At 31.4% G+C, this 61,475-nt stretch overlaps 5 protein-coding genes and 1 pseudogene across 8 annotated transcripts in view; 2 read left to right on the top strand and 4 right to left on the bottom strand.

Annotated features, from left to right (window-relative positions):
• Nucleotides 1-12,967: 12,967 nt before the first annotated feature.
• Nucleotides 12,968-14,093, bottom strand: LOC100810115 (pathogenesis-related protein 10-like). The gene is made up of 2 exons (XM_003546293.5): nucleotides 13,836-14,093; nucleotides 12,968-13,432 (listed from the first exon to the last, which is right to left on the bottom strand). The coding sequence occupies exons 1-2, from the start codon at nucleotides 14,014-14,016 to the stop codon at nucleotides 13,140-13,142; spliced, it is 474 nt and encodes a 157-aa protein (XP_003546341.1). The 5' UTR covers nucleotides 14,017-14,093; the 3' UTR covers nucleotides 12,968-13,139.
• A 2,225-nt stretch (nucleotides 14,094-16,318) lies between these two features.
• On the bottom strand, nucleotides 16,319-17,767 carry LOC100527201 (uncharacterized). The gene is made up of 2 exons (NM_001249408.2): nucleotides 17,509-17,767; nucleotides 16,319-16,763 (listed from the first exon to the last, which is right to left on the bottom strand). The coding sequence occupies exons 1-2, from the start codon at nucleotides 17,687-17,689 to the stop codon at nucleotides 16,468-16,470; spliced, it is 477 nt and encodes a 158-aa protein (NP_001236337.1). The 5' UTR covers nucleotides 17,690-17,767; the 3' UTR covers nucleotides 16,319-16,467.
• Nucleotides 17,768-25,222: 7,455 nt separating this feature from the next.
• Nucleotides 25,223-26,798, top strand: LOC102660476 (uncharacterized). The gene is made up of 4 exons (XM_014767628.1): nucleotides 25,223-25,495; nucleotides 25,874-26,140; nucleotides 26,229-26,300; nucleotides 26,697-26,798. Exons 1-4 carry the CDS (start codon nucleotides 25,223-25,225, stop codon nucleotides 26,796-26,798), a joined length of 714 nt encoding a protein of 237 aa, XP_014623114.1.
• A 3,980-nt stretch (nucleotides 26,799-30,778) lies between these two features.
• LOC100306669 (protein DEHYDRATION-INDUCED 19-like) lies at nucleotides 30,779-34,338 on the bottom strand. Of its 2 annotated transcripts, XR_418195.3 has the most exons (6): nucleotides 34,167-34,338; nucleotides 33,933-34,069; nucleotides 32,871-32,948; nucleotides 31,767-32,023; nucleotides 31,238-31,447; nucleotides 30,779-31,064 (listed from the first exon to the last, which is right to left on the bottom strand). XR_418195.3 is itself a non-coding variant. In NM_001251540.2 (5 exons), the coding sequence occupies exons 1-5, from the start codon at nucleotides 34,231-34,233 to the stop codon at nucleotides 31,339-31,341; spliced, it is 648 nt and encodes a 215-aa protein (NP_001238469.1). In that variant the 5' UTR covers nucleotides 34,234-34,311; the 3' UTR covers nucleotides 31,127-31,338. The 2 variants fall into 2 exon arrangements, 1 of the variants encoding a protein (NP_001238469.1); NM_001251540.2 differs by lacking the exon at nucleotides 30,779-31,064 and having other exon boundaries at nucleotides 31,127-31,447; nucleotides 34,167-34,311.
• Nucleotides 34,339-42,720: 8,382 nt separating this feature from the next.
• Nucleotides 42,721-46,773, bottom strand: LOC121173523 (cytochrome c oxidase subunit 2-like; annotated as a pseudogene).
• A 6,764-nt stretch (nucleotides 46,774-53,537) lies between these two features.
• LOC100809583 (two-component response regulator ARR2) overlaps nucleotides 53,538-61,475 on the top strand; it is a 9,396-nt gene continuing 1,458 nt past the window's right edge. The window contains exons 1-7 of one of the 3 annotated variants that reach the window (XR_001385193.3): nucleotides 53,538-53,990; nucleotides 54,451-54,603; nucleotides 54,690-55,064; nucleotides 55,576-55,652; nucleotides 55,798-56,976; nucleotides 58,352-58,456; nucleotides 59,535-61,475. The exon at nucleotides 59,535-61,475 is cut by the window's right edge and continues 269 nt beyond it. Coding sequence is in view for 2 of the 3 variants with exons in the window: in XM_003546292.5 (XP_003546340.1) it covers nucleotides 53,828-53,990; nucleotides 54,451-54,603; nucleotides 54,690-55,064; nucleotides 55,576-55,652; nucleotides 55,798-56,976; nucleotides 57,065-57,136 (2,019 nt within the window). In the remaining variant the exon portion in view is untranslated. Of the gene's footprint in view, nucleotides 53,991-54,450; nucleotides 54,604-54,689; nucleotides 55,065-55,575; nucleotides 55,653-55,797; nucleotides 56,977-57,064; nucleotides 57,686-58,351; nucleotides 58,593-59,534 lie in introns of those variants that run through there. The other 2 variants (XM_041010031.1, XM_003546292.5) reach the window with 2 other exon arrangements.

Here is a 61,475-nt window from a genome sequence, read left to right as displayed (position 1 = left end):
TTTTTAACTGCATATGCACTAAGTTATGATAATTATTTATGGGTTTGACAACCGCAACATTATGTTTGGAGGGGCATTAGGAAGGGACAATTTCGTAGGAACTTGCATGCTCCTATCAGGTAACTACATAAAGCCATATATACCATTTTCATTAAGGTGTAAGTAAACTTGGTTCTGACTTATTCTCCTGCAGTAGAGAGAGAGGAGTGAAAAAGTTGTAGACATTGAGAAAAATGGAAGGAAAGAGGAAATGCTAAAAGCAGAGGAAGAATAAATTATAAAGTAATTCAAAATCATCACAGTCTCACTAATTTTTATACATGTTATTAGTTTTTTTAATAAATTAGAAATTTTAATTCATATTACATAAATTGATCATAACCATAAGCACGTAATCCTCCTGTACTACCTAAGGCCAATTTTTTAGTAAAACAACATGAAGAAGTATATGTTGTCCCATTGGTAAAAAAAAAAAAATATTGATTAATTTTTTACATTAATTATAGATTGATTCTATGAATAGATGTAAAATTAACTAATATAAAAAGCTGATAAGATAAGGTGGCTTTCTAAATTAGTTGTAAAAAATATCAAACTAAAAATTATGGCTAGGATCCATATAAGAAGTTCACTAATTTTTATTTACATTTTAGTGATAATTAATATAGAAAGTCACTTTTTATATTGGTTTTCACCTGTCATTATGATAATTTCAAAAATAATTAATTGAGACGTGTGAATTTAAATAATTATCTTATCTTTTATTTTATTTAGGATTTTGTTTATGTCTTTTTTATGTAAATTGTTAATTTCTAATTTGTTTTCATTAACTTGTCATTTTGCTAGGTTATGTGTGCTTATTGATGGATTATTTTGTAAGAATTTGAAATGAATTGAATTTTATTATTGGAGCAAGGTTTAGTAAAAATTATAACTCAAATGTGCTTAAGTTAAGATGGGAGGATCCAAATTGAAATTCTTTTTTTAGAGAAGATGTAAAAAAAGTTACAGAAGAAAAATCAGCTTCAACCAAATAATTTTTGGCTCAAGTTGAATTAAGATAGAAGTGTAAAATTGTAAAGCTGTAAAATTTGTTTAAACCTGAAATTCTTGATTTAAGCAATCCCTCGCTTAAGTGTAGATTTTTAGGACTCTAGAAATAGATTTCATGCTCATTTTGAGGGGATTACATCTTTCACTTTGTAAAACACAATTCCTTTACTAAAGTTTGAGTTCTCCAACTTTCTTCTTCCAGTGTTCTCCTCTACTTCTTGCTTTTGGATGCTACTCATGGAGATGGGTAGGTAAATTCTTTATTGTTGAGATTAGATTGTATTCGAACCTTATGTTCTCATGTATTTCTTTTGAAATATTGTTATATATTCACCTTGTTCTTTAATGTTAGCTTTTTATTTCTATACTTTATGTTTATTATGGAATGGTCACCCATAGCTTGATTTTTAGATGAAATTATTATTGGAAAATACTTTCTTAATCTTGAGCTGTGGTAAAATGCTCATTAAACCTCGGAGCTAGGAATATGATGAGGGTTAATGGTTATCTTTGGTTCATTAAGATTAAAACAAACTTCTTTATTAAATGTGCAAAGGATTGATATTTAATAAAATTACTTAAGTCTTTCCATCTAAGGAATTAGGAATTAAAATATTGTTCTTGAACTATGACCGATATGAACTCCTCAAGTTGGATATTATGTTTTAGTGTAAAGAGAGTTTGATTCCATTAAATTTAACCCCGACAACCTTTGTCATTTGAATTTCATATCGTTTTATTGTATGTTTATCGAAAATTTCAAAAATATCATAACTTGTAGCTTATTTTACTTTATCTTTATTGTTAAATGCTATATTCATATCATCATTATTTATTTATTAGTTTAGATACTTAAAACTTGTGATATTGTTAAATATTATGCAAGTCGATAACTCTTATTTATTGAATACTACTTGACAATTTGATACGCTTGTCAATGAGTCAACACAATATCACCAATATAAATAGTAATTTTCTAAATTAGTTATAGTAAAAAACAGATCTAGAAGTCCTACAAAATCTAAATTAAAGAAATTAAAAGTATGCTTAAACTACCTTTAGTTAATGTAACTTTGTGTGATGAATAAAATATAACCCTTCACATCTTATTATGCCTTAACTAGCAATAAAATTTATTATCGAGTGTAATTCTACCTTTGTTGCATGTGGCAGTTGAGTCTTTCATGATTTGTTTATTAAAATGGGTTAAAAATAAAAATTAATTATCGTAATAGGTTGGTTAACAAATTATTTACTAAGTGATTTTTGTTACATAAAAATATAAGAGATGTTATCCTGGGAGACACCTTGTACTTTTTATCCCGTAACAAAAGATGTCACCCTAATATATTCTATCCTAATAAGTATTTAGTAAAGTACAGAAACATTAATGCTACAGTAGTAGTGTTTCCATCCATTTTTAACTTTTTCCCATATAATTGTATTTTGTTGTAAATTTTGTGATTATAATATACTCTTTAACTTTTTATTTATATTTTATAATCTTAAATAAAAATTAAAATAAAATTAACAAAATACATCTATAATTATAAATTTACAGGTTTAGAGTACACGTGTTGAATCCACGTTAACTTTCAAGGTTTGAATTAGACGGATCATTTTAAGACAGGTTTAGATAGCACATTCTGTCATATGGTGTTTTGTACATATTTGGTTTGGATCCAAATTATAATTTATTTATTATAATTTTCTTAGCCAAATTTTTAATTAATGAGTTTTAATTATGTACAGAACTTTGAATTTGAAAAATCTTTTTGTGTGAATAATAAAGGTAACTATTACTTAATTATTTTTTCAATTCAAATATTTTTAGTTGAATAATTTTTAATCATAGATTTATCCTGCCAGTTCCATACTTATTAAAATACATACAGAAAATCAAAAGTATATATTTTCAATTCTACCTATATATGATTATAAATTTGATAATTTATTTTCAAGTTTGGATTTCACATGATAAAATTATGTAACTTCTCAAGGTATGGATGACATATTTATCATTAAATAGTTCATAATAGATTGATTCGATTACAAAAAAAAATTAATTTAAATTAATTAATACATTTATGTCTCATTAAATAATATATATGCAACAAACATAAATCTAAAATATTTATTAATTAGTGCCCAATTGACTTTTATTGTTAAACTTTTATTGCCTAATAATTAGTGTCTAATCAAAGCACATAACTAACGTCATATAATTTTATGTCCTATAATTTTATATTATATAGTTATTATTATTTATTTTGTTTTACAGGCAATTCGTTGTTTTTCTAATAGACTAAAATCTAAATTCTCTCTATATATGAATTGCTCCTCTCACTCTCACATCGTTCAAGAACTCTCCCTTTCAAACTTAGTAGATAATACTCCTACATCTTCAAAAAAGGCTAATGTTTTGTATCTTCTTCAAGCTCTTCATGCTTAAGGTATAGATTCTTTCTTGTAATCTCATTTTTCTTATCTTTTGAAACGATTCTGAAATTTTTATCTACATTTTTTCCTACTCTGTCATCTAAAATTAACCTTTTTTTTTATTAATTATTGTTATACTTATATCATTTAGACTTATTATATATTGGTTTTTTTTTTTTACTTATCAATTTCTATTTTGATACGTAAATGACGGTTTGCACGTGATTCACCACAAAAAGTATTAATTTTTTGTTAGTAATATAAAGAAAAATATTTTCTTATCTATTGTTTCCGTTGTTGTTATTGTTTTGCATCCTTGCAATCTCATTCTTCTTATAAAATTGTTTATAAGGCATTTTAAATTTGTATTTACATCTTTTTTTCTTCTTCCAAAATTAACCTTTTATTGATATGACTCATTATTTTTATTACTATCTGTTTGATTATTTTTTCTTCTTCTTCTTATTGATTATTGTACTGACTTTTTTTCTCTTCTTATCAAATTCTCTTCAAAACGATGGCATGCATGCGATTAGGTATTTTTTTATAGTAATTTTATGTTTTTCTATTGTTATCCTTTTTATTATTGTTTTGCATCCTTCTAATTTCATTCTTCTTATATTACATTTACAATGCATTCTTAAAATTCTCTCTCTCTCTCTCTCTCTCTCTTCTTTCTAAAATCAACTATTTTCTTCCTCTTTTGATTGTTTTTATTTTTTTTTATTATTCTGTTTTTTCTTCTTCTTCTTAACAATTTTTCTTTTGATATGAAAATGTCATCTGAACGTGAAGCACCGCAAAAAAAAAAAAAGATATGTGGTTTTATAGTAATTTGAAAAAAGTTCAAAAAATATTTAACAATAATTAATTATTTTATCATTTGTATTCACATATAAGATTGGTAATCATTTTTTTATAATTAATTAATATGAAAAAAATTTATATTTTTCTTTTTATTATTTTTAAGAGTAATTGGAGTACTAAAATCGTGTAATAAAACAAAATTTCTTATTAATCTAAATCTAAGACTGAGGCAGTCTACTAGAGTATATGAATAAGCAAGTTTGAAGTCTTTTCAACTTTTTTTTAAAAGCTAAAGTATTTTCAATTTGCTTATCAAGCAACGCCCAATTTTTGGAAAACGATGTGTCTTTTCATTATTATTCAAATTATATAAGTCTTTGTTATAATATTGTTTTGCATTAGGCTATAAAATAGACTCCAACATTACCCAGGAATGTTTCTTAATTTGAAGATGATATCAAACATCAAAATAAGAAAACCAAATTTGTAACGATCTAAATTTTAATTCAAAGAAGTTACTTATTATTATGAGATTATTTATATGAGCCATAATTATAAAAAGCACCCAATATTGCTTATTATTTATTATAAGAATATATAGCTATTCTAATTATAACCGATAGGTTAAAGTAATCTATAAAAAAATGTACAGTGCAATTTGAGTATTGAGTACTCCAATTAATAAATGGTATTTAATAATATATAATATCAAACTTAATTTGTAAAAAACAATATATATTATATATAATATGAAAAAATCATGTGAAAATATATATTTGTAAATATACATAAAATTCATTGATATTCATGTAAGACTACTGTTGGGATCAACTTTATCATATTATCATCCTAATAACAATTTAGTTACACAACATCAAATCATATTTATAGGTTGTTAATATTTTATATAATATTTACATTTATGAGTTATCATTTGAACTGTCATCTACATACTAGTAGGAATGAAAATAGAATATAAGTGAGTTTATTTAAATTTATTTTAAAAAATATATTGTTTTAATAAAGTAAGCAATTTTTTGTTTTATAATCTAAAATAGATATTTTGCATTAATTTGACCGACAATAAATACATGACAAGATAGGATGGTTATAAAACAAATAAAAAGTACAAATGTCATTTAGGATAATACTTCTTATATTTCTACATAGTAAAAATTATTAATTTTTAATAAATATTTTTTTATCAATCCATTATGATAATTAATTTTAGTTTTTAATTCATTTTGACCCACCTATTCCGTTTTGTCAACTATGTGTAAAGGAAAGTTCAAATGTCTTTGATCAAATTTACCGATACACATACTGACCAAGAACTTCTTGGTCAACTGGTGTCCGAATTCCACTCGCACGTACGCACTTACATTGGAATTGTCCTGTATTCTGTGACTTGAGGGAGAAAAAAATCTAATTAGCCAACGAACACACTTCCAAATTACATTTTGGTTTTGATTTAACTTTTTTTCTTTGTGCACAAATGGATCGTATTCGCCCTATAGTCCCATGAATCTATTTAAATGTGTGTTGGGATGAATATTAATAAAAATAATTTTATAAAATTGATTTTAATTAAAATAAATTTTGAAGTGATATAATTTAAATTTAAATGTTTTTATTATAGAATGAAGTTAAGTATAAAATTTACTTTACATTTTTTTATTCAACACAAAAGTTAATTAAAGTTGTTTTAACTTAATTAATTTAGGACCCAAAATTAATTTTAAAATCTTCTTAACGTAAAATCCATTATGTAAAAATTAATCTAAAATTAATTTTAAACTCATAATAAATTCTCCAACCTGAAATCATACACTTTATGTTTAGATGAATATTAACAAAATTGATTTTGAAGTGATGAAAATGATATTTAGATGCAAGTTAGGAGTAAAATTTAATATAAAATTTTGAATTCAACTTAGAAGTTAGTTAAATTTATTTCAACCCAAAATCAATTATAAATTCTTCTTACTTAGAACCAAACACATAAAAATATATACCAAATCTATTATGGACTCAAATCAATTCATCGTCAAACCAAGCAGGGACTTTATTGTCATGTGCCAAGCTCTACGTACCAACTTTGTTTCTCTCTGTCAATTTTATTTTGTGATTTTCTCATTAAAGCATTACCAAGTACCAATAACTTGAATGCATGTTCTACTTCTAGTTTATCTTATACCCCAATCGGGCAAGCGGCAACACATCAATTTTCAATTTTTCAGCAATGCAAAGGACATGTATGATAGACAAAACCGAAGGAAGTTTTTTTTGTTAAAATTTTTTAAGGGTTTCCTAGACTATCAATTATAGAAAACTAATAGGATCTTGAAACCTATGATTCTCACAAACAATCAATAAAGAATAATAAATAATGATGTGTACCTTTCTCCATAGGAACTTCTCTCTGGTGCACTTTGATTTCCTTGAAAATGAGAGAAATAAGATTTCACTTCCTTAGGCCTTTCTTTTATGTCTCTCTCCGTTCTTGATGGTTATAGGTGAGAAAAGAACACTTTCTGGTCAGGAAGGGGACCTCATTTCACGTTAGTGGGTATTAAGCCCCTTTTATAACCACTACTCCCATCAAGTAGCAGTTAGCTCTAGAAATTTCTCCTATTAAGCCCAATTACAATTTAGCCCTTAATCGTTAATTATTTACTTATTAGTCCTTACATAAGTCACATGCCTCTCACATGAGACATTAATTCTTACATTCTCCCACTTGGCTCATGTGACATTAATAAACATTATGGACTAAATAAATAAATAGATTAACTAACATAATGCGCATTAAAATTGACTAAATTGTTCTATACATTGGGTACATCATAATTTCATGATTAAGAATAGGAACCAATTCGAGTCATGGCGGTTGTACATCATCTAATCGACATAGTCCCTTCCATGTACTACAAATTAGTCTTCTCCTTAATATGACCATAAGTTAGGAGTACATAATTGGTCCAACATAATGTCTTCATTCAAGACAAAACCTGTTAACATTGCTCTAACACAAACATGCATGCAAACATAAAGAACAGGTAATCAGAAACATATCATAATTGAGCTCAGAGTGTCACTAAAAAGCATAAGATAAATTACACTTAATGATCATCAATAACAATAATGCCCATACTTTCAACATGTTCTATAATGTCTTGGGCGGTAATCCCTTATTCAAGGGTCAACTATCATAAGGTTTGTTCTAATTTATTTTATTGACACTCTTTGTTTCTGAACTTCTTCCTTCACGACAAAGTACTTCAATTTCATATGCTTAGCACCCTTATAGTACTTTTCGTTCTAACAAAATACTACTGCGGAGTTATCACAATACATTTTCAACGGTCTAGCAATACTGTCGACAATTCCAAGCCCTGAAATAAAGTTCTGCAGCCAATTAGCCTGAATTGTAGCCTCAAAACATACTACAAATTCAGCTTTCAGATGCAACAACAACTGATGCATACAAAATTACTTTCATTTGTTTTCGTTCCATATCATTTATTGGACATTGTGCGAGACTAACTTTGTCTCATTTCTAAATTAGAATAGGTGATGTTAAACACCTTTCCATCTTGAATCTCTCTAGCACTTTATCGATATATATACTTTTTGAGATAAGCCTAACAATCCTTGTGATCTATTATGGAATATTTCTATCCCTATCACATAGCTTACCTCACCCATATCTTTCACTTCAAAGTTTCTAGAGAGAAATTTCTTAGTCTCATGAAGAAGACCAAGATCGTTAGCTGCAAGCAAGATATCCTCAATATACAGAATTAGAAAATAACCTTACTCCCACTGACCTTCAGATACATATACCGATAAATAGTATTTTCTTTAAATCTAAAGGAAACAATGGTATCATTAAACCTCAAATACCATTGGCGGGAAGCTTACTTTAAGACTGTATATTGATTTCTTTAGTTTGCACACTATGTGTTCCTTTTCCTCAACTGAGAACCCTATTGGTTGGTCCATACAAATATTCTTCTCTAAATTTCAATTTAGAAAGGCAGTTTTCACATCCATCTGATGTAGCTCCAAGTCGTAATGGGCTACTAATGGCATGATAATCCTGAAAGAATCCTTTCGTGAGATCGGTGAAAACGTCTCTTTATAATCAATGCCATCTTTCTGAGTAAATCCCTTAGCAACAAGTCTAGCCTTGTAACGTTCAAGGTTGCCATGAGAGTCACGTTTAGTCTTGAAGACCCACTTACAACCAACTCTCTTACAACCCTTTGGTAATTTTACAAGGTCCTAAATACCATTATGTTCCATGGAATTTATCTCTTCTTTCATGGAATTTAACCACTTCTCAGAATTATCACAACTTATAGCTTGTGAAAATGAAACTGGATCATTATCATTAATGCTTAAGTTTTTTTTTTGTTTTATGTAAGTATACCACATAGTCATTCGAAATATCTGGTCTTCTTTCTCTTTGAGACTTCCTTAATGCTACTTCCTGTGGTTCTTCCACAATGGGTTCATTATGTATCATGGGCTCATCATTGTGTTGTACTTCTTCATTATTGTTTGTAGCAATAACTGAAGTAGTAATCACATTACTGCTAGAGGCAAAAACTAAAGGGACTTGCACTCTAACTTCTTTAATTTCCACTTCTCGTGGAACTGTACTCCCACTGATTTCACCGTTTTCAATGAACCTTGCATTTCCAGTTTCGACAATTCTCATACTATGATTAGGACAATAAAACATATACCCCTTTGACTTTTCTGGATAACCAATGAAATTTCCATTGATTATTCTTGCATCCAATTTTTTTTCTTGTGGATTGTAAATTCTTATTTCTGCCTGACAACCCCAAACATGCAGGTGCCTCATACTAGGTGTCCTATTTGTCCACAGTTCAAAAGGTGTCTTTGGAACTGTCTTACTAGGAACCCTATTTAACAAATACATGGCAGTTTTCAAAGCATACATCCACAAAGATACGGGCAAAGGTTGAATTGATTAACATACTCCTAACCATATCCATTAAAGTTCTATTACGCCTTTCTGATACACCATTTTGTTGTAGTGTACCGGACATTGTGTATTGTGCACAAATGCCACGTTTATGAATAAGCTTAGCAAATGGACCTGGTTGTTGCCCAATTTCATCATATCTTCCGTAATACTCTCCACCTCTATCATATCTAATAATTTTCACATTTATGTCTAATTGCCTTTTTACTTCATTCTAGCAGATTTCTAAGGCATCTATTGCCTAAGAAATCTCGGGCAATAAGTAGACATAATCGTAACATGAACAATCATCAATAATGGTGATAAAGTATCATTTCTTTCCGAAAGAACTAACATCAAAAGGTCCACAAATATTAGTATGCACAATTTCAAGAAGCTGAGTGCTTCTTGTAACTCCTTTTTTTGTATGTTTTGCTTGTTTTCCCTTAATACAACCCACACAAATATTTAGATCCGTAAAATCTAGATAAGGAAGAATTTCATTCTTTATTAATCTTTCCATCCTTTCTCTAGAAATGTGACCTAAACGTTTATGCCACAAGAAAGCAGATCGTTCATTCACTAAACTATGTTTAGTGTCAACATTATGATGCAGAGTTAAAACAGTTTCAGCATACAAACTGTCTATTTCCAATTTATATAAACCATCACAAGAATACCAGTACCAATGAAATGATTATGCTTAAATTGAAACATTCATTACCAAAATTAAAAGAGTATGCAGTAACATCAAGTTTAGATAATGAAACTAAATTCCTAGATAAACTGGGTACATAAGGAGTTTCCAGTAAATCTAAACGATGTCCAGTGTTGCGTTTTAAACAATAAGTCTCAACTATTTCCACTGGAACTTTCACTTCATTCCCCATGAAAATGAACTTCTCATTTGGGCTTATGGTTTAGATTGTAAGGAATCTCTGCATAATGTTAGAAACATGAGTTATACATCCAGAATTAATTCATCATGTATCATGGGAAACTACAGTTAAGTTTGATTCAAAATATACATGAGCATTAAGCTCACCATTCTTTTTGAACCAAGACTTACACTTTAGGCAATCCTTTTGGAAATGTCTTAATTTCACAAGATTGACAATTATTGCCCTTTGATACCTTTCTTCTGGATTTGCAAAGAGTCGTCATTGTTCTTTAATGACCCTTTGCCTTTATCATGCTTCTTCATAAAAAAAATTTTCAAGCTCCTTGATTCCCTTGGTGGCTTACATAATGGACTGAGTAACTTCCTTGATTCTTAAGCCTCGTTTCTTCCTAAACTAACATACTATGTAATTCATGCACATTTCATTTATCTTTCATGGTATTATAATTCATTTAGAACAGGCCAAACTCAGACGGTAATGAGTTTAGAACAAACTGAACAAGAAAGTTCTCATTCACAGCCATTATATTCCCAAGGTCTTAAGTCTTGCTGCAATGTTTGTCATCTCAATGACATGTTCATACATAGTACGTGAACCATCAAACTTCATGGTGGTCAATGTACTCATTAATGTCCCAGCAACAGACTTATCAGCTGTTTGAGAACACTCTCCCACTAATCCCATAAACCTTTTAACACTTTCGATTTTAGGGAGAGTTGTCTTAATACTGTCTGCAACAGTCATTCTCATCAACATTAGGCTGAGTCTATTAGATCTTTTCCAAGCTTTATAATGAACTTTCTTTGCATTGCTACTAGCATCAATAATAGTAACAAACTTCTCTTCCAACATAGCAAGATCATGATCCAAAACACTGAGGTGAAATTGGACTTGCTCATTTTAGTCAGAGAAGTTAAGCCCATTAAAATTGGCACAGATGATACATAAGAATCCAATGAATTCAAAACATATATTACATAATAAAATTCACATAAGTGTTTTGAGACATAAAATACATGTCATACATATGATTCATTCAGATAACGGTCAATGTATATTGATGTTCTCCTTTGGGTGATACACCAACACACAACATACAAACATAATGATGCTAATAAAATTTTAACATTATTTGACAATTAAATATGCACCAATTAGTAGTATCTATTTCCTTTGGGCATATAAATAAAACTAATGATACACATAAATCGCCTACAATTATATTCATTAATTATAAGAACAACTAATCAACCTTTGGGCGATCCATAAATGCCTTATAACAATGAATTTCAATTACCCATAAACCAATAATCATATCATTTAGCATCCATTATTCTATGAGTAATTGGAATAATTATTAATTTTGGAATTAAATAACCTTACAAATTTGGCCTCTTTGGTGACTAACAAATTCAACATACATTTAATTCCAATCAAGTATAATTGAAATAATCATTAATTTGGAATTAAATAACCTTACAAATTTGGTCACTTTGGTGACTAACAAATTCAACATACATTTAATTCCAACCAAGTATAATTGAAATAATCATTAATTTGGAATTAAATAACCTTACAAATTTGGCCACTTTGGTGACTAACAAATTCAACATACATTTAATTCCAATCAATTATATATGGCCTGCACATAGTTATTGTTATTAACAATTCATAGCCATTCTATTAATTTCATTCTAGGCCATTAAATAATATTTGCATTTATTTGTGTTTTTGCATTCAAACACGTTCAAACAAATATGTAGCATATGCATATATTTACTGCTACCAATAATTGCAAAACATTCACGTTAATTTAATTACGAAACATAAACTTTCAATACTTTAATCATGTTCAACAATAACATTCGTAAAAAAAAGGCAAGTGGGATTGGAAATAGCAAACATGGGCTGCAAATAACAATTTCCAAAATTTCTATCTTATGCAACGCAACTTTTTCAGCAAAGTAAGGAAGCGTACAGCGGAGGCTTTCAATGTGAATATATATACTTTCTCCATATTCAATATATATAATGCCGTACAACTTTCTCTCCGATAATCATAAGTTTTCAAATAATCTTTCCTCAAAAATTGGTATTCAACAATAATAAAATATTGTCAATAAAACAATATATGCAGCGAAAAATAAAATTCTTAAATTTCATAATTAGGGTTGATGCATAATTGGGAGAAATTAAATTATCCCTAAATTTCATAATTAGGGCTCATGCATAATTGGGAAAAATTAAATCATTCTTGGAGAATCATAAATTTCATAATACATGCTCTGATACCACATGTAAAAAATTCTTAAGGATTTCCTAGACTATCAATTATAGAAAACCAACAGGATCTTGAAACCTATGATTCTCACAAATAATCAATAAAGAATAATAGATAATGATGTGTATCTTTCTCCATAGGAACTTCTCTCTGGTACACTTTGATTTCCTTGAAAATGAGAGAAATAAGATTTCACTTCCTTAGGCCTTTCTTTTATGTCTCTCTCCGTTCGTGATGACTATGGGTGAGAAAAGAACACTTTCTGGCCAGGAAGGGACCTCATTTCACGTTAGTGGGTATTAAGCCCCTTTTATAACCACTACTCCCATCAAGTAACGGTTAGCTCTAGAAATTTCTCCTATTAAGCCCAATTACAATTTAACTTTTAATCGTTAATTATTTACTTATTAGTCCCTACATAAGTCACATGCCTTTCACATGAGACATTAATTCTTACATTTTTTGGTAAATAAAAATGAAGAAAGATTCTGAAAGCATTTTTAATTTATGATGGGTTAATCACCCAAGTCTCAACAAAGAAAAATTTAGAAAATATCATAGTCAAGAAGAAAGCGTTTGTGCTGAGCCTGCAGATTCATTTGGGCTTATTAATTTGCACCATAGCCAAGCTCTTAACCATTATTAACTACAATGACTTTCAATAATCAGGATTTGCCAAAAGGTACCCTTCAACAAGTTTTACAAGCCCTTGGATCTTGGCTTGGTTGGCATTGAGCTCCTCCTCACTAAGCGTAGCATCCCCTTTGGTGAAAAATTGAACACGTACCTTCCTAATGGATCCTCCATTTGGGCCTTCCACCAATTGGCTCTCGAATGAGACCTTCTCCAACGTGTCAACCAAGGCAGTGCCCTCAATTATGCTGAAGTTATATACAAAGTTAGCCTCATCAATTGCATCAACTCTGTGCAGCACATACTTGGTTTTGCCACCTGCATGCACCCCCATTAATTAAATTCCTTCATTTCACATTCCTCCAATAAAACCATATATGATTAATTTGTACTAATTATAATTATTATAATGTATACTTTCATGTATTGAATTAATTAAAGTTAACATTAACGGTAATGAAGTGATTGAGCATAAGTGATTAATATAATGAAATTAGATTGAATGCTTTTAGTAATCTAAATTCGATTCTTAGTAAAAATAATTCTTGATCAGATTTTCCTTATTTCTTAGTCGAACTCTAAATTAATCAAGTTTTTTTTTTTTTTGATAAACTAGAGACAAAAAACAAAACATTAAATAAAGGTATCAACCAAGTCTAGTTCACTTGATGGATCATGATACATGAATTTCGCAAACCTCATGTAGTATTAAGTAACTGACCTTCAATGGTGCTGATTTTCTTGATGGTGCCCGGACCACCATTTCCTTGTGTGAAAACAATGCTGTGGATGCTATCCACAAGCTTTGGGAAGAGGTTATGGAAATCTAACGTCATGGCTTTGAAAAGCCTAGTAGGAGGCACAGCAGCAGGGGTATCATAAATCTGAGTAACAACACCCATGTTGAAGATGGAAAATTAACACAAAGGATTAGTGATGGTGTTGTGAGAAGATGTTAGTGTTGGCTTGTTGCTGGTGTGTCTCTAAGATGTGGAAAGAGTAGGCTTTATAAAGTACTTGGCCTGCACTAGTCAAGTCTACTCTGCTGTGGTTAGGTAAAGAAGTACTTCTGTGAGGTTGCTCGGGTCTTTCCTCAATAGACTATTATTTGGTGGGGTCAAAAATGTTTTTGAAGGTGGAAATTGAAGAATAAAAAGTGTTTGTAAAATACTCTTCGATATAAAATAGGTATGCATTAAAAAAAGAAAAAAATGGTGGCATTCACGATTGTTTTCGTGTGATTGTCTACAAGTAATTGGACAAGACTCATTCAAACATTTTTTTTAATTCAGATTGTATGAAATGCCGGTTACTTATAGCTACAGTTTTTTGACAGAGTACATTTTTTTTTTGTTACATCTTTCATCATTTTTTCTGTTTATACATTGACAGAGTATGATTAACTAGAATTTTTTTCATTGAATGTTTAGATAAAGGTGTTTAAGTAGTTAGATTATCTTCACAACAACAAAAAAAAAATAATTAGATTATCTTTTTTTCTTTTTTACAGTAAGAAATTTTTAGGTCAATTTTTTTTTACAGAAACAAACTCAAGCCATATCATTCATATTTAATTGATAATTAAATGGAATGAGGAATTAGATTATAAAATTTGGGACTAGCATAAGTATTATTAATCATCCATGCAAGGGAGTAAGCAATTACGTTTGTTTGTCTCTTCAAACTCTCCTTGAAAGTTTGGGAAAAGAAAAAGTATATTTCTACACTTAGAAATAATAAATTCTAGTTCGATCAAACACATCAATGTTAAAATTTTTGATCATGTCTACAAGACTACAACTATTTGAGCATGTGTTGTTTTTAAGTTGACACTCACTATAAGTGGAAAAGTTAAACATCATATAAGTGAGAAGAAAATCTATAAATTCGAGTCTTAAGGTTTTGGAATTAATATATAATATCAAATTTTCTTATGTGGTTGTCAGTGACTCATTGGTGTAAATCTCTCTAATGTTTACTTCCCCGAAAATAAAAACAAATCCCCCAATTAATGCTGTTTTGGGAATGCAAAAAAAAAAAACATGAATACTGCACTTAGACATAACCATTATGGCCTATGGGGTTTTTTCCACTCCGTATAACTAGTATGAACAGGAGAAGGGATAATGTTGTTGTCCAAAATTCTTGACCTTGAGCAATTCATTTAGAAAACTTTCTGCCATGAAACTCGTTTGTTTGACAATGAAAGGTTTGTTTTCCCAAAATGTTTCGCTTATGCTTCCCCAGATGCTCCAAGTTATCATCCCATTATGCAACTTCCTAAAAACAAACTTTCTTAACCCTATGTTTGTATAGGGAATTTTGACATAAAAATCGTTTGTTTGGCATGAAAGGATTGGCACAGAGCCTACATATTAACATCCTGCCAGCAAGCCCTGCTCTTCATACCCTCATTATAGTGCACACATGTTGATGGGCAATGGCAATCCAACCCTTTTGATCTCATCCCCACTTGCATAACAGAGTCATTATTCAGTTGTGTAATTTTTTCACATACCTAGCTATACAACGAAAACACACTTTTGTTGAACTAATAGTTGTGTGAAAAGAAGAACAATGAAATCACGATTTTATTGTACATTATAAAATGAAATCGCGATTCTATTATACAATATTTTTTGCACATTCATTAATACAGCGGAAGTGTGTTCTTGTTGTGCATTGTGTGAAAAGGTATCTTTAAAATTTAAGAATATTGATATTGGCCAAAAGCAATGTGGTTGGGACTAATAGCAACCCCTATGATTTTTTAGGCCTAAATTTATATAAATTTTACAAGTTATTTTTGGGCCAATATATTATGGATTCAGTTTGAGTAATGGGGTCAGGCCGAACTGAATTGCTTTTGTTCAAACCTAAAATTCAAGAGTCTAGTTTGTCCTTTTTTATCAACGGTTCAAACCGGCTTATTGAGCCAAACGCAATTTGCCACTTCTATCTACGATAAATATGAATTTTTCTTTTATTTTTTTCATATATGCTACAATATTATGGTAGGCCAAATTATATGTCATTTCAAGTGATAGGGAAAATGGATAGTCTAGTTCTCAGACTTCAGCATCTTGCTGTGACCCTTTCTCAGCATGTAACTGTATTTTATTTGAGAAACATGAAATTTATTGGGGGATCCACATAGTTTTCATGAAATTTATTTGAGAAACATGAAATTTGTTTTAGATGGTACTGATAATATGTTTCATTATAATTTATTGATGAAGTGAGATACACATGTAATGGAGTCTCACAATTCCTCTGCAAAAGGAAAGAAAAAAAGGAAAAGGAGAATTACATTGGCAACCAAATTAAGCACACTGTAGGCTATAGTCTTTTATTTAGTTGTAATCAGGATTGGCCAGAACATAGCCCTCAAGTGCCTTGAAAAGAGCATCGCCCTTGGCTTTTCCACTCTTGAGTTCCTCTTCACTAGGATTAACATCACCTTTGGTCTGGTATTTGACAGTGATTTTTGCAATGGACCCTCCACTGGCGCCTTCAACCAATTTGGCCTCAAATGAGATCTTCTCCACTGTGTCTGGCAACCCCACACCCCCAACAACGCTGTAGTTGTATCCCCAATTAGCCTCATCAATTGCTTCAACTTTGTGCAACACGTACTTGGTTTGCCCATCTACACATAATTGAAAGGCTTCTCACTCACAAATATCATCACCATTAATATTTTTGCTTGTTGATCAATTATTTCGTCAAACTGATCTATGGCTATATTATAGACTATGTATATCTAAAAAAATGTTGAACTCTTAATATACATATTGTAGTAATAGCATAATGTATCATACTAAGAGTACAATGTACCAATGATATATATCATTTTACTATGCCAACAAAATTGTCTATTAGTACTTTTTGTAATTTATAAAAGGGATAGAACAAGCAGACACCCCTAATACTGTCCGGCAGTTAATAAAATGTTGGAGCAGTCCATCCAGATAATTACGATATAAAGTCAAAATCGGGATCTGACTTCACTGTTGTTCTTTTCCCAGTTATCCATGTATTGTCCATTCAAAACAACATTACATAACAGTTGTATAAATATTTAATTGTGGACCCACTCCATGAAAATCATAAAAATTATGTGGTTTTGAAGGAGTAGGCACAACAAAGAAGTCAAATGGATCAAAATCGCAAACAGTTTTACTTGGTCGTAGTTATAACTCAACAAGCTTCTCGACATCATTAGATTTCTTTGAGAAGGATTGCTCACCAAGTAGGCTTTTAGTGGCTCCAGCAAGAATCTATCTTATTATTAAAGTTTATATTAATGAAGGCCTAATAATTGATATTAGTATATGATAATATTTTTTGGGTGATCATATAAGAGAGCATGTTGAAGTAACATATGTACTAACCCTCAACAAAAGTGAGCTTCTTGATGGTTCCGGGGCCACCATTTCCTTCAACGATTTCAACACTCTTGATGGCCTCAACTGCCTTTGGGACGAGGTTATCAGCATCCTTAACCAAAGCTTTGTAAAGCCTAGCTGGGGCTACAGTAGAGGTGGTCTCATCCTCAAAAGTAAAAACACCCATGATGATGATGATGAGGGGAAATTAACACAAGGATAATGAAATTGCTAGTGTGAAAATAAGAGGATTTTTGCCTTGTGTGGTTTAGGAGCAGAGTTGAGCCTAGTATTTATAGGAGTTGGGAGATGGTACCCCCTTTGCTTATACCATTTAGGTGTGAAGGTGCTGACTAGTGACTGATACGAGGTTGGTTGTTGGACCCTTTTGATTATTGCCAAATTTAAGATAAATTTAGATAATACGAAAGAGATGATTTTCAGTGGATATATAGATAATTATTTCATGTTTTCTTATATCAGTAATATGATTTTTAAAAGAAAAAAATTCTTCAAACTCGTAGAACTCTCTACTCTACTTTTTTATTTTTCTCTCCCCCAACAAATCTCCATGCAAGTATAATTTCGGTTTTTGTTTTATAAATTTTTACATTAGTCTTTCACATATGGTTTTGCACAAGACTCCAGACGCACCTTGATTATGTAGCTAGTTAGTTAGTTTAGTGCCCAGGAATTGGATAAATTATTATTTGCAAGAATTAGTTAAGTAGCTAGTAGTCATTTGCTTAGAACTGATCAATGGATTTGTGGTGTAATGTTACTTAAGTAAATAAGTGGCTAATAATAAATTATCTGTTAAATATGTTTGATATTTGATTATATAAAAGTAATGTGAGTTTGTGCCCGGAAGAGTACTGTTTTGTATCCAATGAAATTAACAAGCATAATAGATTTTAAGGTGAATCCTGGGAAAAATTTGTGCACTAGTCAAAGATTGTGAACTGGAAGCATTCAAAGAACACGAACACGAACACCTATTCAAAAACTGTGTACTCTTTCTATTGAATGTTGTAGCTTAATTTCCGCTACACATTACACCTCACGTTGTAAGAGTAAAGTGAAAACTTAAATAAGAATAGGAAATTCGGGATTACTGCAACCAACCTTCAGACTGGACAAAATATTGTGGACGCCCTTCTAGAGAACTGGGGACCAAATACAATTTGCAATTAAAAACAAAAATAAACGAATTTGTTTTTTATAATGCTACACATTTTACTTTTCATTCTCTATACTTAAAATTTATTCATTTCATTCTTCATATAAATAATGTGACACTAAAAATGTGACACTAAATGAATAAATTTAGCATATAGCTAACAGTAAATAATGTGTAGCATTATAAAAAACTTAGCATATAGCTAACAGTAAATAATGTGACACTAAAAATGTGAGGTTGATGTGTATTGTGTTTTACGTTTTAATCCATATACTTGTATTATTTTTATAATTTAGTTCTTATAACTGCACACATTATCACATATTTGATCTTTAGCAATATGTTTGGTTTTAACACTTAATAAAATTATTGTTAAAAGTTTTTATAATATTTTAAAAATATCATCAAATATAAATATAAATAAATATTAGTAACATGTTTTCGTGATATTTTATCAAATGTTGTATATAGTACATGTCGTAACATTAGATCCCGAAGACATATTAAAAACATTTGTTTATATTTGGTAATATTTTTTAAATATTGTCAAAATCTTTTAACAATATTTTTACTAAATTTTATGTAAAAGAAAACATTGTTAAATGTCACATGTACATATTAGAATAATTATTTTGATTTATACTTTTAGTTTCTATACAAATAATTTTTAATGTTTTAGTTCCTATCAATATATCTTTCTCATTATTAGAAAATAGACTTTTAACATCAGTTTTTTTTTTCTACTTATCGATTTTCATAAAATCGATGCTAACATAAACTACACAACATCGATTTTTAAGAAAATCAATGCATATAATAAGCAATCAACAAAAAAATGTAAAATATGCAACAAAAAAAATAACATCATTTTTCAAGAAAATCGATGTTGTCAGGTGTATGACAACATTAATTTTTCTAAAAATCGATGTTGATTTTTGTAATTTTTTTAATATCTTGTTTGTTTTCTTTAATATTACCCAAACCTCTAAATTTAAAAATCGACCAATCCAGAAAATTTCACGATACAAATTTTTATATTATTATTGAATAATTACTATCAAATATAAGAAATAGTTAAAGAAAACAATAATGTCAATACATAAAATCATCTACTATAACAGAACGTAATTAAACATAACTAAATACAATTGTAAAATTCCTTAACCATCTAGTGTTTCATTTTTAACTTTGAAATAAAATCTTACCCACTGAATGCGAATTGCCTTTAATCTCTTTGGTTTCAATGGTCTTGGATCAGTAAAATACTACATATAATAAAACATAACTTAATTAATATAAATAATAACAAGTATAACAAATGAAATCCAATGTATCATACATAGGGGCATGTGCTTACAAAAAAAGACTCGCCCAAGATCACGAATTGTATCCTCTAATCGATTTCTCATTTCTTCATCAATCGATTCAGTTTGAGACCCCCCTCTGCACGTTTATCAATTCACCGTCATATCCATGGCGTATAATTCTTCTTAATCCCATCACATAAAAGATGTTCTCGTATGTCGTCTACTATTCAAGCAGTTTATACAACGAAAAAAATATTTTTCATCCTCATCTGGTCGACTTCTTTCGGAAGAAAATTACAAGAACTGTTCAACGTTTTCCTCATACGCAAGGCTCATGCGACTTGTATTTATCCAACTTCGATCCATCTAATTAATAACTTTTTGATACTCACAAAGTTATTCCATGCATGAAAACCTCACTTTTTTCATTGAAGTTGTGACACTATCCCATTTAGAAAGACATCTTTTATAGTAGATTCATACGTAAAGGTTAAGTCTCTTTCTTTAAATTTCATGAAATTTCGGTAGCATTTCACATTGATCTCCAAGTACACGACATGAAAGCAATGACATGAATTCCACTACAATCAAGTATGTAGTCAGATAACAAAGTGAAATGCATTGTGTCAAAATTTCATCAAATTTAAGAAAAGAAAGTTATACTATATGTATGAATCTATTATAAAAAAATTATTCTTTCTAAACTGTCCAAACGGACAATTCAATATTCAATACAACGATTAATCCAAACTATCTGGAAGAATCATTGTATTGAATCTCAAAAGAGAAATTAAGGTTCACTTATAATGAATATAACTTATATATAAAACAATAATCATTAATCACATTTTGCAAGTTATAAAAGCATTCATAACAAAAAAGATCATGAAAGATATTCGTACATATGAAGATGATCACTAATAATAACAATCAATGTTGTGATGCGGTGCAAACAGCAAAAGGAAAAGTGCCTACAAATTACAATTACAACTACAAAATGTTATTTAAAGAGACTAAAATAAAAACAAAAAATATTTAATGAAATAAAATAAAAAAAATTCATATTTTGTAGGGAACAAAATGTTATTTAAGCCTAAAATAAATTACAAATTTATAAAATATTTTAATAAGATCAAGTGAATTTTATATAATTATTTTGGTAATGATAAAGAATTCAAATAATTTGTATGAATTTTTAAATTTAAATTAATTATTGTTTAATACACTAAAAAATGTATTTGAAGGAAAATGTATATTGATAGTATTCTAGACTTGGTGTGGTTTGAGTCACACATAAATATTGCATGAAGTGACTTGTCACTAGGCAAATCACTAAGCAAAGTCATCATTAGGTGCACGCCATCAATGATAATTCATTACTTTCTTTCTTTCACATATTAATTAATTATCAAATTCTCTACAGGTAATCACCATTGGAATGTCGATTCAGTGTATATATGTATATATCATTGTTAAAGTCCATATCTCTATTATCAAATCATATGTTTAAACCAACACTATTTGTATATCATTATTTAAACCAACATTGTTTTATTTGTTCATATGTTTCAACCACAATCTTTTTTTATTCAGTGTGAAGGATCAAATGTAATCTTGTATATTTTTTTCCATAGCTAGCTACAACAACATGACAAAGATTACTATTATTTCTCACTAAATAACGAGAAGTACCAAAATTCATAATGAAAAAAAAAGGTAAGAGAAAGCGAGTGTTGCCAAAATCCAATATAGCTAACCAAAATCCAATAAATAAAACTTAATTACAAGTTACTGAACATAGAAGAAGGGGAACCCTAACATAGCATTGAAATTGAAGTTGTCAAAGGTAAGAAAAAGACATACCTCATCGTGAAGACTAACACTAAGACCGACAGTTCTCTTGTCGTACACTCATTGCTGCTGTGGAGAGTGGCCACTGAGAGCGAGAGCACGGTTGACACCAAGAGTGACCGCAAATGGGAGTGAGAGTGGTCGCAAGCTTCAAACCGAAAAAGAGTACCAGTGGTGAGACAGAGGAGACTGAGAGTACGAGTGTGAGTGCGAGTTGCAGTGTCGCGAAAGTGACAAGGTCAAGGTGAGAGTGAGGAGACTGAGAGTGGGCACAAGAAGAGGACCAAATTCAATTATATATATACGAAAAATAACATTGATTTTTATGAAAATTGACGTTAACATCAAAACGTTAACGTTGGTTTTTCTAAAAACTGATGTTAATGAAATTATATTATTTACAATTATGTCACTGTTCTTTTTTAATATCAATTTTATTCAAAATCGATGTTAAAGACCTTTTTTCTATTAGTGTCCTTTCCTTCTTCATCTTCCTTCTTTCTCTTCTCTCCTACACGTCTCTTTTTTTTTTCTTCTTATCAAACCTTCTTTCTCTTTTTATTTTGCAGGTTCTATTTCTTTTAAATAATCTCACATGAACTATGCCATTGACCCTACTCAATGGAAAAGTCTTGGGATTGCTAGCTGCAGAGTTCATACATGCTTTATTTCGTACAAGAGACAAGGTAGCCTACGAGTAGCGATTTCTTGACACTTCTTATAGTGGTGGGGACTTGTTGCAATTTGATATTGCTACATAAAATGCTTCGAAACATGGGAGTTTTCATTTTCTAGATCACACAATGCTTTTGTGCCACCAAAAACGTCTCTAACAATGATGCATAGTGAAAGCATTTTTATTTTCCAATTTCTAGAAGTATAAAAATTGTCAAAAATATTTGGTTGTATTACACCACCAATTTTTATTTTTGTGGTTGTGTTAGAGAATCTAGAATTAACAAAATTACATGACACAAATACCCAATATTTGATGCAATAAGACTAAAATATTAAAATGATACAACAAGAGATTGACACATTATATATCTCCAAGTAGTTGGTCCTTCAACATCATATATCTTTAGGCATTTTATCGATCAAGATTAAAATGATGCAATAAGTCCCCACCACTATATATAAGGAGTGCAATGCAAATCTCATCTTGTCCAAGAAATGTGTTTGAACTCTACAACCTCAAGACTCTCTAATTTAGGATCAAAGAGAATTAGTTGATGTAAGAGAACTTAAAAGAACCCTACAAATAGAAGGAGGGATCGAGGTGTTGATGAAAAAAGAAAAGAAGGAAAAGAATATGGGAGTGGAGAAGAAAAACGGAGAGGTGTTGGTAAGGAATAAAATATAAAAAAAAAAAAGTCTAGATTAAAATGAGTAGTTTCTAATTAAGTGTAAAGACTAAAACGTAAATATTATATAAGTATATGGACCAAAACATATAAATACTATGAGTATATGACCTAAAATGTATAATACAACACACAATAACACCATGTCATTTACTGTTAATTGTGTTAAGGTTTTTTAGCTACAATGACCTAAACTGAGCAAAAAAGTGTTTGTGTATGAACTAAAATAAACGGTTTAAGTATAAGAGTAAAATATAAAGATTGTGTAAATATAAAATAAAATGAGTAATTTAAACTTAACCAAATTATAATGTGTAGGATAAATATTTGATAATATATTTATAATAAATAAATATTTTGAATATATAAACTATATTATAATTGTAAATTACAATAGTGAATTACTTTTTAATGTATAAAACTTATTATGATTCAAATTTAAAATAAATAAATAAATAAGTATCTTTAAAAATATAATTAAATTATATTAATAAAATTTAATTTAGAGATGAAAAATACAAGAAGGTAAACTGAAAGAGACAATTTGAGAAGGTTGAGAAAGAAACACTAGAATAAGGATTAAATCATGTATTTTAAACACACAAAAAAGATTGCAAATCTTTTTGAAAACACAACATGGACAGACAAATGGATCGACATATGGTGGAAAACAATATTTTTGAAAAACTTAGTTAATGAAGCAAACATTTAGGGCAAAAGTTAAAGTCTTTAGCATTAGCAAATATAAAAAGTAAGGAAAGAAAGAGAACTAAACACTGCTGTCAAAAAAGAAAAATAAACACAAAAAAATTATATTGATTAGTCTCACAATTCAAAATTACATCTCGAGTCCAGACTATTACAAAATATTCTTGCTCCAAGCATATTCAGACTTCAAATAGGTATTCTTTCACATGGTCTCTATACGCACTCAACACAGGTATTTCTTTTCTTAACAAGCCTCTCAAGGCTCAACCCAAAAATTATTGTATAGAATGATTTTATTTAAATGATAGAATAAAATCAATTTTGTTCACCAGAAAAATTAGCAATTTTTGCTATATTTGAAATTAATATTATTCACATCAAAATTCGTTCTAGGAATTGAACTAGTCCGAAAAAATTGACCTACAATTGAATTCAATTAATTTGGCAGGAAACTTGATTTTAGAGCTAACCAAACTGGCTTGAAAATCCATATTAGGGTTAGCAAGCTAGTTTGATCTGCATAACTATAGTGATATAGAGTGGTATCAGAGGCTTTCCCTTGATCATTGGCAACACACAAAACTAGCCTATATAAGTGTGCTAGTGGTATATGAAATTAGATGTCCAAAATATTGTTCTACATCTACATTCCCCATACTATACACTACGCAGGAGGCATCGTCTCTATGTGTTTAATAAACACTTCCATTCCTTGCCGGGTTACTTGTCTACGATTACGAACTCGTACTAATTTTCTTACTCAATTTCATAGAGTGAAAATTCATAAGCAACTTTATATTATAGTATTAATAAATTATTACAACTATAATATTAATCCTAGCTAGAAACATTAGAAAATTCATCATAGCCTATTTATTTATATATTTATTTCATCGCAACCGTGTCAGTAAGTAGTTAGTAATTTTTCTAGTTCAGTTATTGAATAACGTAGTGAGTTGTTAAAAACTCGTGACTGATACTGAATGAAAAAAATTAGTAATTTTTCTTTATTTTCTGGAAATTTGTAGACAAGTCCGTAAGATTTGTAAAGTGTTGTTCACTTTTTTGCGTGCCACTTGAAAACAAGCTCCATGAACGTGTACGTGTTACACTTTATAAGCTCTGTAATTTCTGTTTTCTTATAAACCCTTCTAGGACCTTGCCTTTTATTCGAGACGCACCGAAAATGAAAACGAAAAAAAAAAAAAGCCTTGTTCTTTTCATTCGCGGTTTCGTTAGTTGTAACCTGTTATCCCGACATCGTCGTTTCCTACTTCTAACTAACTTTCAACGCCGGAACTCGGTTGTCAATGTCGATCTCCGGTGGTGCTGTCGTCGCCGGCGGGAACATGGGGAGGAGCCACCTGTACCTCGGCGAGAACCGTGTCTACTACCCGCCACCGTTGCGGAAATACAGAGAAGAACAGGAACATGAGGAGGAGCAGAGGTCAACGTTGTCAGAGAACAGACCCGGTTCATCTTCAGATTGCTCTGTTTCTTCGAGTGGAACAACGTGTGATGTCTCCAACTTGTGTCGGTTTTTGGAGCACACCACGCCACATGTTCCCGCCCAATATTGTCGGGTAAAGTAATTCAGTGCCTTTCAATTTTCAAATGATGCGTTTTATTTTGCTTTCAATAGTTTAATTTTCTTGGAATTTGGAGTGAAAAATTAGTTTGTTAGTTTTTAATGAAAGACATATCTGCTTCATTGATCACTTTAAGATTGTCCCTTGGATTTTAGTAATTATAATGCTAATGGTAGTATGGTAGAGTTGAACCCATATGATTATGTGAAGGGGACAATGTATTTAATGGAAAACCATGTCTGATTTTGTTTGTGTGTAAAATTTTTTTGGCTAGCAGAAGTCACGCATCGCCAAGAGGGAATTAGTCTCCAATAAATTAAGGGACACTCATGATATCTGATTCATGACATGACAAAAAAAAAGGAAACCTAGTCAAGAGAGTGTGACTCTGAATCATCTAGAGAGACAAGCAGGGATAGCAGCAATGGCTGTTCTGATGAAAAAAGGACAAAGAGTGTTCATGGCACTTGGAACCAACCTAACTCGTCGGATGCAAGCAATCACAGTTCAAAAAGAGTTTCACTAAGAAGTAAACCTTCAACAAGTGATGAGACCGAGAGCAGCAACCCACCCGGTCAGCTTATATTTGAATACTTCGAGCACGAAATACCTTATAATCGTGAGCCATTAGCAGATAAGGCAAGATCATTATCCTTTGGTTCAATTCCACCTTGAAAGTTACCTTGCTTTTTCAATCCTAATATAGATTCATATTTCTTGCCCCCAGATTGCTGACCTTGCATGTCAGTTTCCCGAGTTGAAGACATACCGAAGCTGTGATCTTTCCCCAGCAAATTGGGTTTCTTTGGCTTGGTATATGTTCTATCTTATCCTTTTGGTTAATCAGATTGTTAGGGTTGTATAAAGCACATGATAATTAATCAATTAATAATTTAAAATGAGTTTTGCTACATATACTATGAAGGTATCCAATATACAGAATACCTACTGGTCCCACACTAGAGAGCATGAGTGCCTGCTTCCTGACTTTCCATTCCCTATCAACAGCTTTGCAAAATATGTATTGCTGTCTTTGTTTAGTTTCTGCATGTACTTATATTCTAGGGTTATCACTCAACTATAACATTGTTGTCTGAATCAGGTTTAAATAATGATGGATTCCATCTTTGTTCAAGAGGTAGGAACATGTCATCCAAGCTATCATTACCAATCTTTTAAACTTGCCTTTCACAAGTTGAAAGCTTCTGTCTGGGATCTTGATGAGGTTTCTGAAGGTCAAAAAGCCGATTCTCTGTTGCGAGCCGCTGATAACTTTCAATTTGCTTCAAGCCTTTAAGTAAAGAATAAAAATTTTACTTTTGTATTACAAACAAATAAATTAAAAAATCCTTTTGAAAGTGACTTGGATATATTCCAAGTAGTCATCAAACTATTTTACATTTAGGCATATCATAACAAATAATCTTGTCACCCGCACAAAAAAAAAGTTACATAGCAAGATACATGTATTTATTAATTAATTGCACATCCTCAAATCCTTAAAAAAAAAAACTCGTCTTTCCAACAAAACCTAAAATCCAACTGAGAGTACAACATGTCAAACACCTTTAATATATCAAACACATCTTAAGATTTCTATACCGCCCAATGAAATCATAAATAAAATTATTAATTAAAAAATTAAAATAAATTGGCAATGAGAAGCATTGGACATATGAAGAAAAAATGTAATCAATGCTTAGTTGCATAGTCAGTAAAGAAAAACTCCCTGCAATTTCATTGTTTCTTCTTCTGCTCAATCCTGACAACAAAATTATTAAAAGAAAGAAAGAAATTAGATTTACCATTTTTCTATTAGATAACAAAAAGAGAGGAAAATGAAAGCACAATTTGCAAATATAAGAAATCAATTAGTAAATCTAAAACATCTATATCTTTATCATCCATCAATTCCATATGGCAATAGAGACTTTTTAGACAAATTTATTTTTTTCTCTTCAATGCATGGTATTGTCATCTTTCTCTCCCTTTACTCATGTGTACGGTATCACCAAAAATTGATAGTTTAAATAAGTGAACTCCAGTAAAAAAATTATTAAAAAAACATACAAATTAGTTGAAAGAAAAATTTTAATGTCACCAAAAGATTGAATAAGAGAGGATCAAAGGAGAATGAAACAGCATCATATCATAAAAAGTGGTAACATACCATAGAGTTGGGATGAAGAAGAGGGATAAGAAGTGTGAAAATTGGAGAGAAACAATGTTTGATATGAATTTTCGTTTGCAACCTAAATTAATTTAAAAGAAAAATAATGAAAGTGCACAGAAGAAATCACTGCACCAGAATTTATTTTTTTTAATTATGACATCAATTTAATTGACATTGATATACTAAAAATTGATTTAATTGTGACATCAATTGTAGTAAAAGTGTTCTAAATTATTTTAAAAAAGAAGACATTTATTAAAATTTTGATTGCTATCAATCAATTATGACAATCATTATAATTATTATATTTATATATTGTGAAATTTTTTATAGATATTTCAAATATAATTAAGGATGTACGAATTATTATACTAATCATGACAAAATTACAATAGAATAGAATTATAATACAACTATAAGTATTTAGGATATTTTAAATAAATTAAGAATGTCATTTCATAAAAATGATTAGTGATTCAAATTGACAGTACTTAATCATAAAATATGTTTGACAATAATTAATTACTTTAATTATAAAAATATAAAAAAGTGATGGTAATAATTCAAACTATAATTTGCTAAATCCCTTCTCTTGTTATAGAATTAGTGAGAATTAGATATTTAAAAGGAGATATATGATCGTGCATGTGATTATATTTCTATCAATTTATTTAATAATTAGAGGTTGAAAACGACTTTTCAATTTCTTCTCTCCATAATTTTTAATTGATTTAATTTGAATGTTATATAATTAGTATCTATAGTACATTAGTCTATTATAAAATTAGATGACTATGATAATTATAAACTAATTGATTGTAATCAATTAAATCATTAATCTGATCTAATTACATCATTTGAATTGATACTCATTAACTATAAATCAATTTTAATTTAAAATTAAAATTAACAAATAAGAATTTATTGCTTACAACTCTGGAAAATGTTACATGTTAATGTTCCTCTTAGAAAACATTCTTATATGTATATACTATATACTATAGATTCTTTGTTGATGTGCATACGTTATAATCATGTCTAATATCAAAATCTTAAAGACCCTGTCTTGATGTTACTCTAGAAACTGCAACATACAACTGTCTGTGAGCGAAAACAATCCTTGAAAGATAGATGCCCACATGAGATAGAGACTTTTCTTCACTTTTGTTAATTGTCATTGCAAAACAAAATCAAAGGAAATTATCTCTGAAATTTAAAGGGTAAGCCAAGGTTGGTAGGCACCGAACTCATTCTAGGAACCAATATTTTGTTTCTTGTATTAGGGCCCGTCAAAACAGTTGCAGATGTAACATTATTTTTTAGGCTCGTTAACAAATAATCTAGTTTCATCGTATAAGTCATCTTCTTGATCAATGTTCCTTTGTAAAAATGACGGGGACTCCAACCTTTTACTTCAACTTGTGATTTGAAATTCCAAGAACACTCAATTTCATTTTGGAACTCAATAGTAAATCATTAGCCTTATACTTTATTGTCTTTGTCAGATTGACAAAGTCAAAACTAAGATATTTCCTTTTATCATAGGAATTATTGAGATCACATAATTATTAACTTGCTCAAAAGATTTTAGAGTTGATAACAGTATTCCTTCCTCCTAAAAATAATGTGTCATATTTATGTTTTATAATAGGTCGGGGTAGATATTAGCAGAAAATTTTAGAATAACAGAAAGTTATAATTGATAACAAGTAGAAGAAAAACTTCTTTAAAATAATGTGTCACTCCATAGTTACATAATTCTAGAATAGTATCAATCCAATATTGTGGAGAAAAACTTTTTTTTTCTACAACACAACTTGCTAAAACATATCAAGTTATAATGGCAACTTTTATAATTGATATGATACACATTTTTCACTAATTTATTTTAATTACCATTATATTATATTTTTTTATCTGGTTGTTTTGGTTGTAACTAGCTAACATATGTCAATCCAACATTTTAGAGAAAAACTTCTTTTTTACTACTCAGTTGGCTAACACGTATCAAGTTATGATTGTTACTTTTGAAATTGATATGTTACACATTTTAAATATTATGAATGCAGTAAAATGAATAGAGACAAATTTTTTATTTGATGGAATCTTCCATAATACCCTCTGACTTTTAGGGTGTATTAGGTTGAGAGGAAGGAAATAATACCCTCCTGACTTCTACCGTGTATTAGGTAAGGAGGAAGGAAATAGAAAAGATAAAAATAAAAGATAAATATTTAAATTAAAGTATATCGTAGAAAGTGCAAAAAACTCACTTATTTCTTCTATATCTCTCCTTCCCCCTCCAACAAGCACAAGCTTAAGGACTCGAAGATTACACGGGTATCTTCTAGCCAAGATAATCCATTTGTGATTATATATGGGTAAATTAGAAATAGATTTAGTAGTTGGTTGATGAAGGAGGTAATATTATGATTTGAGTTATTCTCCACCATTTGTAATTATATGGGTAAATTATAAACTTAATGATGATTTATTTTAGTAATTAGAAACACAATTAATTAGCAAAACGTGTGAGAAAGTCACGTGTGAACTTTCCTTTTTTTAATTTATTCTCCTATTTATATACTATAGATATAGATATAAATGTTATAAGTATACAATAAGATTATTTGACTGTACAGTAAAAAACAGATTATTTGATTCTTTTTGTTCGGTTTTAGTTTAGTTGAATTTAGATTTTTTTGGATTCATAATAGTGTTTATTGTTTTGAAATGGTTTTAAACACCCTATAAATAACTATTGCCTTTAAAATATTTGAACTAAAACTAAAATCAAAATCATTTGGTTAATAATTTGATTTATTATGTTTTCTATAATCAATTCACTAATTTAATAAAATCATGTCTAAAAAATCGTAAAGTTCAACAAAAACTCATTGGACAAAGTAATCCTTCGTAATGCACACGTGTAGGAATTGATTAATTTTTTCTAAAGCTCTTTCTTTCTCTTTTTTTTTTTTTTACAAACTAAAGTTCTTTCTCTAAAAGTTATAAAAGAATAGCTTTAAACTTTAAGTAAATCAATTCAAAAGATTAAAGAAGCTTTGCAACCCCACTCCTCCTTGTCACATGAGAAAAACTAGTAAACAAAATATTTTTAATACTATTACATTACAAATAAGACTTTATAATCTTCAGTATACAAACATATTTAATGATCTGCGTACCCATTATGCAATGTAAACGTCAGATATTTTGGAACATTTAACTAATAACGAACTTATACTTGATCCCAAGAACAACTCTTCTCGTCAAGCTCCTATAAGAATATTCAACCAGTTGGTGCAGAAGACTAGCTCAAATTGACACTCCAGCCGTCTCACCCTTTTTATGTATTTGGATCATCGAATAAAATCTTGAAGACAAAACCTAAAAAAAAAAAAAAAAACACGAAAAAATGGCCTATAAATTATGCAGCGCACATGGTCCCATGCCCGTGAAACGTGTTTTATTTCCATTGATTATTTGGAGCTAACATTGAACACAAGCATGATACATAAAAAAAAGGTTGCATTTTATGAACATAACTATAGACACATTACATATTTATCCGATGCAGCTTCGTATCGTTTTGGATAACTCTCCCTCTCTCTAGCTTACAGCTCCAGCTCTTTCAACATTGGCATATGAGCTACAAATGCAGTCATAACTTATCATCAAGAATGGTGGACATCAGAAGCCCTTGCACGAATTCAAACCTCCGAGCCTTCTCTACTTGATCCTCTTCTGATAGCTGTAACTGCTGAGGTTTTCTGTAACCATACATCATACCATTGTCAGACAAGAAGTTCTCGAATCTTTTAACAAAAGTAAAAAATAAAAATGATTTTGAAGCAGTATGATGCAATGCTAAAATAGTCATATAACAATTCAAGTCATGAAACCAATGCATCACTCCAGATGACACCCGCAACCGTTTCATCAGTTACTTATGGTCACAAATTTAACCACATATATAACACCTATAGCACCTGTGCATGCATCTAATACTAAAACTATTGCCTAAAAATTTCCCATTCATTTCTCAAACAAAGCAAAGCTTTCATTAAATGGCAATATCAGCATTCCTACCTTTTCAAGAAATCGTCTTTTGAACTTTCTTTTACTAGAGCATCTTCAGTGGAAGGAGGTGTTGCACTCACAGACTCATCAGCTACAACTGGGTTAAACATAAATGATGATAACAGAGGATCGGGCTCGGAATTTGAGGAAGCTAAGTATGAAGAACCTCCAAGAAGGGACTGCAAGGCTCCTTCTTGTAACTCTTTTCTCAATATAGAAATTGTTGAAGCAGAGCCTCCTTTCCTGACCCTCCTTTTGCGCTGCACGTAAGTTCTGGTTATGGAAAAACTTTGAAGTCTTAATCCATAACATTTGACCATAAGAATAGTACTTGAAATGAAGTGGCTATGAGGCAATACAAATATGAAATAAGAGCCAGGTTCATCTCATAGAGAGACTTCTACATACGTAGTTAAATAGACATAGGACAGAGACATACATAGTTAACAATGCTGAAATCACTAGAATAACTACACAAAACAATTAGCCACATAGGAAAAATTCAAATTCGTCGGATAAAGCATACTTATGAGGTGAGTAACCACTGTTCTTCATTTCAAATAAACTAAACAAATGCTTGCTATATAGAAACATACTTAAGTTGGCTCATTGAAATCCATCACACATTCACACTCTTTAAACAGCTAACCATTCATAATGATGGGTGGGCAAATACAAACTCTTGTCATAAACATTTCACTATATCAGAGGTTCTTTTTTTTGGTTGAAGGCAATAAACGTGCATGTTGAAATTTTACCTACCAACAAATCTTGGCCTAATTTAGATGAACTTCTTAACAAGTATGGGAAAAGAAAATATGAAGGCAAACTTCTTCCATAAGTTAAAATCAATTCTGTGTTTCAACTTTTTCAAAAGTGACCACATCTAACTTTTCCAAAAACTAAAGTACATAAGTTAATTTCAACTTTTCAGGAAAAAAAATCATTTATTTCACTTCCTATTTCTTCTATTAAACATGTGCACAAGTTCAAACTTCATGAGCATTAAACAACTGAAACACCAATTTAAAATTATCAAATAACTGAAGTAGACAGGAATAGAAACACCAAGAGCAAAAGCATGAGAAACAGACCAACTTGCAAAAAGGATATCCTCAAGAAGTTCCCATGTTGTGTAGTAAAATGTCCAACGAGATCCACTCCCACCTTCTTCCCACAAATGGGACACACCTAAAGATACAATAACAATATATAAGCTTGGGCACAAAACAAAAACTGGTTAAAAAAATGTAATGTGATCAAAGAAAACCCATATTGTTGTTCAAGAACCAAGCATACCTACTCTACTCACTCACTCACCCTTACTAGCTTAGGCACTTGGAGGAATTGAAAATAGTAATAAAAACACACAATTTATTTATTTTTTACTCTGATTATTAATTTTGATTATTTTAAAAGGTTGTGTTGGTAGTTGGGTATTGGAAAGAAGAAACAGAAACAAGGGAAATTAATTGGTACTTCAAAACCACCACATGTCTATACCACATGTATGTAGCTCTGACTAAACTCCACATGACACCTGCTTAAATTTTTCAATCTGTAAAAGAAGGTTTAATCACTCATTTCATTCCTATAGTTACAAAAAAAAAATTTACCTTTTAATACCTATACTTAAAAACACCACATTTAAGTTGCGTGTAGAAACTAAAATGATTAAAACTGACATGAGTAGGGACTAAAATAGTATTTTTTTTTAAAAATGAATGAACTTGGCGTTTGGTAGGCCAAAAGTTTTGAGTTTCATTAGAATCTTGGGTTCCCATGTTTGGTATCTGTTTTAAAAATTTTCCTGGGATATAATGTTTCTGAGAATGTTTTTTAAAAAGTTTTCCACGAAAACTTTTCCATGTGGGTTATTTTACTACAATAAAAATATAATGTTACTCTTATTGATTGTGATAAATAATTAAAATAACCAGTAAAAATAACTCATAACTGTTCAAATCCTAGAAATTTATCTAAAAATCAAAAAGATTTTACTCATTCTTAGGATTCATGATTCCCCGGATTCATGATTCCGGACATGAAAAAACATATCTCCCACCAAACACCCCCTAAAAGTTAAACTTTTTGCATCTACAAACACCAAATTAAGTAATCATGAAACCAAAAATTAGTAACAATGGGTGTTAATTTGTGGAGAAAGGAACGAACCCCGTTTTTGGCTTGGATAGGGTGGTGGTCGTCAATGTGGCAACAGAGGGAAACGACGTCGTAATCCTCGGCGCAGAAAGGGCATAGAAACTCCGCCCTGAAATCATCGTTCCCTTCACTCTCCTCCGCGTACAGATCTGCAACAGAAACGCCACCAATTCGTTAATCGTTACACCACAATAATCTCAATCCAATAATTAATAAAAATAATAAATTTCTTAGGTTTGAAGTGACCAGATCGATAATGGTGGCGGCGTGAAGAGGAAGAGAGGCGCGTGGAAATCCAGGAATCGGAGTCCATGAAATGAAACCCTAAAAAGATGGAAATGTACGTCGGAGAGAGAGAGGGATTGTGGCACCGGCAAAGAGAGAGAAAGTGTTATGGTGTTATATATATATATATATATATATATATATATATATATATATATATATATATATATATATGAAGGGTGAAGGAAGTGAAGTGATGTGTTTTGATCAAGGTTATGAAGCGGTCCGATTATTCATTTGGTCGGTAGCTGATTAGGTCGGTAGTTGATTAGTAGTCTAATTAATTAATGAATAACTAGGGTGGGTTTAGTTTATATTTTTATTTTTTGTTTTTATTTTTTGAAAATTGTTTTCATTTTCAAAATATTAGACTTCTGAAAACATGTTTGGTTTCACTCTTTGTTTTCTGTTTTCATGGAATAAAAATGCTGAAAATTTATGAGACAAATATACTATATTTCCTAGATATATCATAAATAATTATAAATAAATTAAAAAAATTATAATAGTTTTCACAAATTAAAAAAAATATTAACAAATAATTATTAACAAAAATTATTAACATAATAGTTTTCAACAAAAATTATTAACACAAATATATTTTATAAATAATTTTCTATATAAATTAATAATTTATATAATTAAATATTTGTTAATAAATTTTATTAACAAATATTTAATTATATAAATTATTTATATAGAAAATTAGTTTCTCGCCGATGTCGCCAGTTCTTCTGGCGGCATCCATGTTTCGTAATTAGTTTTTAAAAGTACCCCCCTAGAGTAAATTTGTCAATTTATGATATATGACTTTTTATCTTTTTATATTTTTAGATTTGTTTAAAATTACATTCCACCGCAATTTCATTTTATCCGAAGTAAGGTTTTTGTTTTCAACTGAAAACACTATGGAAACGAGATTTTATTGTTTTCATTTTCTGGTTGGTTCCTGTTTTCATTTTCATTGAAAATGTTTTCAGAAATTCAACCAAACATATTTTCATCACCATTTTCTGTTTTCAGTGAAAATAAAAACAGAAAATAATCAAACCAAACACCCCCTAATTAATTCGATTTGATTTGGTATAAATTAATAAATTTAAAAGTATATACTTATTTATTGTAGGTAAGTAATTATATTATTTGATTAAAAAAAATTCATTCATACTTTAAAATTTAAAATAATAATTTAAGGTTATGAAGTTGTCCGATTATTCATTTGGTCGGTAGTTGATTAGTAGTCTAATTAATGGACAACTAATTAATTCGATTTGATTTGGTATAAATTAATAAATTTAAAATTATATACTTATTTATTGTAGGTAAGTAACTATATTATTTGATTAAAAAAAGTTCATTTATGCTTTAAAATAATAATTTAAGTATTAAAATTGACAACACAAATTCATAAATAATAATTCAATAACACACAATTAGATAAGTTTCATTTTTCTAAGTTTTTTTTTTTTTAGACGGATTTTAAAAATCACACCCGAATGTTGAGTTTACCCTTAATCGGTTGAGTTTGGTTGGTCCACTAACCAAACCGATCCAATTATGCTACCGAATCCTCATTGGACCAGATTTTTAAACTATGATTTTCATTTTTTTTAATTTGTAATTTTAATTTTTTTTTATTTTAACAACACTGCTCCTATAAACTAATTCCTAAAAAATAAATACAACTACAATTAGTTTTATTTAAATAATTACTCAAAATTAATTATAAAACTATAATTAATTTTATAGAAATGATTATTCAAGTAATTTATTTTTATTCATTCATAACCGGTTATATAACTACATCATCTGCTTGAACCTTCTCTTCTTTTAACCTGAAACTAAAGTAGTTTCAACATTAATTCACAAAATGAGAGTATCTACAATATAAAATCAAACTAAACATGAAAAATATGTATAATTCCTACAAAAAGAACCATAAATTGAAGGAAAGATGTTAATTTTATGTCACTATTCAATACAAAAGTTAGTCCTAAATAACGACTAACAGACAACAAGGTAGCTGAAAACACAAATAAACTTAGGCTTCCCTTTCTAGTGTTTTTAAGCAAATTTATATTCAGCACAATTTTTTCTATTAATTTCAATCCATCAAAAACAATATCATGACAAATTAAATTAATATTAAATAGTATGTATGCTTACTGCCAATAGATTCCAACACTAATGCATGAATGTCCAGAGTTGTCTTGGGGAATGTTTCCAGTATTATTGCTTCCTCCAAAGCTTTATGAAGCATTGAACTGTACTCTTTGTGGTCTGAACCCTAACTTGATGAGATATAATATATTAAAAGACTATTTCAAATAGCCATGAAGATGGAAGATGCAAAAGAACACAACAGAAAAAAGCTACAAGTATAGCCTTTCATATACTTGCTCTCTCTTGGCCCAAATCTAAATTAAGAAAAACAAACAAAATATCCCTATCAGGCAGAGAGCATAAAAAACAACAAAGCCATAAGAAACAAACCTCAGCAAGGTAAATTAACTAAATGACACATTTGGGAGATAAAAGAGCCACTCACACTGATACAATGACCTTGGTATTTCCAACCTCAGCATAAGCAGATCCAGATGTAGCATTCACAGCATCAATCTTGAAAACTGCAAGTAACCAAATATCAATGTGCTTATAAAAAACAATGCCACCAATCAATGTTTCAAAGCAAATAAGTGATTCTAATGGTTCATTTCAAAAATCAAAAGTTGTTTAGTCTTTTGTTAGGTGCTTAGTTAATCAGTTTTGATGACAACTAGCTAATATAGGCCTTCTACTTTCAGGATAAAAAGACAAGGTACTCTTTGCTAGGTGCCAACTCACTGCTTTCAACACATAATCGTTAATTGACCACTGCTTTGGCATGTCGAGCTTCACCAATGCCTCTAAATTCAACAAATGAATAATGTCTAGAAAGAAAGCTCATGATTCTCTCAATCTACTAATGCATTGAGATTACAAATGCATTGAGAAGAAATAAAATAGAATGGTTGTTCAATTTGAAAGTGAATGGGGGCTTATATACGGGTCTACATTGGTGGAAACTGCGGCCATCAGGTCAAGCCATGAGGACGATGTCGCCTTTTTGGAACTTTCTTTCGCGGAAGTTCCAGGCGGTGTGTTGGAGGACGATGGCGGCGACAATGGTGGCGTTGCCAATGATGGAGATCTCATTGACGTGGTCGGCGTTGACGAGGTCCTTGATTAGGGTTCGAGATTGGAGGATGTTGGATTGGAGATCATTGAAGTAGGAGTGGTCGGGTTGGCGAAGGTATTGGAGTTGCCAGTGGCGCTGCCCAGCGAGGATAGAGGTCGGGCAACAACTAAAGTTGTTGTAGTTGATGCACGCGACGACAACTTCGTGGTGGCCGAATTCGAATTCGATTTCCGACGGAGTTATGAAGGTGGAAGAGAGTTTGGGTTTTTTAGGTATGTCAGAGTTGTTGTGGTGGTTGTTTTCGTGGATGGTGGTGGAAGACATTGGGATTTGGGATTAAGAAATGAGGAATAGAGGCACATGCATGGCATTGGAAATGGAGTTTCAAGTGAGACGAGAGAGAGAGAGAGAGAAGGGTGGAAACGGTGAAGACGGAGGGAGGGAGAAAGAGGGTTTCAAAGTTTGTTTACAGCTAGGGTTTCGTCTTTGGAGAGCGCGAGAGAATAACTAGCTAAAGGGACACAGTCAAATATTAAAAATAGCGAAATATCTACTAAGACGGTTTTTACAAAACCATCTTAGAATGCTAGCCTTTTAAGGCGGTTTTCGAAAAATTATCTTAATATATCTCTTGTTATTGACAAAAATGTCACTGTCTGACATTCTAAGATGATTTTCTAAAAATCGTCTTAAAAGGTGCGTCGTAAAAAATCATTTTTTAGTAGTGAACGTATTATTTGTGATTATTAGTATTTTATAAATATCTATGAAATTCCAACAAAATTCTCCTTTATCTTATCCTTTCTGATAAAAACACCTAAACAAAAAGTACAAGTATCAGAGTTGAATGAGGTGTCTATGTTGCATTTGATCCCGCAGGAGGCTTGTGCCAGAGCTGGATGGTTTCACGAGCTTGGGTAGTGTTGATTCCTACAGCCAATGAGCGGTGCGCCCTAGCGTGCTTCCATTGAATAATGAAATCTCTTGCTAAAGCTAAACCCAAGGAAGCATAAGCTGGTTTCTCATTATTGTCCCAAACCCTGTCATTTCTACGACGCCAAAGACACCATAGCGCTGCCAATTAAGGAGACAGTTTGTTCATAATCTAAATACTGCAACACTAGAAAGACTCAGTCCTTGACACTTTCAACTTTGTCCACAATAGGAGCAATAGAGTTCAAGCATCCAGAGAGAAGCAAAATTTCTTTGACATATGGGCATCCAAAAAAAGAATGCCATGATGATTCAATGGAGCAATCGCACATAGGACATGTAGCAGTGCATTAGACTCCCTTGGTGATTAATCTCTCTCTAGTTAGAAGGCAATCACAAGCCAATCTTCATCGTTGAGTTATCAATCGAAGACTCCATTGCTTGGTAGTAAGCTGATTTCACTGAATAAATTCCATCCTTACTATAATGCCAAATCAAGTTATCTTCTTTCTTGCTAAATTGGATTGGCATGCTCTTAATAATAGCACTGTCTCTTGCACAGAAAATGTGATCATATCCTCTCACTTTCATATCCTCAAGACCTTGTATAGGAGGACTGCTCACAAAAGGATTGTCATGGGATCTAAGCCAAGGCTCATCTCACGCGTTAATCTTCATACCATCACCCAATCGTCATCTAGTACCTTGCTTAACCAACACCCGTGAAGCATAGATGATACGCCAAATAAAGCTTGGGTTGCTTCCCAGGTTAGCTTGAAGGAAATCCTTCGTAGGAAAATATTTAACTTTGAGAACTCTTCTAACTATAGCTTCTTGGTCAGAGACAAGCTTCCAACCTTACTTTCCTAACATGGCTAAGTTAAAGGCAAAAAGATGACAAAATTTCATTCCTCTGTGCTCCTTTTTCATAGTTAAACGGTCCAGCTTAACTAGTTTATACCCCTCCTAGAACTTTTGTTTGGGCCCACCAAAAAGAGTTCAACTTTAATCTCATCACCCAAGGAAGAGGGGGAGCAAGAAAGTACTCATATAATATGATGGAATTGCTTGACAATTGATTTGATAAGAACTTCTCTTCCTGCTTTTGAGAGATGTCTTCCAGACCAATGAATAATTCTCTTCCAGATTCTATCTTTTAAGTAGTTGAAAATAGCTTTTTTCTTCCTACCAATCATACAAAGGACTCCAAGATACTTCCTTGTGCCTAGGCTTTTTGAAACTCCTACAGACATAGAAATATTTTCTCTATTGTCATTAGGGGTCGTTCTATTGAAGAATATCTTTGATTTACAGAAGTTAACACCCAAGCCAGAGGAGGTCTCAAAAGAAAGGTGTTTCCACTGAAGAATATTTTTCACCAAAATTCATATTCATGTAAGTACATTGCGTATTTTGTTTCTTCTTCCAATAATATCCCAATAAGTAATGTATAATATTAATTACTTTGGCTAAAAATAATCATTATTTATTAATATGTCATTGGTCCAAGTAAAATTGGACCAAATCTTTTAAATAAAGTATTGTTATTCAAGCCTTATGTGAAATGAATGAAACATATTATAAGAAGGTTAAATGGTGTGTTAGTGAAAATTTTTAACATTTTTCTCAAAGATAATTTTTTTTCAAAAATAGTTAAGACTTAAGACAAAGCACTTGAAAAATAGACTGATAAAAAATCGTCCAACAAGTTTTAGTCAAGTTTCGGACTAATAGAGTCTAGCTTCAAGCCAAACATTGGAATAATTCAAATTTAAGAGGACCATAAACATACTAAAAATTTAAAAGGAATAAAAAATGAACATTTCAAATTTTATAGCATAATAATTGATAAATTGTATATTTACTAATAGTTGGGTATAACATATTTTAAACCTAACAACTTAACTTGACCTAAATCAGGTTAATTAGTAGGTTTAGGCTGTGTTAAGTAGAATTGAGACTTAAACTCAAATAGACTAAATTATTTTTTTTATTGGGTAATGTTAAAAAAATTTCTAAACTTGACTCGACATGAAACTTTGCTTGCCCGTAATATTTGTCTATTAAGGAGAAATAATAATAGAAGGAGAAGTGTGATGTGACAGAGAGACAGAGAAAGTAAAAATAACATTAGTTATAAAATAATAATAAAATGTTATATGAACTATATAATAACTCTTTAATTAATAGAGAGGCTCAACTTTGTTAAAAAGTTATCAATTTATTAGGTGGATGAGAACTGACAATATATCTTTTCTAATGAACAAATGGCAAAAAAATGAATCCAAACATTATGCCTACCATTTCAAATGAAACACAAGTTGTATTTAGGTGTCACAATGAAGCGAATGCAACTTTAACTCTCCTTGTAATTATCCCATCACCAAAGATAGGGTAGGGTTTGGGAGAAATGTAAATGAAAATTTTAAACCAAATTCATCTCTCCAGAGGAGTTGGAAAACTCATAAAAAATAATTCACCCTGTCTTTTTTAAATTTAATTTACTTATATATATTTTAAAATAAATCTTACATTAACTATATTTTAATTCAAAAAAATATAAAATTAAGGACCTAAGTATATTTTTAGTAAAATCTGTAATTTTAATTTTATTATGTAATTATTGTTATAATATGCATATGTGTTTTGTTAGCCTTATGCTAATCGTGTCTAATCCTAAAATAAAAGTGTCCAAACTTTATGGAACATGTCACACTAATAAGATGATAAAAACATGTTACATTAATGATCATGGATCATAGGGTCTAGGGGACTTAATAAAGTTAGGATTTTATTCTCACTCTCATGTATCATTTTATGCTCACCTATGGAGTAGATAGTCATATCTTAAACTTGTCTTACTCTTTTTTTATACAAATTGGGATAAACTTGAATTCAAATTCAGACAAACACAAGATTTTCTCAATAAAGTTGGGTTAGGATTGAATATGTGTTTAAGAATTTGGATTTAATTTTTGTACTCCTCAAATATACATAAAAAGAATAGTCAAAAACTAATTGGGTAGGTAAGTTTCATCTTGTGTCAAAACAATAAACGGAGTTATAATTCTAAATGTTACATTAGACTCAACTTGGTTGATCAAACTAGTTGATCTATAAACCTGTTATATGGTTAATGTAGGCAACTTTGTTCCATCGGATCTACAAACAAATTGGTGTAACTAGTCGTGACTTTGCTAGTTTTTTTTTTTTAGAAAAAAATTGGTGACTCGGTGATTTCAAATAAACTAGTTGGGCCATGCATATGAGCAACTCTTAAACCTATCTTCTCACTAAACACTTTATTACTCCCATTACACTTGACACACACAACAAGCATGTCCAACAATGACACGTATTGGAGGCCAAAGATCCTTATAGATCCCTTGGAAAACCACTTATCTATTAGGACCAATCCTTAGAGGTGCTATAGACAACATATAAGCTAATGTTCTTGACGGCAATGATAATGTTGTGGTCGGTCCAATGGTAATGCGGTAGAAGGGGTGATAGTGCAATAAAGGTTTCTCCTCGGATAAAAGCTTAAGATAGCTTTTGATAAATTCTAAAAGAATTGGGATCAACTCCTTCATCCTAAAGATAAAATATTATAAGAGAGAGATATTATTTATACATTGTTTTTTATATAATTTTTTTATTTCTCACCTTTACATGCATCATTCATCTTATTTCATATTTCTTTTTTTTTTCTAGTCTTTTTCTCGTATACATTTTTGTCGTACAAAAATAGTTTCTCCATAAAGAAACCTTAAACCATGTCTGTCCAACTTATATATGCATAATTTCTAGCTTCAAACGACTGTGAAGAAAATAAGCCTTGGCAAAATAAGCTCCGGCAAAAGCCGTTCAAGCCCATGGTGCACATCCATGATTCAGTTTGAAGGTCTCTGCGTCCATGACAATATCGAAATATAAAGATGAACAAGTTGAACATCATATAAATAAAAAAAGACTCAGTAAACTCGAATGTTAAAATTTTAAATTAAAATGTAATATAAAATTACTTATTCAACAAACAAAACATCTTAGTGATAAAAAATCTGACTTTTTTTGCTGTCTCTTTTTAAATTATTTTCATACTGTCCTTTTTTCAAATTAATGTCGTTTTAAAAATTATATCAATATTTAATTATTTTAATATTAACACAACTCTCAAAATAATATTTTTTTAAAAGAATAATATGAAAATAACTTGAAAAGGGATAAAAAATAAATTTCGGTAAGAAAACTGTTGGAAAAAAGAATCATTATTGTAGAATCGAATCTTGGGGGCGCAATTAATGAGGTGACAGAATGATTATTGATTCAGTTACGGATACGACTGCTAATAATTATTGTAGTTGCAGGCCTCACCACACAGCTAGAGGGGATTAGTTGACTTGACTAATCTTTAGTAGAAACTGCTTCTATGACAATAGGCATAAAGGCATGATTAGTTCCACAAATCTCACTGCATTGACCATAATAATTAAACCCCTTCTCGTCTTATTTAAACGACCATGTACAGCATCACATTTGACACCTAAGGAAGGTACTGCCCAACTATGAATTACGTACATCAACTGATGTTATGAATAATCATACGTAGATGAGTTTTAGCTGCTACTACCACTCTATTGTCCACTTCTAGTAAACGTAATTTGCCCGATTCTAGATCATCTTCTGGAATTATATACCTATCAAAAGCCAGTGATTGTTCATCAGAATTGTTATAGTCTCAATACTCATAAGTCCAATACCATTGATGTCCAATAGCTTTGATAGTAATGGCTGGATCTACTACAACGTCGTCCATTGAATATAACAAAGCAAATGACGGTATAGCAATGAACATCAGTATGACACTAGGAAATACGGTCCACAGAATCTCGATTGTTGTTCCATGAACAATCCTTTGCGGGATTGGATTTATTTTAGACCTGAAATGCCATAAAGCACGAGCTGCAAGATCCATACTACAAAAACTGCAATCTGAATGACGAAGAAAATGATATCGTGATGTAAGTCTATTATTCCTTGCACTATAGGTGTTGCTGCATCTTGAAATCCTAATTGCCATGGTTCTGCTGCATCACTAGGAGCTATCGTGGGGATGACTTAATTCATCCATCTATTAATATAATAAAAACAGAATAATTTTGATACTAGAAACAATCAATTATTTTTTTTAAAAAAAATACATAAGTATTATTAGTCATTATAAGTCGTGGTATTAATTTATATATCCCAATACCAACTACGACTTTTTCCTTATTAATTCTTATCTCATACCTTGATAACCGTAGAATTAAATGGAAATTGTGTGTTATGAGCTAGTTTATTAAAACCTTACCATGCCTTACCTAAATATTTCTTAATAATTATATAGTCTGAGTCAATTTAAGAATAGCTAACACGTACGAGGATTTCAAGGTGATGTCAAAATTGAAGAAAAGCCGCCAAGAGGATCCTTAACCTACACACATACTCACACATTTTACATTCCACCCTATTGCATCTTGTTACAACAACAAAAAAAATCTAATTCAATTTCATTCTAAATTTATGATTTTCTCACTTTCCAATAATGACAAGATCAATTAATTGATAAGCATTCGGAAGTTCAAACCACACAACTTTAGAAAGCATATTTTCAGAGCCCAAAGCTATCATTGTGCTCTTTATTTGTTGAGGCTGAGCTTGGGAGATTTGAGGCTTGGCTTAAGAATGTAAAAAAAACTATTTTGCTTGTTGTCTACTTGAGGCTGAAAGTGAGGAATCTAAGGTTGGGCGTGAGGACCTTCGAGTTGCACCCTTGATGCCCTTTTGTGAAGCTAGGCGTGAGAAAACTTGAGGTTGGGTGTGAGGCTGCTTATGTGGCATTAGTAAAGCTGAAACAAAGGGATAAAACGTCCAATTGAAGGGATTTTTGGAAGTTTTGGTTTTGGGAGCTATCTATGGCATTGTGAGGGATTGGGAAGTTCTCACTTGTTCTCTATGGCTTCTACAAAGATTAATTAGTACCTTATATTTCCTATCCTCTTTATAAAATCGGTTCTATCCTCTTTATCCTTATATATTTTTTTTTAAGATCCCTAGGAAGGTTGCAAACATGTTGAATATGATTCAAATGATTTTCTTATGGGGGGCCAAGGGTGAGGAAAAGAAAGTGTCTTGGGTTAAGTGGGTGGTGGTGTGTGCTTCAAGAGAAAGAGAGGGATTGGAAAAAAGAGATTTAGAAATTTTCAATAGGACTTTGGTGGGGAAATGGCTATGGAGTTTGTTGAATGAAAAAAAGGGGTCTTTGGAGAGAGGTTTTGATTGAAAAGTATAATTAGGGGTGGGCCGTTTAAGAGGGGTTCTCAATGGTTGAGTGACCTTTTGTGTATGTGTGAGTTGTTTGAGAATGAGAGTGGGTGGTTCCAAAACGGGATTGGGAGGGTTGTGGGTGATGGGAGTAATACTTCTTTTTGGGAGGCAAAATGGTTAGAGGGTGAAAGATTGAGTTCTAGGTTCAATAGGATATTTATGAATTCCGAACAAAAATATTTGAAGTTTGCAGAAGTTGGCTTGTGGGGGTAAGACTTATGGATATGGCAACTGTTGTGGAGAAGACCAAGGTTTCAATGGGAGCTACCTATGGTGCAACATTTGGGAAAGATAGGTGGGAGTAGAAGAATAGTGGTGATAAAACTTTCATTGTTAAAGAGGTGTATGCTTCTTTAAAAAAGGAGGGAGAGGTGGACACATGCAAATTCTTTAATCTTATATGGAAGCTACCCATTCCATCTAAGGTGAAAGGGTTGGTGTGGAAAGGTACCCACAACAGAATTCAAACGAGATAACTTGAGAAGAAGGAAAACATTACAAGATGGGACAAGTATCAATTGTGTTTTTTGTAATTCAGCCATGGAATCTGTCGATCACTTGTTGTTTCAACGCCATTTCTCTTATGATATTTGGCAAAGATGTTACTCTTGGTTGGGAGAAGAGCGAGTACTACCTGCTGAGTGCAAGGCCCATTTCTTTCAACACGTGGGGAACATATTAGGTGCTAATGAAAAAGCAGTGTCTGGACATCTGTGATTTTTGTGGAATCATAGGAATCATATCATTTTCCAAGAAGCAAATCAAGACACAGAAGAGGTCATGGATGCAATTAAATATCGATCGAGCTAGGAGTTGATGCAAGGTATATGTATATGCCAAAGGTTTTAATCTATCTTTATATGTCTGGCGCATAGACTTGACTAATTGCCTTAACATATTAAGTAGATGGAAAATGGCTACATTGAGTATCCCTTGGTCTAGGGAGGCAACTCGCATGCTATTCTGCTGTTATAGGCGAAAGCGGTTATGCATGGTGCGATTACTAGCATTAAGGACATGTTGAGCATTAAAAGTAGGAAATTTGTTAGGAAAGAATACTTTGTATATGTTTCTGTAATTCTGCAAGTCTTTGCATGTCATGTGATAAAGTCTTGCTTCTTAATATTAATATAATAATTTTTTTTCTGTGCAAACAAAACAAAGATTAGTACCTCAAAAGCTTCCCTTTTGAAAAAGAACAAACGATTAATGAAATCATTAAATAAATGAAATATTTAAACACATTCAATAAAAATGTCTCTACATCAAATGTGAATTAATAAAGGAAAAATAAATATGTTATAACATATCAAAAAATGAGATTTTTCTCGAATAAAATGTGTTAAATTACGTTTATGTCTTCTTACTATATACAATCTAATCTTTTTACCATTTGTTTTGATAAGGTTACTTTACAAAATTACTAAATTCATAATTAGCATGCCTAGTTACATATGCATTTTAGTAAAATACTAGGGCTGAGCAAACTATCTGCATCTTATCGCAACCCGTCTTAACTGAAGCAATGAAATGTATTTCGAACGGGTTTAAACGGGCTTCGAGTTAAAAAAAAATAAAAAAGTGAAAATAATCAGTTTAATATGGATAATTTCGGGTGGATGCAGGTTGGGGAAAAAACCTGTTGAAACCCGCACCAACCAAATAATGTTAAACATGTTAAGTTAAATTGCATATTGGCTTTAGATGTTTCTTTTGTGTTTTTCAAAACTTATGTTTGTTTTAAGACGAAGATTAGGGTGGGAAAGTAAAACATCTTTATTATCGTGTGAAATAATATTTTGGACGTTAGATATATTGATATTAAAATTAACCGTTAAGATAAATATAAATTACGATGGAATTGTTCACACTAGATAAAATAAAGAAGCATGAGATTTTCTTTTTCTTTTTTCTCTCTCCTCAGAGCTTCTTCCTTTGGTCTTCAATCACTCCTCTTTCTCCGACACCACCCACACCATCATCACTGCATAATCCTTTACCACTGTCTAAAGGACCGCTGTCGTTGTCACTACCCAACGGAGGAAGACAAAGCTTCCTTCTATTTGACCACCGAACATCAAGCAACATCACTAGATTTGTGATCGAAAACAAAGAGATCGACAAAATCTCATATTTGAGATTGAAAATGAAACAACCATTAGATTTGAAAATGAACCCAACGCAGGTTGTTTGGATTCGGTACCAAGGACACCGGGAACAAATGGTTCCTCTTCAATGATAGTGACGACGGTCCTTTAGGCTGCGGCAGTGGAGGGTTTTACGGTGGTGACTATGAGGGTGGTGCCAGAGAGAGATAAGGGTGGTTGGAGACTGTAAAGGAAGAAGGGTAAGCGAGAAAGCGCAACGGGAACCAATGCTCTTGAACTGGGAGCAGAGAACGTGGAGCAGCACGATGGCGGCTCTCATGGTCACAAAATGACAATAACGATGTCGGAACGATGCCATTGATAAGGCGGGTGAGCAGGATCCTCACCTGCGACATGAAACTCGAGGCGAGGAGTGAGTGGAGGAGGAGGCAGTAAGAGTCGACGGTGAAGCGGAAGTTGTAGTGGCGGGTGGCGAAAAGAAAAAAAAATATTTGATCTGATATGGACACCTCCATGGTATCTCAACTACCAATTTTAATCGAACGGTGGAGATGACGTGTGACCGTGGAAAATATTATTTCGCATGGTGGAAAAGATGTTTTACTTTCCCACCCTAGTCTTCGTCTTGTTTCAATGTTAATATAACATTTCAAAACTATGTCACTGCATCAAAACTACCTTGGTCTTCACACTTCTTTTCTCTCTCTCGAAACACATTCGACAAGTTGTAGGCTTGTAGCTTTTTTTTACTTCTTCCCATTTAAAATTTAACCATGGCTCTTTAGCTTCTCCAACTCTCACACAAGCATCAGAGGTGACCATCATTTTCTTTCCTCAAACATACTTGAAGCTCCATTATCTCTCTATCTCATTCATCTTCACCTTCTGTTTGCATCACACTCTACACTTCATCTCCAACTTCATTGGCGACAATGACTCTATAGGGACATCTAGATATAACCCAAACCCGCTTCAATCCAACAACCAAATGGATGGTGGTGGGCTTTCCATCGGGCTAGAGGTTTTTGGCCTGAACTGCCCAATGTTCACCATAAATTACACATGTTTATACAATGCATATATGATGATATTTATTTAGACATCATCTCATATAAAATTAAAATGTGTTGTCATTACAAATGTTTCTAACAAAATATTAAGATAAACACTCTTTATAAGGATAAAGAAACCAATAAAACTTAGAATATAAAAGTTTTTACCATATTAACCCATTAAAAAACATACTAATATAACTTTTGGTTTGTTATTATAAAAGTTAACAAATTTATTATATGTAATAATTTGTCACCAAATGATAATATAAATTATAGAGGTTTCTTACGCTTTCAATGCATATATTATTTATTTAAAATTTATACACAAAATTATATTTTAGAAAAAATAAAATTTGTGGAAGTTTATATAAGTCATTTGTTAATTTAAATAAGTATGTTAATAGTTTTTTACTTAATTTGATTGTGTATAAAAAATTATTAAACAATCCTATGTCAATTAAATTAAGTGTATAATTTTTATAATTAAAAGTTTCAAATATATATATATATATATATATATATATATATATATATATATATATATATATTGGTTGATTAGAAAAATAGAAAATAAAAAATATTTCATGAAAAATGAAACATTTTTCAGATCAAATATAAAAAATTATTTAAGAATAAAACATTTAGTTTTTATTATTTTCCTATAATTTTCCGTTTTTTAAAAAAAGATATCCCTATTTGAAATACTCTTGATTATTAAATGTAGACACCTTTCCAACAAACATTTTTTTAGTTAATGCATTGACTAATATATCTTTTTATTATTACTCCCTTGGTTCTACTTTATATGAAGTTGAAGATTTTGTTACCAGTATTAAGAAATGTAACTAATATTTTAAATTTCATAAAACATAATATAATTGTCTAATATTTAACTTATCTCTAATTAACTACATATTTTCTTATTTACTATACAAAAATAACTACTCCTATTAAGGGTACTCAATGAAAAAATATTTAATGATTCATATCAATTTTGTAAAACTATAACTAATTTAGAACAAATTTTTGTTTGGTAAAATGTCATGTAACATGGAACATAGAAAGTAATAAATTCATTATTTTTATATACTATTAATTGTTACACTCTTTCTTTTTTAATTGTCGGAGTTCTAGAGATATTTTTATTTATATATTATTTTTAAAGTTCAATATCACATTAATTACTTTTTTATTAATTATATATATCACTAGTCAAGAGATATTAATTATTTCAAATTATAAAATTTTATAAATTAAAATAAAATATTTAACATTTAATTTTACATGTATTAATTTTCATTATAAAGTTTTATTTAATATAAATTAACAAAAAATTGTTCTTATCTTATTATAATTTATAAAAAAATATACAAACTAATATATAGATTATTTTAAAAAAATAATTTTATGCAATTTATACAAATTACGTAAATTTAAAATAATATTCAAATAGTCTAAAAAATAAAAATTGTATTACTTTTATAATGAAAATAAAAATTTATATTATTTATATATAAAAATAAATGTAAATAATTTTTATAAATTACATAAAACCATTTCCATATTAATTTATGAAATTTTATTGATTTATATAATTGGTATTAAAAACTTATTCACTAAATAATAATTTCGTATAGTTAAAACGAAAATATTAATATGTAAGTTTACTAAAAAATTAAATATTAAAGTTTTATTAATTTATGTAACTATAGTAAACGTCATTTGTATATTAAAATAAATCTACAAAATAATTTATATATTAATATATTAAATTTAATTATAATTTGGTAAAATTAAAATAAAAATATGTAAACTATTCAAAATAAAAATATATAAAATGATCTAAAATATTTATAGATTAAGTATTTTTTAATTTGTAAAATTTTATAATTCAAAAAAAATTAACCGCTCTTAACTAATAATACATATAAAATAGTATTTATAAAATTAAATACAAAAAAATAAGTGTTTTAATGATTTATATTGATGACTAATCACGTGTATGTATCTATAAAAGAAGATTTTATTCTATAAGATAATGACACATGACACTCTCATATTCATTGCCTCCAAATAATTCAATTAATGTAAATTTTATATTTATTCTATTTCAAATAGAATTCTAAATCAATTGAATCAATTATATAATCTTAAACCAATTATAATACATAAGAATCATATAAATTGGAATACTTCGATTTTACATTCTTTTTCATTTTTTTTGAATTTTATATAATAGGTTAAGAAATCTGTAAATTGATATGATATCTTTTCTGTTGATGAAAATAAAAATGTGAAAAATATTTTATTATAGGCATATTTTAAAATATAGTAATTATCATTAAAATTAAATTTTTTGTGAACACAACTATATTTTTATTACACTATCGTTAAAATTAAATGTTATTCAAACACATACTAATATAGAAACCCTAAACTAAACATACATCATTCTTAATCCAATTAAACTTAATTGGGTTGGATTTCATTAAGTTTATCATTCTTATTTTTCCAACTCAATCCAACTTTAATTGGATTGAATTGAATTGATTATTGGGTGAGACTATTAAAAAAATGTTACCTCTTCACATCTTAAAAAAAAATCCTCAAACGCAAAATAGTAAGGATATTTTTTTTCTTCAGAATAGTAAGAATATTTTAAAAATCAGTATTGATAAAAATATTGTATTATTTATATGATAAACAAAAAAATTAATATAAATATATACTCAAAATACTATTCATAAAATAATGTTATTACCTGAAATAAACAAAAAAAAAGAAAATTTAAAATAATGTATTATATTAAGATAAAAAAAATGTATTACTTTGAGAATGAGGTGTGTTTAGTTTAGGGTCTTTATATTAGTAATATAATTGCATGTGAATTGAATTGAGTCTTGATGAGGTTCGAAACTTCAAACTCATCATCTTTTTGGTCCCATATTATAGGGTGGATCTCAAAAGATATGAAATATCTCCCTCCAAGTAGTACATATGACTTTTATCGAATACGACTTTTCACAAAATTCTATATGTATATATGATATGATATCTAGTATGGAATTATGTTTACTCACTTGAAATTGAGTATCTACTCCCCCCCCCCCCCCCCTTTTCTTGGTAGGATTGAAAATTTTGTATTTTACATATCCCTATGATTGAGTCATTGGGTTTCCAAAATAGTGTAAAGTACTTCAAATCATTACTATTTGACTCGAACCTATCCTAAAAAGTCGAGGCATTTCGAATTATTTATTGACACGAACAAAGTCAAGGAAAACCTCTGAAATTCTTTTCATATTGGACCTTGGACCAATCTAATTTTAATTGAGTTCATTAAACTAAAATTAATTTAATTCAATGACCCAATCCAACTCATAAAAATCTAAGGCACTATACCCACATTTTTCCTAAGTACAATCCATACCCCCCCCCCCCCTCTCCAAAACCACCTTTCAATTACCCACTATACCTTTTTTCTTGCAGAAGTACACCCATTTTGCTTTATGCAAATGTATTTCCAAAATTACATATACCTATTCTGAAAATGTATATTCGAAATTATGTTTCATAGTTTCGGAGATATACTTCCAGAATAGATATATATTTTTCAATAAAATTTCACTTAAGAATTAAAATGGTTGACAAGAAATAAAAAAATAAAAAATGATAAACGCTTGTCTTAGACCCATGTTTGTTAGTCTCATTTTCATCATATCATTAGTATTTTTAAATCCTATTTAAAATCTTAATTTCATCTTATCTTTATTATTTTTAAACCTTAATTTTAAATTATCTTCATTATATAATAGTGTGTTTTCATCATTATTATACTATTTATGTTTTCCTTCTTGTGACAATGTGTTTCAAGTTAGGTTCATCATTAACTTCATATATTATACACCTCAATTACAAAGAAAAGCTTTTGAGGATAATTTCTTTCTTTTAAGTGCATTCATTCATTTTCTAATCCAAAATTTTTATAGACAAAACAAATCACTAGTTCCCAACCATGAGATGAATGGAATCCTATACATAAATTAGTTAATAGAAGAATACAAATAGCTTTTTATTGTATCACTTAAATTATATGTGAATTCTTGAACCAAAGAGTTAATAAGAACAAGTGTATAATATATGAAGTTAGTGATGAAGGCACCTTGAAATAGAGTGTCACATGAAGAAAAACATAAAATATTATATAATAATGATGAAAACATAGTATTATATAATGAATATATAGTGAAGATAATTTAAAATTAGGATTTAAATAATAATAAAGATAAGATGAAAATAAGATTTTAGATAGAATTTAAATAATACTAATGATAGGATGAAAATAAGACAAATAAATATGAATATAAGATAAGTAGTTATCATTTTTTTCATTTATCATCAATCATCTTAATTCTTAAGTAATATTTTATTGAAAATATATACCTATTATAAAAGTATATCTCCGAAACTGTAAATCATAGTTATGGAGATACATTTCTGGAATATGTATATGTAATTCCAGAACATTTCGGTAAAGCAAAATGGGTTTCTTCTTTAAGAAAAAAGATATAATATATAATTGAGAGGTACAAGAGGGGGGTTGGGAGTGTACTTAGGAGAATTGGGGGTGTGAATAACAAGAATCAAATCTAACTGGATTAAATTGAATTGGACGGGATCAGATATTAGGTCGAATCGCTTACATCCTTGTATACTAACATATTTACTAAAGTTGAAACTAAATAAAATATATTAAAAATTTATATAATATAAAAAAATTACTCTTATAAATTATAAAATGTAAATTTAATATCCATACAAAGCACAAGAAACTAAGCTACTTTATTATAAATTTAAGTTATATAACATAAATATTTATCCCGGATACAATACTAGTTATATAAAAAATAGTCAAACAATTCTATATCAACTAAACTAACTGTTTAAATTTTTAAAAATTTAAACTTTCAAATATCTATACAGATTAGGAAAATAAAAAAAGTTATTAGATCAAAATATAAAAAACCATTTAAATCTTTACTCTTTTAAGTAATTAAAATATTCAATGAAACATATTCATTCTCTTTAGTTAATTCAACTCGATGCATTGATGAACAATATCTTTTTATTAATAATAGAATAATCATTTTAAATAACACTTAATTTATACCTTTTATATCCTACCTATAATTAGGAGCATGTTTTACTCCCCCATTTTAAATATTAATTAATTTACCATTAAACCAGAAGAGAGACTTGGGAGGAAAAAAAAAAGTGAAATAAAGTGAGAACATTGAACATGTTCTTAGCTGAGTTGTGATTTACTACTTTAGAAGTGTTGTTGTGACCTTTGAGACAGCGTTGGAAGTGGTTTTGAGATCCGAGGTGGAGGGTTAGTTAATCCAATCCAACCAATGAGCTGGATCCACTCTTTCAGGAGTGAACACCCCAACCTTCAAATATAATATTAAAAAATGTCAAAAATAATTACACAACACTAGCATTTTAATATTACGTTAAAGAGTATAAATTAATTGATTGAATAAAATATATTAATTTAATTGTTATAAATTTTTTAACATTATTTTCTATTTTACGTATGCAATTTTTTTTATATTTTAATAGTAGTGTCATTTTATGGAAAGTAATAAAATATGCCAGAAACTGAGCATCGGCTTGAAACAGAGAAGGCTTTCAGAATCGGCTTGAATCAGACCCACAATCATTTCCATTATTTATATGCTATATTATCTGCAGCCAAAAATAAATTCCATTACCCTTTTCTCTGTTCCTTCCCCTGAACTCCTTAAACAACTCACTCTTTTATTATTATTATTATTATTATTATTATTATTATTATTATTATTATTATTATTATTTTGTGTTTCACTACTTCCATGATGCCAGTTTCAACCATGTGAAGTTGTTGTGCGTGCTGTGTTTGTTGTTGTGTACTGTTTTGGACCTTCAGAACCAACCATGAATCTCAGCAACGGCAAGGGATCCACTTCGAGTTCTCCTCTGAAAGCCGGAGATTCTGTCTCCGACCAGTTTCCGGCGGGTCTCCGGGTGCTGGTGGTGGATGATGACCCCACTTGCCTTATGATCCTTGAGAGGATGCTCCGTGCTTGTCTCTATGAAGGTGCTGCTTAATCACTTTCTCTCTCTAAGATTAATTGGTGGCAAAAAAAAAATGTAATTTACTTAGTTTTCTCAATGTTTGTGTTGTCATGGGTAGTACTTGTCAATCACCAAGTGTGTCTTGTTATGGAGTTTTTACTCTAAACATGTTGTTTGATGCAGTGTTTGCTGAAAATTTGAATTCTTGCAGCCATCTATCTTTTCAAGTTGATGCTTTTTGGTATGGTTGAATACTGAATAGCATGGCATGAAGTGATTGATGTTGTTTCTTTTTACCTTGTGATGACAGATTTGTTTGTTTATTGATTTTTTTCAAACCTTTGGAATTGGTTCTAAAGTGAAGTTTGAGTCGTTATGAATGTGTCTGTCTGTCCTTTTATTTTTCTTTTTACTTTTTTTGAATTTGATTTGTGGAATTTGTGATTTGATTTGATTTGTTTGTTGGGTTTATTTCATTTCAGTGACGAAATGCCAGCGAGCTGAGGTTGCATTGTCTCTCTTGAGAGAGAACAAAAACGGGTTTGATATCGTTTTAAGCGATGTGCATATGCCAGATATGGATGGATTTAAGCTTTTGGAGCATATTGGGTTGGAGATGGACCTTCCGGTTATTAGTAAGCATTGCTTTGATTGGTTTGTGTCTATTGAGAGACACTGCATTGATATGAACTTATGAGTTGTGTGTGAATGATTTCTACAGTGATGTCAGCTGATGATGGGAAACATGTTGTGATGAAAGGGGTGACACATGGTGCCTGTGATTACCTGATTAAACCTGTTCGGATTGAGGCTTTGAAGAATATATGGCAGCATGTGATTCGGAAGAGAAAGAACGGTTTGAGAGATGTGGAGCAATCGGGTAGCGTGGAAGAAGGAGATCAGCCTCCAAAGGTATCTGATGATGGAGATTACTCGTCTTCTGTGAATGAAGCCAGAAGCTCTAAGAAGAGGAGGGACGAGGACGAGGAAGGAGATGAGAAGGATGATTCCTCCACGTTGAAGAAGCCGCGAGTTGTTTGGTCTGTTGAGCTTCATCAACAGTTTATGGCTGCTGTGAATCAACTTGGAATTGATAGTATGTGTCTCTCAATTACCTCCTTACAATAACAAATTGTTCTGTTTCATCTTTGTTCTGTTGCTTTTCTTTGCTGTCTTATCTGACACAGCAAACAATGCCTCCCACTACTTTTGATCTTTGGATTCTTTATGTCTAATCTTGAATTGTCATACAAGAATCACGAAAGCATCAAATCCACACTTTTACTACTTGCATCTTCTGTATCCGATTGCAATATTTTGGGATGACTCCTTTTAGGATTTCCTGACTGTTCACAAATAGGCAAATCAGTTTTCCAACTATATACTATGCTGTAATATTTAATACGCATTCAAGATCCCAGAGTGGCTTTAGCATTACAAAATTGTTTTTATCTCTAAATTAGTATTTTTATTTTTTACCCCCCACAAAATTCCTGAATATCTTTTATATGAAGAATTATGGTGATATCTTCTTGCCTGATTCATTAGAGATTTATTGAAAATATGTATGCCTTATCTTATGTTTTAAATTTGATATTCATATACAGAGGCTGTTCCTAAAAAGATTTTGGAATTGATGAATGTTCCTGGGCTCACTAGAGAAAATGTTGCTAGCCACCTCCAGGTATGATATCATTATGCTTCGTATTATATGTACTTTGAGAGAGATTCAGCAATTGATGTTAACTATTATTCTCTCTTGTTGTGGTAAACTATGGTATTAGTTATTTGAAGGTGTCAACTCATTTGCCGTCTGGTTTTTGGTACAGAAATACCGTTTGTATCTTAGAAGGCTGAGTGGAGTTTCACAGCAGCAGGGTAACTTGAACAACTCCTTCATGAGCTCACAAGAAGCAACATTTGGGGGAACCTCAATCAATGGAATTGATCTTCAAACTCTTTCAGCTGCTGGCCAGTTCCCATCACAAAGTCTAGCCAAGCTTCAAGCCACGGGACTTGGCAGGACAACTGCTAAAGCTGGTGTGCCTATGCCTCTATCTGATCAAAAAAACCTTTTCAGTTTTGAGAACCCAAGATTAAGATTTGGAGAAGGGTCACTACAACATTTAAGCAACAGTAAGCCTATAAACTTGCTTCATGGAATTCCAACCAACATGGAGCCAAAACAACTCGCCAATTTGCACCAATCTACCCAACCCCTTGGTAGCTTGAATATGCGAGTCAATGCTCCTGTCACACAGAACAACCCTTTGTTGATGCAGATGGCTCAGTCTCAACCAAGAGGTCAGATGCTAGGTGAAAATGCTGGTTCTCATGTAACCAGGTTTCCGTCATCTTTGGTGCAGCCTACAGTATCAAATGGTATTTCTAATGGTGTTTTGGGAAATGGGATTGCTGGCACCAGCAACATAACTACTTATAATCCAGTTCAACAAAACTCGTCATTGTTGAGTTTTCCCATGAACCAAACAAATGAAATATCTGTCAGTAATTTCCCTCTTAGAAGCAGTCCAGGTATAACTAGTATCACAAATAAAGGTATGTTTCATGAAGAAGGTACCTCTGGTATTAAAGGACCTGGTGGATTTGTTCAAGGGTATGACATGTTTAATGAACTCCACCATCAGAAGTCCCATGATTGGGACTTAACAAACACTGGCATGACATATGATGCTGCTCACCATGCAAATCCTTTACAAGGTAACATTGATGTCTCACCATCAGTTTTGGTCCATCAGAGTTTTCCCACCATGCACCAGACTGTACAAAATAGAGATACTACTTCAATTGGAAAAGCTATGTTCTCCACAGGTGAAGGCATGCATCAAAGTAATCTCCAAAATGTTGGTCAACACCACAATAACCTTCTTCTTGACAATTCAGTAAGGGTTAAGGCTGAAAGAATTCCTGATCCTAGCTGCCAGATTAATAACCTCTTCGCTGATCAATATGGTCAGGAGGATCTTGTCAGTGCATTTCTGAAACAGGTTGGTCCTTCCTTCCTTTTCTGTATACATATGCTTTCACATAGTTTTCCTTCATAAACAAATCAGTTTTTTCTGTGTTTTCTGGCAGCAAGAAAGCATTGGAACTTCTGAAAATGAGTTTGACTTTGATGGATATTCCTTAGACAACATTCCGGTTTAGAACAGATTCGGCCAGTTCTCTTCCTAATTGCAGTCGCCAATGTAAATAGTTGGCGTTCCATATGAACCAAATCACACTGCAATTAGTTAGTTTGGATCTTAGTTTAAAATTTTCAACAAATAAAATTTAGTTGATGTAAAAAATTCAGGCTTCAGGGAGTAGTATGTTATTATGATTTAGTCTGGATGCTCAAAGATCATTTAAGTGATCCATCAAGATGAATAACAACAAACTTTAAATGCATGTATGCAAAAGGCATATTTGCAATTTTTTGGCTGCTTTCCATTGCAAAGGTTCTAGCAAGCTTCTATTGTTAAGGTGTACATGAAGACATTGGTTAAGGGTAAAACTGTAGAGGGCAAGACTTTGATACACCTGCAGACTTGTTGTAGGAGCTTTTTAACTTGAATAACACATTATGAAATATTTTTTCCTTTGCTCCTTTTTTGCTATTTATTTATGCTCTTCTAATTGAGCAAAGGACTCCTGTAAGGATGTAAATATTCCATTTGGTTGCTCAAGACATTCGGTCTGCCCATTTGACACAAATTATGATTTTTGTGACGGTTTTAAATTGTCATATATTAACTTCACAAGTTTAGATACCCAATTACAAAAATTATAGAAAATCAACAACCCAATTACAAATCTTTTTAATTTAGGGACTTAACTAAAAATTCTCGAAAAGTTCAAGGACATATATATATATATATAACCTATTTGTTCAGTTATGTTTTTGCTGTAGATGACCTGCTTGTTCAATTTATTTTTATTTTTTTGCAAGTGACCTGCTCCGTTCATTATGATATGCAGACCATGCCCATGAAACTGATTAGGCTCTCATGTTGGGTTTTATGGCCAACACTATTTATTAATACTATACTTTTGAAAAACCTGATTAGCAGAATTGGCTAACTCTTACAAAAGTGACCAACCACGGTCTTGATTCTGCACCCAATTCTAGCCCAATCATTACCTGTGGGTTGTGTCTAAAATTAGGGGTGCTAGGTCATCTATTAGTAGTTTCAATATTAATAGCAAGGATAGGCTCATTGAAAAGGTTCCAGAAATTTAGGGTCTGGGTTACACATTTCTAAATTATAGGTACTAATTAAAAAAATAGTGAAATTATAGGGATTTAGAGAATAATTTAATCCATATTTCTTTGTCTCTGGCTTCTTGTTCATACTAGTCATGAAGTCATAAATGAAACAGGGGTGACAAATGCTGCTGTGACTCCAAAAGAAGACCAATTGAAGATAAATGAGGAGGACAAAGGAGACATTTGGACAAGGGTTAGTAAGCCAACTAGAGACAGAGGTAAGAGGAAGATTTATACTGGATCTACTTCTGATGTTAATTGTATGAATGAGTTTGAGGCACTTAGAGTTTTGAATGACTCTACAGTGGCCCCTGATAGGGGTCCAATATGGATTAACTAGGAATAGTGAGACTCAATACGAGAGAATAAATTAATACTGATTTTAATCGCTTTATCATTTTCAATTTTTTATTATTTTTTTATTACCATTTTTAATAAAACTTATATAATATTTTGTTTGAAAAAATACTAGATTATTGTTTGCCCCACTAAAAAAAAAAATGGATCTGCTACTGTCTGCAAGCTATCAATCATAACAACTTCACTCTCTCGGTAGCTCTATATATAGAGCAAATGTATCACGCTTGATTATGAAATAAAAACCTAGTTAGTTCATCATTACTCTTATAATAAGATAATTAATTTGTGGGTAACAAATCTCTCCCTAGGTAAGACTTTAACTTGAGACTACTGTTTATCTCAAATAATTAATCTTTTTGCCTTGATTTGTTTTCATTTTGATGCCTATTAATATTAACTCTGATGCAAGTGTTATATTTATAGTGTGTGTGTGTGTGTTTTTCTTAAAAGGCCTAAGAAGACGTGCACAAACTGCCCAAAATAGTTTTAACAGCAAGAGCCTATTAATAAGTATTAAAAAGCTACCCAGTTGCCAAATTGTTTGAGATAAAAAAAATCAGATCTCGTCTCCCTACATTTGCCATATATTAACAAAAAAATCGTGTATTAATACATTATGCATCCCCCAAGGCCTGAAACAAAATCCCCATATATACAAATCACTCTACATTTTAAACTCCTAACTACTCCTTATCTCTCGTCCTATTTCTTTATAAATCTTATCATATATTTTTTTTTCATTCTTTTTAAGTGTTGCTTAACACATGCATGAAGTATTTATCAAACATTTTCCTTTTCGAATTCCTCCATCCACTCACACCATAACGAAACCAGTAATCATACACGAACATCCATTGAATAGCTTTTATCGAACCCAAGGGGTATGTATTAGAAAGTGTTACCTAAATTTAGTAAAAATCCATGTTACCTACATAGGTATCAAGCGAAGAAGGTAAGTAGGTACCTTGACCATAGGGTTGATCACACAAGAATCCATCGTTAGCCAAGGTAACAGAAGAAGGCATGGGCACAGCGGGTGGCGCCACTCCAAGCAAGGTCCCCAACATGTCCACCCTCACCTGCATCTGATTCAAGTCCCCGGCGGTCGCCTGTTAGGTGCTGGGTTTGTGGTTGCTGGTTTCGAGGGTCCAGCACCTCCAGAAGAAGAAGAAGAGAAGAAGACAAGCTCAAGGTAAGGAGGAAATTCTATTTCTCATATCCTGCTTGTTTGTTTACATGGCTATATATAGAGGAATTCACATAACTGATTTGTGTCAATTCTTATCCAAAAGGAATATTCTAATAACAGATTTTGTTATGCATGTATGCCTATGAGGGAGCAAACACCCCAAGCAGGATTTGGTGCTGATTCTACTAATCCGGTCTTCCAATTCTGCCCCTTAGACGTCATCATCAAGGTACGCTGGCTTCACCACTCTTCTCTTGGTCTTTTCTTCTCTCTGCACCTTTGCTGCTGGTGCTTCCTCTGTTTTCTGGAATTATAAGCTTGCTCGTATCATTCCACGGCCCTTGGAAATTCACCTTGCCCTCAAGGTGATACGCTTCAAACCATGGCTACCCAAGTAATGCCGGGATCCCACGGTCGATTTCGACAAATTGCACTCGGTTTAGCAGTTGAACATAGTGCAAGGGCAATTAATTGGAGCTTGTATGCGGCCATGATAGGCCCATAAAGAAGGACAATGCTGAAGAACCTGTTGAAGGAAATGGCGGTGCATTCCAAATTCTGGCTGTTGCCAACCATGACCTACAATGGCGACATCGCCTGATAAGGGAGCCCCAACTGAGCTACGAGCTGATGCTGGGTGAAGTGATGGGTGCTTCCTCCGTCAACAAGGAGCACCACACTATGGTCAGCGATGAGTTCCACTAAACGCAAAGCTTTAGGTGCCAAGTGGGCCGTTAGAGAATTCAGACTTATTTGGGCCGAGTGCGGGTCAGGCGGTTCGGGTGGGTCGGTAATCGGGTCAGCTGATTCTATATTTGGGCTTGAGGGGTCTTCGTCCTCTATGATGAGAAGGAAAACCCTAGAGGCACAATGGTGACCTCTATGGTACCGCTCATCATAGTAAAGGCACAAATCGCAGTCACGACGCGAGGCGATCTCGTCTGAGGTGAGGCGCTTGATCACCGGAGGTGGCTGTCGAGGGGGGGCCGGGAGCAGTGGCGGAAGTGATGTGGCGCAGGACTGAGGCTCCGTACTTGGCGTACTGGTCGTCACGCGAAGAGGAGGGGGAATGGGTGGCGGTGCTCGCACGCGCGGTGGTCGACAAGCGGCAGAGAGCTTCTCCTCTTGTAATTTCGCGAGCCCGGCTGCTTGGACTAAGGTGAGGGGTTGGTGCGCCTGCACCTCGCTGCGAATCTCCGGGGCCAAACAGGAGATGAAGCAGCTTAAGAGGAACGGCGGCGGTAGCCCAATAATCCGGTTGGCCAAGTCTTCGAATTCTGCCAGGTATTGTGCTACTGAATTTTTCTGAGTAAGCTTGAACAAGACACCTGCTGGGTCTTCGTATTGTGACGAAGCAAAACGGGTTTGCAGAGGTGGAGTTGGCCTGAGCAGGGGAGGTGGCAGCGGTGACTGTATGGCGGGAGAAGGGTAGTGGAAGGTGGAAGCCCCGTACAGTGGTTGTTGAAATGAAGGAGGGGTTCTCTCGGGATCGAACAAGCTCAGCAACCGTTGGCGGTTACTCTCAAAATCAATCCCAAGGGATTGAGCTGGATGCGCAAAGGGAGGAGGGGTGTGCAGCAACGAAGGTGTGTGGAAATGGGTATGGCAGCCATGGAAGGCGGCCATGGGCTCTCAACGAAAGCACCAAATGTTAGGTGCTGGGTTTGTGGTTGCTGGTTTCGAGGGTC

This window comes from Glycine max, chromosome 15 (genome assembly GCF_000004515.6).
Source record: "Glycine max cultivar Williams 82 chromosome 15, Glycine_max_v4.0, whole genome shotgun sequence".
Lineage (NCBI taxonomy): Eukaryota > Viridiplantae > Streptophyta > Magnoliopsida > Fabales > Fabaceae > Glycine > Glycine max.
This window is presented reverse-complemented; position numbering and strand designations above follow the sequence as displayed.

Excerpts from the sequence above, each read along its gene's own strand:
- LOC100810115 (XM_003546293.5), bottom strand. The coding sequence starts at position 14,016 with ATGGGTGTTGTTACTCAGATTTATGATACCCCTGCTGCTGTGCCTCCT. Across the intron at positions 13,433-13,835 it reads GAAAATCAGCACCATTGAAG|GTGGCAAAACCAAGTATGTG; the intron begins GTCAGTTACTTA and ends GGGTGCATGCAG.
- LOC100527201 (NM_001249408.2), bottom strand. The coding sequence starts at position 17,689 with ATGGGTGTTTTTACTTTTGAGGATGAGACCACCTCTACTGTAGCCCCA. Across the intron at positions 16,764-17,508 it reads GAAGCTCACTTTTGTTGAGG|ATGGGCAAACCAAGTACGTG; the intron begins GTTAGTACATAT and ends AATTATGTGTAG.
- LOC102660476 (XM_014767628.1), top strand. The coding sequence starts at position 25,223 with ATGTCGATCTCCGGTGGTGCTGTCGTCGCCGGCGGGAACATGGGGAGG. Across the intron at positions 26,141-26,228 it reads GTGAGCCATTAGCAGATAAG|ATTGCTGACCTTGCATGTCA; the intron begins GCAAGATCATTA and ends TCTTGCCCCCAG. Across the intron at positions 26,301-26,696 it reads ATCTTTCCCCAGCAAATTGG|TTGAAAGCTTCTGTCTGGGA; the intron begins GTTTCTTTGGCT and ends GCCTTTCACAAG.
- LOC100306669 (NM_001251540.2), bottom strand. The coding sequence starts at position 34,233 with ATGGACTCCGATTCCTGGATTTCCACGCGCCTCTCTTCCTCTTCACGC. Across the intron at positions 34,070-34,166 it reads CCGCCACCATTATCGATCTG|ATCTGTACGCGGAGGAGAGT; the intron begins GTCACTTCAAAC and ends TTTCTGTTGCAG. Across the intron at positions 32,024-32,870 it reads AACATGGGAACTTCTTGAGG|GTGCAGCGCAAAAGGAGGGT; the intron begins ATATCCTTTTTG and ends ACCAGAACTTAC.